A 50,957-nucleotide genomic window follows, 5' to 3' on the forward strand; every position below is an offset into this window, starting at 1 on the left:
CTACAGAGTCTAGTGTCATTCGCAGCGAGCCTGCAGCACTATCAACAAGATGATCGATTTGGGAGGGACTGAAACTAGCATAGGAGTCCTCCGTTACTTTGTGACTAGATAATGTATTTAGAGCTGATGGAATCGCACTCTTAAATTTAGCCACAGCACTATCAGACAGACATCTTGTATAGACATTTTTGCCCAATGGTGTGTAGTTCAGCAATACAAACTCAAAAGTTATCAAACAGTGGTCGGATAAAGAGGGATTCTGTGTTGTTCAATCTCAATACCATACACCAAAACAAGGTTGAGGGTGTGGTTAAAACAGTGAGTCGGTTCATGAACACTCTGAGAGAAGCCAATGGAATCTAACAGAGAGATAAACCAGTACTGAAGCTGTCATTCTCAACGTCCACATGAATATTAAAATCTCCTACAATAATAACTTTGTCCGTTTTAAGGACTAAAGTTGACAAAAACTCTGCAAATTCAGATAAGAATTCAGAGTACGGACCAGGTGCTCGGTACACTATAACGAAAAGAATTTGTTGCAGTGATTTCCAACTTGGGTGTGAAAGACCAAGAACAAGACTTTCAAATGAGTTACAGTTTGGTTTAGGTTTAGAGCTGATTAGTAGGCTAGAGTCGAAGATAGCTGCAATTCCACCTCCTCTGCCTGTGCCTCGAGGAATGTGAGTATTAATATGACTGGGAGGGGTGGATTCATTTAGGCTAACATATTCTCCATCACCCAGCCAGGTTTCAGTAAGACAAAATAAATCAATATCATAATCTGATATTAGTTAATTTACTAGTACACCTTTAGAAGAGAGAGATCTGATGTTTAAGAGTCCACATTTAACTCTATTCGTTTGCACTATTGCTCTTGTGGTTTTAATTTTTATGAGGTTTTTATCCACAGCTCCTCTTCTGTTTACCTTTGATTTAAATAATTTCGATGGTCGGGGGGCAGACACCGTCACTATAGGGTTTATAACTGAGCAAGACTTTATGTAGGGACTTCTCTGTGCCTGTGTTCACCCTGGTTTCATTCAGAAATAACTTTTTTAATTAGAACAGGAGTTAGAAATGACCTTGTGAGAAGAACGATACAGAACATCTGTGAATCTTTTATGTTGCCTACTGCTGTTCTACTCTTTTCAAGTAAAGTTATGTCATTTTATTCATTTTCTGTTTGGATTACTTGTGTGTTGAAAAACAGAAACACCCAGAAGTAACAAATATAAACAACATTAAAATATGATAAACACCTTATAAAATTCAGGAAATGTTTATGACAATGACTGCAGATAATCGGTCGGACAGTCCAGGTTATGTTTTACCTAAAAGTTATTTGTATTATGAGCCACTTTGTCTTAATAACTGATTGTTAAATTCAGTTATTAATGTTGATGTCTGATGTGCTCTGTGTTACAGTGGTACAGAGTCAGTATGACTGGGGAGTGACGTACACTTATTCTGAGATCTGTGCCTTCAAAGGATCAACAGTGGACATAAGCTGCACCATTAAATACCCGTCCACAATCAGTTACCGTTATATTACTGCTGGGGAAACATTCTGGTTTAAAGGTGATGATACTGTGGATCTGAAAACAAAGTCAGATTATTCAGGTCGTGTGGAGTATAGCTGTTATATGAACTACTGCACTCTGAGAGTCACAGACCTGAGAGAGAGCGACTCAGCTGAGTACAAGTTCAGGTTCATAACAAACCAACCAGGTGGGAAATATACTGGTTTACCTGGAGTCACTCTGTCTGTCACAGGTAACATTTTCATCTGAATATTTATTTATTTAGTTCCAAATGTTCAACATCTTATGAAGGTTACTGTGTTTCTATATTGAAAGTTCAGTCTAAAGTTAAGATTTCTGTTCCTTATTCACATATTCAGCTCTCCAGGTGCAGGTGAGCAGATTTCAGGAGTCTTATAACTGGGCAGAGCTGAAGTGTCACAGCAGTTGTCTTTCACCTGGTCATCATTACTACGTCTGGTACAAGAATGGACAGAACATTTGGGGACAAACATCTAATTCTTATTCAGCCTACTTTGATCCTGCAGACAGAGTTTCCTGTGCTGTAGGAGGATATGAGAAGTCCCGCTCTCCTTCAGTGTGTGAGTTTACATCCAGTCTTCCACTGACATGACACCATCTGGTGGAGCCTTTAACCTATTGTACTGCACATTAACAGCATGTAACTCAGTGGTATTTGGTGATTCATTGTAGAACTGGATGAAAACCAAATCATTTCCCCATGAGATTGTAGACATGTTGCGTAATCATCTCTTATTTTCTGTCTTCACGGTAAAATTAAACTGTAAAGTAACTCACAATGAAAACGTATTAAAACAAGATTTGTTATCTTGTCTTTAGACTGTTTAAATTCTCTGGATCAGATCAAACTTGTGCATCATCAGAGAAATTCCCTGATAATCTGTTCTTGTATCTTTAATGGACACTTTTTAAAATGTGTTCTTCAGCAAAACACTTCATGGGTCCAGGTTTTAACTTATTCTGATCCATCCACACAAACACATGAGTGAAAAGAATGAAGTCAGATATTTTTAAGACTGTTACAAGATCTGTCCAATCAAGTTTGATTGTGGAAGTGATGATGTCAGAAAATGCCACATGTGGGAAAATCATGTCTGACACACATTTTCATTGTTCAATGCACTCATTTAGCTTATTTACCCACTAGAGGTCATCAGTAGACATGGTGGTGTCCAAAGACACTGAACCAGGATCATTTGTTTCAAAAGTCTGACATTTGGGAAACATTTTCCACTTTGACTGTGCTTGAGCACCAAGCATCATTCATGTAAACCAGTGGTTCTTAACCTGGGGTCGGGTTATGCTAGACACATATGCTACTATAGACACAAAAATAGAAAAACAATAATGTAAAAATAACTAGACGGTCTATATGTGAATGGAATCACTTTGGGTGGACACTGTAAATATTTTGCACTGTTTAATCCAGTAGGTGGCGATAATGCCAACCACTATAAAAAAGCCAAAGAAGAATAGGCCCGATCAGACAGAAAGCGGTTTGCAGGTTCGAAAACGCGAGGCGCGCAGCGATGGCTTTTCTTGGTTGAATTTGGAAAAGAGCAAAGCGCTGTGTTTTTTATGTTGCTAGGCAACTAGCTAATCAGCTGTCCTGTCAATATTTTCAACCTCAAAAAAGGGTCGGACTGCCAGAAAGGTTAAGAACCCTTGATGTAAACACATCGGCCTTCTGTCATCATGCCGGAGTCTTGTGCTCTGTTATCTCGGAACACTGTCAGCCGGTGAGTGCTTGATCCCGGATGTGGTGAGCAGGTGTTTGTAAAGATGTGGGCACAACATGGCCAACCTGAGTCCCATTTTGTACAGACCACACCTTTACGAGCAGCCTTGTCCAAACTGGTCAGCATGGATCCTCTCCCGGCTGTCTTCCCTCTCCATTGGGTGCTGTTGTACCTGGACCTATTCATTGGGCCGGGAGGACTGTTTAAAGTCCGCTGCTCTTTAATCCAAAACCCGACTTACTTTTGCATCATATGTGTTTCATATATGTGTTTATGTATAGCGGGGGGAACAGATAATAAACAAAAATGCTGCAAAGTTTGAAAAAGCTACCTGCGGCTGCGTCTACATGCGCTGCCGGTTGCAAGAGCATAACAAATGAATGAAAGAAAATGATGGAGACTTCTTAAAGGACATGAAGAGTACCACTCTCCTTCAGTGTGTCGATAGCCCACTGCTTTAGTAACAAATTTCCTAACTTGTTTCAAAGGTAACAGGAACCCATGTAGTTTCTGATAAAGGAGGAAATCAAGCTGCACCTCCACTTCATGTTTTTATGAAATGCTCCACTGTGAAAACTCAACCTCATCTTGAAATGAAATGTTAAATGTGTTCATGTTTTCTCCTCCAGATGCTCCAAAGCTTCCCTCTGTGTCAGTGAGTCCCTCTGCTGAGATAGTGGAGGGCAGTTCAGTGACTCTAACCTGCAGCAGTGATGCTAACCCAGCAGCTAAATACACCTGGTATAAATATAGATATCCAAACCTTCATCTTCGGAGTAAAGAACCACAGCTTGTCTTCAGGTCCATCCAGTCCTCTGACTCTGGAGAATATTACTGTGCAGCCGAGAATGATCTGGGTTGGAAATCATCTGAATATGTCTTTATTAACGTGAAATGTGAGTAAAACACAGCTAATTTAAGAACAACACATAATTTAATTAATGACAACTTTTTAAAGCTTAATTATCCAGTCAAATGTTTTGCCGATCGTGTACTTTCTTCAGCTCGGCCTGCTTCACATTCACAGTAACTTTGGAAAACCACTAGCTACAGTGGCTGTTGAGGAAAGAAGTTAATATTTTGTTTTCCTTAATACATTTTGATAGAAACAAAATTGCTGCCTGGATTTTGTTAGGAGGCAACAGTCTTTGGATTGTAGGAAGGGATAACTTTTTGAACCCCACACAGTTAAATTACAGTACCATCAGTGATCTGCAGAAAAATAAATACAATTTTATGTTCTTTTTTGAAATAGCAATTTTGATCAAGAAAGTACACGTGTCAAAACATTAAGGAAATATAAAGTATAATTAATTCGTAACTTGTGCTATTCAAGAATATAATATCCTATAGACCCAACTCTGCTTATTGATAGTCAGTCAGGGACATCATTTCAGTATGTACAACACATTTCAACAAGTTTGTGTGATATAACTCTGTTTACCATAAAACGTGTATGAGGGACATTCTTCTGGTCTCTTCTTAGATAGATTATTACTCAGGTGGTCCCAACACACAGCTCTGCCCGCGGCCAGTCACAAAACCACCTCCAAAGTTCCTGATGATTCCACACACATAACTATTACTCATTTCAAAATCTGTCATCATTTTGTTTCATCTATTTGATCTTTTCCAGATGCTCCAAAGCTTCCCTCTGTGTCAGTGAGTCCCTCTGCTGAGATAGTGGAGGGCAGTTCAGTGACTCTGACCTGCAGCAGTGATGCTAACCCAGCAGCTACTTATACCTGGTACAAGAAGAATGGAAATCCGAACCTTCATCCTCTCAGTAAAGAACCACAATTTGTCTTCAGCTCCGTTCAGTCCTCTGACTCTGGAGAGTATTACTGTGCAGCTGTGAACAAGATCGGGAAGAAGACTAGATTAGTCTCTATTAATGTGAAATGTGAGTAAAGCACAGCCAATTTTAAACACATAATTTAACTAATTTCAGGTAAAAACAACTTTTTAAAGCTTAATTATCCAGTCAAATGTTTTGCTGATCATGCACTTTCTTCAGCTCTGCCTGTTTCACATTCACAGTCTGCTGCTGTAGTTCACTGAGCAGCTACAGTAGATGATGAAAAAGCAGATTTATTTACAATTGGTCTCCCAGATCTGCACAGATGTTCAAACCTTCAGTAATCCAGAAAACCACCTCTAAAGTTTCAGATTCTCTCACACATAAATATACATCCAACATCCAATGTGGCCACAGGCTTCTGTCCTGTCATCAACTCTGTCTCCTAGAAATCATGTTCATAAACTGTAGCCTACCGGATTTAATTAGTCGGCAACATTTTTTGGACTGAATGAAGGGCAAACTTTTTGAGCACCCACATAGTTAAATTACTGTACAAACATACAAGTAAATACAATTTTTTATTTTTGAAATGGCGATTTTGACCATGAAAGTACACATGTCAAAACACTGGAAGTATATTGATTTGTTAGCTTGTACTAATCAGAAATATGATATCAATAAATATATAGACCCAACTCTGGTTTTCAAAAGTCTATCAAGGCTACTACTATAGTAATTCCAAAACATTTCAACATGTTTGTGTGATACAACTTACCTCTGTTTACCCATAAAACATGTAAGAGGGACATTCTTTTGGTCGCCTCTTAGATTTTAATGAGTAAAACTCAGGTGGTCCCAACACACAGCTCTATCTGCTGCCAGTCACAAAACCACCTCCAAAGATTCAGATGCTTCCAAACACATAACTATTACTAGTTTCAACACAAAGAACTATGTCCTAATTTTTGTTCATTTATTTGATCTCCTCCAGATGCTCCAAAGCTTCCCTCTGTGTCAGTGAGTCCCTCTGCTGAGATAGTGGAGGGCAGTTCAGTGACTCTGACCTGCAGCAGTGATGCTAACCCAGCAGCTAATTATACCTGGTACAAGGAGAATGAAGACTCACCAAAAGCATCAGGACAGAACTTCACCATCACTGACTTGAGAGCTGAACACAGTGGGAATTATTACTGTGAAGCTGAGAACAGAAGAGGACGTCATAACTCCACCTTACATCTGACTGTTGTGGCAGGTAAATTTTTTGCATTCAGCAAGACACACACTCTGAAATGTATCAGCTTGTATGTTTTCAGAATGAGAATCAGATTTATTTGTCAGGTGTGTGTACACATATGAGGAATTTGACTCAGGATTGTACAGTGCTCACAATGTGCTTACTCATACAATGACACAATAATAAAATCAAACACAGGCTACAATATAGTGTGTGTGTGTGTGTGTGTGTGTGTGTGTGTACACACACACACAGGGGGGGACAGGTCCCACACTGGACCGGTTAAACCTCCAGCTGGTCTTGGAAAGGCTGGAGATCCTACAGGAGGACTGCTTTTATAAAGTATTTTGTCTTTTAGAAAAGCCATAATTCTTGTATCATGGTGAATGGTGCTTCTCTAAGAGCTACGGCGAAAGCACGTAAGCTAGAGCACAGACACAATCACACATAGCCAGCTGTGCTGAAGAGTATTCTCCATCACTGCTTACTGTGTGTATTTCACAATAATCGATTCTTTCACTACACCAAACTGGATATCAGTATATTACAATGTGATCTGCGCACTGGGAGAAAGCCTATAGTGAATGCTCACCTTGTTTGTTATAGTTTTCAAACAGATTTTTGTTCTCAGTCATTTAAGTGCTTTTTTATGTGCATTATACGCTCCGATGAAAGGCATCAGATACAGCAGGGTACAGTATCAGCTTGTTGAGCCAGATAGGTTGTTGAGCCACGCAAGACACAGCAGGCTAAGTTCTCAGGTATTTATTAATTAAATTCAGATGTGAAAACTTACTGGGTGACAGACAGACATGCAGGCGAAAACCAAATCAAGCATGACAGTCACCAGACACAGACCATTTCAAAGTAAGACAGGAACTGGACTACTCTGAAACAAAACCAAAACCACAGAAATGGAGAACAAAACCATGTAGCCAAGAAAACAGGCTGAAACGAGAATCAAAACACAGAACACAGAGCAGACAAGACAAAAATAATTACAAACACAGACAGACTAGACTAGATAATGTAACCATAATTAGATCAATAAAAAGATTAATATCGCTATCAGCCTGAAAAATCCAGTATTGGTCAGGCTATAGTACATGGGCCCACAGGCTGACAAATATTCCACCTGCTGAGCATTCATTAAACCATGGATGTAAAACATACACATGCACCATGGACCTGGGCAGGTTATTTGCTTATTTTATTATTTTTCAATTCCGTTGAGCTTTATTGGCATGGCAACCAGAACTTTACTACCAAAACAAGTGGGTATGTGTCATACTCAAGCTTCCTCAAGTTCCTTGAACTGCACTCTTCTGGACAGAGACATCTGATGTTTTACCTGGAATCTGCTGTAGCCACTCTCCCAGTTTGGGGGTCACAGCCCCCAGTGCTCCGATTACCTCTAGCACCACTGTTGCTCTTATTTTCCACATCTTTTCTAGCTACTCCTTCACCCCTGGTATTTCTCAAGCTTCTCGTGTTCCTTCTTCTTGATGTTGCTGTCTCTTGGGATTGCCACATCTTTCACTACTGCCTTCTTCTGCTGTTTGTCGATCAACACGATGTCTGGTTGGTTAGCCATCACCAGTTTGTCCCACGGGATCTTCTCGGTCATTCTCAACTGCCTTAGGAGGTGTCTTCCATGTTGACCTTGGGACTTCCTGCCCATACTCATGGCAGATGTTTCTGTACACTATGCCAGCTACCTGTTCATGGCGTTCCATGGACGCACTTCCTGCCTGCGTCTTACACCCTGCTGTTATGTGCTGTACTGTCTCAGGGGCATCCTTGCACAGTCTGCACCCGGGGTCCTGTCTAGTGTGGTAGACCCCAGCCTCTATTGTCATCAAATAACTCACACCTAGACACAGCGAGTGACCTGGAGTCTAGGTCACTCGCTGTGTCTGTGTGTGAGTGACCTGTCCCTCAGGTTGTGGTAAGTTGATATTGGGCAACAAAAAATACCCTGTCTCCTTCTCCTAAGAGTATATTTAATTAGAGCGCTCATTTAGCTCTTGGAAATCTGAGATTACAGAGTTGAACTTGTTAAAGTAAATTTCCCTTAGTTCATTGAAGGTTTTATGTTATAGGAGGAAGTGCATCTCTGTCTGAACCTCACCTTTCGTGACCACATTTTTTTAATTGGTTACCCTGATTTCTTCTTTTCTTTCAGTTTGTGGTCACTGAGCCTGTACTTGGTTCAGATCTGTCTCTGCTTTCTATCTCTGACAGTAGAGAGATAATAATCTCTTTTTAGGGCCAGATAACATTCTGATCTACTTTGGCTTTTAGTTTCTTTTTTCCAATATTCCTACTAGGTTTCTTTACATTGGTAATAATTTGGTTTACTCTGATTGGTGTTTGAAAGCAGTGTTACTCTATGGGAGCAATGGGTCCAAACATGCTGTAACACTCTAATTTACTGTCTGTGTTTTCTTTTGTTCCCTGTTTCTCAGGAGCAGGGAAATTAACCGTTGCTACAACAATCACTGTTGTTCTCCTGGTTATCATTTCCCTCTGTCTCTTCCTGTGGATCAGGTGAGCAGCTCTGTTTCACTGAATCATTGAATGTTAAATCACTGAAGGTCAGTTTGTCCAACCTAAAACGTTCAGTCATTTATTTTCTTATTTATTCTCCTAACCAGGAAAAAGAGGGCTTCCAAGGAATCGTCTGAGCCTGAAGAGAGACCAGACAACAGGGAACAGGTGAGAATAGTCACGGATCTTATTCAAGAACAAAAGTCACTCACTCTTCAAGTGCTTCTGGAAAATGAATCTGACTGAGAAGGACTGCATGTTGCTCTTTTGACATCCTTCTTCACAGAAATGAATTTCTAAAACGCTCACTGTGATTCTCGTCTTTTCTTGGATGTGACTAAATTCCTAGTAGATCCAGAAGCTTTCCTACTTTTTGTCCTTTCCTTGTAAATTCCTTTACTTGGCTCTTTTCTGTAATGCACGGTGAAGCAGGGTTATTTGTTCCATCATTACCACAGCTGTAGTTGCTTCAGTCTTTTCTGTCCTGGCTGCAATCATCTGTAAGAATTCACTATTCAAATGAAAAACCCACTCATGTAAAATATGTCTGTGCAGTTTCTACCTGAACAGCCAGAGGAGCAGGATAACCTTCAGTATGCCAGCGTTCACTTCACCAACAACCAGGCAGATCCTCTCTACTCCAACATCAGACCAGCTCGCTCCCTCAGACACACGGAGCAACAAGATTTCATGGAGTACGCTGTTGTCACATTTAAGAGTAATACTGCCCCGAGGTGAGCAGCTCTTCTCACATTATCCTCACTACAAGATTAAAATGACATAACTGTGAAATAAATGTGTTTTTGCATTTATATATTTCAAACAATATCATCTTTTTTTTTTCTCAGATCCAGAGGTCAGGAAACTGGAGAGGATTCAGCTGCATTGTACAGCACTGTCAACAAAACCTAATGAACACAACAGATATTACATTTTTGATATTTCTATGTTTCTTTATAAACTTTGGATTTAAGCAGATAACTCTGAATTTTTAGATTATATATTTCTCAGGACATGCCTCTCCAAGAATGTACTAATAAATTATATACCTTAGAGAAAGTTACATTTTTAAATTTAACAACTTGTTGTTGTTGTTGTTGTTTTTTTTTACAATGCATGGGTTGGGGTTTCGGGAGGGATTTGAAATGAAAGCTGAGTCAAGGGGAAGTGAATGTAAAAGGTGTGTTCAAGTACTTGGTGCTAGAAATGGGATGAGTTTAAGGCGTGGTCTTAGCTCCCGAATCTATTTGATTAAACTTCATTATGTAAAGTATTTTATGACTTAATGCATCAACCTGTAAATATAATTTTTGTGACTTTCTTTTTCGAGCCTTTTAAAAGTTCAATATTCAGTGGCCTTTTATCCCTGGTTTGAACGAGTCTCTAACAGTTTTCCTGAAGTAGTTGTAAGTAGTAAGTAGTAGTTGTAAGTGATGCCTCTCAGATTCAGGAACTACTTTTAGAGCTAAACTTGTTTGTGTTTGTTTACTCTTAGACAAAAAACGTAGAAGTCTTACAGTTAGTACTCACATGCCCCATATTTTTAAAATAATTTTATATAACTCAGCCAGTTAGGAGCTACATTTAGCCTTAATAGGTTTTGTGAACACGAACCCACTCTTTGTTCAGGTGTAGTAGTTAAAGTGATATCCAACCTCAGTGTCTAATGAGAGAGTCTCTGCCAATCACAGTCACTGAACTATCCAAATAAAAGTAAAAGCTGCATTGATAACAAAGAAAAAGTAAGGCTGAGGTTGCTCCACAGTATCTGTAAGTAAGTGAGGGAGTTTTGCATAAATACTTTTCTTACATCTCAGCTCTTATATCTCATGTATATATTCTATGTAGTTTTTTGATATCATCCCTCTAATCTCCTTAATTTCTATTTGCAATTATTTCAGTCAAATAGCCTGTCTCTTGTGATGCTGTAACATGTCACTTCCCCCCAGGGATCAATAAAGCTGATTTTATCTTTATCTGGTTTTACATTACATTACATTAACATTTAGCTGACGATTTTATCCAAAGCGACTTACAATTGCTATACATGTCAGAGGTCATATGCCTCTGGAGCAACTAGGGGTTAAGTGTCTTGCTCAGGGACACAATGGTGGATGTCTCATAGTGGGAATCGAATCCAGGGCTCCCACACCAAAGGCCAATGGTTTCATTCACTGGTTCCCTCAACTGAAAAAAGTACATCTGATGATGAAACTTCACAGTTTGCATTACTTTGCTCTCTGGATGCGATTGAGGCCACTTTTTGTACTATTAATTATTTTTTATATCACTTTTTATCCATATTTCACTAGTATTTGAATATTTAAAATAAACAGACTTTTTGTGACTTTTTTCCACTCTGATGCAGCACATCAGTTTGAACCCATGGTGTGCATCCAAGCGATGCTTAAAACTGTTTCCTTCTGTTCCTGTTTAGTTTAGCATCACTGACAGACCACAAACTGTGACCACACTTACGTTAAGATTTTCTTGTGTTTGTGGGGTGTTCTGATGTGCCACAATTTTAGTTTGTTAAACTCTCTAAAATAGATCAAACGAGAAGTTCATAGTTCGGAAAAACGACAAACTTACTTCTTAGTTTTAAATTAAATCTACTGGTATTTGGTTCTCTATTCATGTAAATGATGTAAAGAGGAAGGAAGCTGGGTGTATTTTTAACAGCTTCAGTTTTCTGCTCTCAGACCACAGAGTAACGTTGTCCTATCAAGATAACTGCCTTTCACGTTAGGTGTTTTTGATGTGACTGATGTATTTCTTGTGTACATAATTTACATCTTTTAATGTGTCTGAAGTCGCACAGAAAGATGTGAGGAGCAGCTATGAGGTTAACAGCAGAAGCAAGTGGATTTGTCGTCCTTCTCCTGACTGTACCAGGTGCTGTATATCTACGTTTATGTTGTATGGTATTTACATAGTCATAGCACCCTGAAGCAATCTATAATCCAGAGCTAAATATTTTAGTTTTTTAATTTGTTCAATGGATTAAGAGTGTCCTGTATCAGGGACTATACATGGAGTGCCCTCAGTCAGCAGTGTACAATAAAGTCATTTTTTTTATGGAAATGGATATGATGAATTGACCTTTAAAAGCTGGCTGTCAAAAATTGTTACGTCTGCTCCATCCTCATCATCTCCTCCATGAGTGCGATGACTGGCGCAGCGACTTTAGGGTTTTGGTTTCAGGTCTCCATGTGTCTTACATGAATAGACCAAAGCTGAAGCACCGAACAGTGTAATAAATATGCCAAAATATGTCTGGTTACTGATGTTGTGTTGAATTTTGGTTTCTGATGTGATCTGTTTTTCAGTGGTACAGGGTCAGAATGGCTGGGGAGTGACTTACACTCCAACTCAGATCTGTGCCTTAAAAGGATCAACAGTGGACATAAACTGTACCTACACATATCCATCCAGGTTAAATAATCATGATACCAAAGTTGAGAAAACATTCTGGTTTACGAAAGAGAGTAATAACGTTTATATGGATCTGAGAACAGACTCAAAGTATTCAGGTCGTGTGGAGTATAACTGTCATATGAACTACTGCACTCTGAGAATCACAGACCTGAGAGAGAGCGACTCAGCTGAGTACAAGTTCAGGTTCATAACAAACCAACCAGGTGGGACATATACTGGTTCACCTGGAGTCACTCTGTCTGTCACAGGTAACATTTTTATCTGAATATTTATTTATTTAGTTCCAAATGTTCAACATCTTATTAAGGTTACTGTGTGTGTGTTGACAGTTCAGTCTAAAATGAAGATTTCTGTTCCTTATTCACATATTCAGATCTCCAGGTGCAGGTGAGCAGATTACAGGTCTATGAGTCTTATAACACGGCAGAGCTGACGTGTAACAGCATTTGTCATCTACCTGGTCGCCCTTACTACATCTGGTACAAGAAGAACAAGCCCATTTCGGAACAAACATCTAATTCTTATTCAGCCTCCTTTGATCCTGCAGACAGTTTTTCCTGTGCTGTACGAGGATATGAGAAATCTTGCTCTCCTTTAGTGTGTGAGTTTACTCCTAATTATTCCACAAAAATAATGTAATCTGGTGCAAGGTTTCACCAAAATAATCAAATAATATCCCAATTCAGTTTTACACAGTCTTCATAAACATAACACATTTATTCTGAACAAAATCTATGTTCAATCAGGCAGTTTAGTTCACTCAAGCTTTTTGTTTGAGTTTTTAATTTCCACAAAAATTGGAATGAGGGATAGTTATTCCCAGAAAAAAATTATTAGCAAGTAAATATAAAAGTAAAAAGAGAAAACAAAATTGGTATAAAAAGGTGTGGAATTGGAGTGCTGAAAACGCCACAAACAACATAAAGTCTTCAGAACCTTTATGAGAGCAGCAATATTAAAATTAATTAATTATTTCATTTCTTCTTGAATAAACAATTCTCTTTAGAATATAACAACTAAAAAACATTTTTTTTTACAAAATCATTGTCATTTTAAGTCAAAATGTTTAAATCTCCTGCAGATGCTCCAAAGCTTCCCTCTGTGTCAGTGAGTCCCTCTGCTGAGATAGTGGAGGGCAGTTCAGTGACTCTGACCTGCAGCAGTGATGCTAACCCAGCAGCTAAACACACCTGGTACAAGGAGAACCAAAGACTGCTCAGTGAAGAACCACAGCTTGTCTTCAGCTCCATCCAGACCTCTGACTCTGGAGAGTATTACTGTGCAGCTGAGAACCAGCTGGGGAGGAAGACAACTAAATACATCATTAATGTGAAATGTGAGTGGAACACAGGTTCTATGCTGTAGATAGCTGAAATGTTTTTCGTGTGTTTTGTTTCTAATGAGCCCTCAACTTTGTGGAAGTGCAACAATAATTCTCTGGATTATCCCTTTAACTTGACAATGAGAAGATTTTACCTGCCTGCTTCAGTTTCACAGTCTACTGCTGTAGGTCACTGACAGCTCCAGTAGATTTAAAGCACGATCAACTTTCCACCTTCTGCCATACAATTAATGAAGTATTTAAAAACAATATGCACCACAGTAAGGCACTATCAATTTATGATAATCTTTATTCATACAGATGCTCCAAAGCTTCCCTCTGTGTCAGTGAGTCCCTCTGCTGAGATAGTGGAGGGCAGTTCAGTGACTCTGACCTGCAGCAGTGATGCTAACCCAGCAGCTAATTATACCTGGTACAAGAGGAATAAAAATGTAGACCATGAACTTCTGAATGAGGAACCACAGCTTGTCTTCAGCTCCATCGAGTCCTCTGACTCTGGAGATTATTGCTGTGCAGCTGAGAACCAGCTGGGGAGGAAGACAACTAAATACATCATTAATGTGAAATGTGAGTGAAACACAGGTTCTATGCTGTAGATAGCTGAAATGTTTTTTGTGTGTTTTGTTTCTAATGAGCCCTCAACTTTGTGGAAGTGCAACAATAATTCTCTGGATTATCCCTTTAACTTGACAATGAGAAGATTTTACCTGCCTGCTTCAGTTTCACAGTCTACTGCTGTAGGTCACTGACAGCTCCAGTAGATTTAAAGCACAATCAACTTTCCACCTTCTGCCATATAATTAATGAAGTATTTAAAAACAATATGCACCACAGTAAGGCACTATCAACTTATGATAATCTTTATTCATACAGATGCTCCAAAGCTTCCCTCTGTGTCAGTGAGTCCCTCTGCTGAGATAGTGGAGGGCAGTTCAGTGACTCTGACCTGCAGCAGTGATGCTAACCCAGCAGCTAATTATACCTGGTACAAGGAGAACCAAACTCTGCATCAAGGCCAAGAAGGAAGTTATTATTTCAACTCCATCAGCTCTGAGGACAAAGGAATCTACTATTGTATGTCTGAGAACCAGTATGGGCAGATCAACTCTACATCGCTATTGTTAAATGTCCAGTGTAAGTCAAGCTTAATTCCAAATCATGCATGCTCATATTAATGGAATATTTCTTGATACATATTGTTTATATTCCTTAACAGATGCTCCAAAGCTCCCCTCTGTGTCAGTGAGTCCCTCTGGTGAGATAGTGGAGGGCAGTTCAGTAAGTCTGTCTTGTGGCTGCGATGCTAACCCAACAGCTAACTATATCTGGTACAAGAGGACTAAAAGTCCACACCATGAACGCCTCAGTGAAGAACCACAGCTTGTCTTCAACTCCACCCAGTCCTCTGACTCTGGAGAGTATTACTGCGCAGCTGAGAACCAGCTGGGGAGGAGGACATCTGAAGACATCATTATTAATGTAAAATGTGAGTGAAACACAGGTTCTATGCTCTAGCGAAATTAAGTGTCCTGTTCTTTGATCTTTATTAAAGGGGAACTCCACTGATTTTATTGCATTAAGTATACTTAACTCATCATGGGGAGCACTACAGTATAATGTCTTCTGTGTCTCCAAACTCTGAAAAAACAAGCTTAATGATGTCGTCAGGGTTAGCTCAGATTGGGCTTTAGGCTTTTCACAAGAACATTGAACGAGATCTGGACTGGACATTCAGTGTTTGACCCATGGACATCTCGTCTTCTACTACTTTAATTTGGAAAATTATTTACACACATTATCGTGATGTGTGAACTACACAATGACTCAACAAAACGGCTCCCCGACACATTTCTGACACATCGCCGATGTCTGCCAGATATCTAGCATGCCAAATATTTGGAGGAGTCGGCCAACTCGACATCCACATCCAGCCAATGAGAGCAGGCAGCTACTTTTTCACCGCAAAACACTTTTTACTCACCTCCAGCTCTCTCTGTTGCTCAGACAATCCCTGCTACCTGCATGTGCTGATCCATTATTTCACCCAGATTTTTTGTCTTTATAATAACAACAAAAAACAGCTGTTTCGTGTGTAGATTTGCGTCATTTTGTTTCACATTTCACATGTGTTTTCTTGACAAAACATGGTTTGGAGACCAGTGTTGGGTGACAGAGCCGCTGTCAGCTCGTGTAGTGTGTGACCCCCTGTCACCGATCAGTCACGTAGTGTGAATGCCACAACGACTTCAAGACTCCCGTCACCAGACAGCACGCTGAAAATCATGTAGTCTACACAAGGCTTAACTTGACAATGAAAAGATTTTACCTCCCCTGCTTCAATTTCAGTCTTCTGCTATAGATTTGGACCACAATCAACTTTCTATATCCTGCTGTATACTATGTGATTAAGTATTTAAGAACAATATGAACCATGCACATCAGCTTATGGTAATCTATATTCATACAGATGCTCCAAAGCTTCCCTCTGTGTCAGTGAGTCCCTCTGCTGAGATAGTGGAGGGCAGTTCAGTGACTCTGACCTGCAGCAGTGATGCTAACCCAGCAGCTAATTATACCTGGTACAAGGAGAACCAAACACTGACTCAAGGACCAGAAGGAAGTTATTATTTCAACTCCATCAGCTCTAAAGACACAGGGATCTACTACTGCAAGTCTGACAACAGATATGGACAGATCAACTCTTTATCTCTATTGTTAAATGTCCAGTGTAAGTTTTATTTTTCATGATACAAAAGTAATTCCAACTCATTCATGCTAATATTAATGGAAAATGTCTCAATACATAATGTTTAATTTCTTCCAGATGCTCCAAAGCTTCCCTCTGTGTCAGTGAGTCCCTCTGCTAAGGTAGTTAAGGGCAGTTCAGTGAGTCTGACCTGCAGCAGTGATGCTAACCCAGCAGCTAATTATACCTGGTACAAGGAGAATGAAGACTCACCAAAAGCATCAGGACAGAACTTCACCATCACTGTTGTCAGACCTGAACACAGTGGGAAATATTACTGTGAAGCCCAGAACAAAAGAGGACGTCATAACTCCACCTTACATCTGACTGTTGTGGCAGGTATATTTCCCTCAATTTGTACACATATCGCAGCAGAAATCATAACACACTATCTGATTTTAGGCTAATACAGGGAGAAGAGAACCTTTACCTTAAGAAGCCATCTTGCACTCACCTCTTAACTTTTCAATTCACTTACACATGCACACATCAGAAATAATTCACCATATATATAATGAAAAAGTGGGGGGATTAAGGTTAGCAATTAAATGATGCCCCATGTTAGTTAAACCATCCATGTGACCAGGGATGTGCACAGACATTTTGGTGGGCAGGGGCTCAAGAGGAAAAAAAGGGCATTTTTTTTAAACAAGACAAATATATTAACTCAACAACATTTTTACTCTTCTACAAAATAATCATTTCACACAGAGACCATGGTCTTCTTTAGTATTCACTAGGTTTATCACAGGAGCAGGCGAAAGAAACGCAAACTATGCCACAATGTGCATGTTTTCTATGCTACTAGTTTCAAGTATATATTTATGACATAGTTTCATTTATAATTTGTTTATTTTTCCACAAGGCAATAAATCGTTTCAATTCTTTTGGTGTTATTGGCATACATAATACTTCACATAAATCTTCACACTAAACTGTGGCATTGGGCTGCAGGAATAATTAAAATAAATGTTATTTAAATACTTTTACTTTTTGTTTCACAAGCAAGATGCCAAATGAGTAAAGATAACCTTCAGCTTCACACAGCCAAGCAACGGAATACTGAATTGACTTTTATTATTGTTTCTATTATATTACATTTACCACACACACACACACACACACACACACACACACACACACACACTTACTTACTTACTGATGGTGACATCGACTTAGTTTCACATTTGAGGGAGGGCTGTCTGTATTATATAAGGATCTATCAGCATACAACAAACTAACAGAATGGAAAATAAAACTTAAAGAATACACCTTTAGATGGGGTTTATTTTAAGCCTAATATCCTCTGTCTATTTGCATCTGTAGATTTATTCTATATTAACCAAAACAAGCTAATCTGCATATTTACAAAGCACATTTCAGAGGAAAATGCTCTTGATGTAAGTCATTAACTGGGGAAATTCTATGGTGATATGCTTTAGTTATTTTCTTTATCCCATTCACCTGCAGTGATTTGTCAAATGTTTGCAAATTGGTGTATTAATTAGTTTACACCTAATTTGCATATTGTTTTACAGATTGTGATGACATTATTAGACACAAATGTAACTGTGTTCCGCTGTAGTGTCTCCATCAGTACATTAGGTTTTATGGCCATGAGATATTGCCTTAGCTAAACTTCAGCTAACTTATTACATTAGCTCAGCTCATGAGTCATGCGTTAGCAAGGCATAGCCTATATTGTCTTTTGTTTAATTAGCGGTAAACTCGAGGCACTGGCAGTTTAGTCTTTTGTTCATCACCACTCACCTCCACACAAGCCAAGAAAAACAGTGCTGGGAGAGAAGCTGGAGGGGCTGCTGTCTGTCTGTGAGCTGTGCTCTGGTTGCGCAGTGAGATGCGGGGGGGGGGGGGGGAGAGAGGACATCGGAACTCCAAAGTCTCATCTTCCGACCTGATAGCCTATTTAGATATTTTTTCCCCAATACATATATTTATTTGACAGGGAATCTGTTGCAAACAGGAATAATTCCCAACTTATATTTTAGGCCTGTTAAAAAAAAGCATCCCAGAAAAAAGGGCACTTTCTCTTGAAGAAAAAGGGCAGGTGCTGAAGCCCCTTTTGATGTCTATGTGTGCACGTCCCTGTATGTGACACTTCTAGATTCCTGGATCTCTGCTATTAACGTGATGCCCATTATGAAATGCCAGGTGAAGTTGAATACAGTTCAGAGTAATTGAGCTTTGCACTGCCTTATGGTTTGCTCATAAGCTGCAAAATTTGCACTAAAATACCACACAGGCAAAGTGAATTAAATACTGCAGCTTTGTTTGCTAGTTGTAGTGCTGCTACTGTTAGGACTTTGGTTTTGTGCTCATGTTTTTCTTCAGTCTGTCATGGTTTATTTGTAGATGTGTTTATTCTTTTGTTCAGTTCTCTTAGTAGGCTACCCATCTTGTTTCTTAGTTTTAGTCTTTTTGTGTCTTAGTTCATGTCTCTGTAGTTATTCCTGGTTCTGTGTTTGTCTTGTCTGCTTTTGTTCCGTTTTAACCTAGTTTTAGTCTATCCTTTTTGGTTGTAGTTTATTTTTATTATTCAGTTTTCTGTCTGCTGTTGGTTTGTGTTCCATGCCAGGTGATTGTTTTGTCTTTTGGTGTTCAGTTTTTCCTGCATTTTGGTCTGGTCCTGTCTGTTCCCCTCGTTTGGTTTCACCTGTTTGCCTGTGTTCTGTCTAATTACCTCATCTCCTCCTCCTGAGGCCTGTACCACAAAGCGAGTTCAACATACACAGGATATCTTTTAGTTATCTGGCTTAACTAACTGTTACGTCCCCGGCTTGTCTAGGGGTGTGGGACGAACAAAGAGATAAATAACCGGTGGAAAAACCAAGGATGACACGTGTCAAGTTAATGTATTTATTCCAATCAAAGTAACAAAAAAGGCATTTAATCAACTAAAAATGATCTCTGCCCACACCAGAGACGATATGAATTATATTAACCCTATAACGTCCTCTCAACCATTTGGAAGACCACATTTTAAGTCACTGTATCTCAAGGAAAAATGTACTGAACTTAATTCAACCTGTTTAAGCCATCTCTATCATTCGGTGTAGGTATGCTGTGCTAAATAAGTTGTCACTGTTTCTTTAAGCAGCATGCATTTTCAGATACCCTCCTTACAGGAAGTTAAAATCGTCAAAATCACTGCAGACATGAAGAGTCTTTTTGGTGGAAATTTCAAAGGTTAGGATATTTTTTTGACATATTATAGTTCCAGAGGAATTACTTAATAGAATTATGTAACTTGATGCAAAAAAGATCTCAAAAAAAGTCTAATATGGGTCAAATAATTTTCTGCTCTACCAAACGGTAGAGTTGGCACTTCATGGTAAAGGTCGGCTAAGCTAATGTAATACAAATTTACTAGCTAATGTAACACAAATTGACTGCTATGAAAACTTCTGAACATTCATTATTGTTAACATGACATTTTATAATGTGTTTCCATTTTGTATATATATGTATATATATGTATGTATGTATATGTGTATATATATATGTATGTATGTGTTTTAATAAATATAAGTTTTAAATTGAATATTCGACAGACATTCACCCAGGATCAGGTGACGGCTTCTTACTCAGTTCACCCAGTGTCGGCAGTATAAATGCGGTTAGCTCACCTCCGATAGCTCGTTTTTAACCACCAGGGGTCAATTTAGGAACCGTCAATAAATTGCAATTGTTAAAACCGTGTTATGGAAAAATCATCATTTATTTCAATAGCTTCCATGTCAGGTGACCTACCGACTCCAAATCAATGCCGAATTATATTACTACTCTAGGCAAATCAGACACACCTCTTCATATGAGATTTGAGTACTTGTTTTATTTTATATGAATGTTTATTAATATTTTATGGAAGAAAATGCTCTTTTTTTTCAATAGCTTCCATGTCATGTGACCTACCGACTCCAAAGCAATGCCAAATTGTAGTACTACACTAGGCAAGTGAGACAGACCTCTTTATATTAGATTTGAGTACTTGTTTTATTTTATATTGATATTTATTAATATTTTATGGGGAAAAAATTAGCTTCCATTTCATGTGATTCAGGGACTCCAAACCAATGCTGAACTGCAGTACTACACTAGGCAAATCAGACACAACTCTTCATATTAGATTTGAGTTCATATTTTATTTTATATGAATATTTGTGTCTCACAGGACATGGAAGCTATTGAAAAAAAGGCACATTTTCTTCCATAAAATATTAATAAATATTCATATAAAATAAATATTCATATAAAATAAAATAAAGCATTATTTTCCATAAATTATTAATAAATATTAATATAAAATCAAACAAGAACTCAAATCTAAAATGATGAGGTCTGTCATTGTAATTTATTAACAGTCCCTAAGTTGACCCCCGGTGGTTAAAAGCGAGCTATCGGAGGTGAGCTAACCGCATTTATACTGCCAACACTGAGTGAACTGAGTAAGAAGTCGTCACCGGATCCTGGGTGAATGTCTGTCGAATATCCAACTTAAAACTAACTTCACCGCGGTGATTACACAGCGCCAGGCTCAGGACACAGGCACACACCTGCAGAGGAGAGACACCCACAGCAACACAAGCACAACCCACAGATCTCAAGGGTCCTAACACTAACCCTAACAATCGCTAACAAAAGCTGATTATTAACTCTGTAAGTCAACCCAGGGTTTCCCAATCTAGCCATGAGCGCATTCACATAAAAGAGGCGGTGTTAGCAGCAGATGAATCACAGCCACGAAGAAGTCCACTGGCATCAGTGCATCATATTTTACAAACTGTAACACTACACAAATACACATTCTCTGCAGCTGACACATGCAGGGAGACAGAATATCGCTTACAGTGTGAATGACGTATAGTCTATAATAATAATGTGTTCTTATGAGCTGTATGAAAATTTCAGCCTTATTCTTTCAGCTTTAATGTATCACATTAAAAGACTGGGCACTGAATAAATGGTCGTTCCACCTCACTTTAAAAAACTTCTCTAGATTAATTTATTAAACAAACCCAAAACTGTTCCAAACATTGTTCTGAATTAACTTCATAAAGCAATGACATTAAAAATCCATTTATGCTAAAAAATGTGCTCAAATAGTGGCTGAAAAACTGAAGGTGATGATACACGGGGCAACTTTTTGAGCAATGTTGCTGTGCAATCTTGCTAGTGGCAGGTCCCACTATGTTTTGAACAGATAGCAGCCTTGTGGGCATGTGGTGGGGGAGGGGGATTACAGTAGTAGGCCTAACCTTTACTCATTACCATTGACGGCAACGTTGCCCTGCACAATTGCTCTAAAAGTTGCTGTATCATCCACTTTAATGTCAACATTTAGGCGACTGGAAACTCACCTCATTACCTGCGGCCACATCGCAAAAGGTGGGTCAGAACATGACCAGTCTCTGTAGTAGGCCTATAAGAAAGCTACTAACCTAAAATAAATAGCCTGCGTTCATATAAAAATGTAGTATTTCAATAATTCAATAATTGTCCTTAGGTGTGATTGTGAGCGTGAGTGGTTGTTTGTCTATGTGTGGCCCTGCGATGGACTGGCGACCTGTCCAGGGTGTACCCCGCCTTGCGCCCGATGTCAGCTGGGATTGGTTCCAGCTCCCCCGCGACCCTGTACACAGGATAAGCGGTTGACGATGGATGGATGGATGGAATATCCCTACCAAACTGCTCATAATATTCAGCCTCACAGAAGAAAAATTAAACCTATTTATTTTAACGGCTGTGTCAAACGGACTGGGAGCAAATAAAAAATATAAAACTCATCTCAAAACAGTAGCCTTAGTAGGCTTACTGTAAAAACCTGTAGGCCTACAATAGACTAAGGCTTTTAATCAGTCTCTGTACGATGATATCACCTTAGCCTACAAGAGTTTCTTCACATCACCACAGCAAACACAAAAGCAACCTATAACTCTGTGGGATTTTCTACAGATGGTGATGTCATTTTCCAAGAGAGCTGATTGGTCAGAAGGCGGCGTTTTCCTAGAGTTGATCTCTTATCTGGAACATGACCTGCTCTGGAGCAGGTTAGCCACTCAGCATAAGTTGCCATGGCGATCTAAGTAAGAAGTGAACCACCGTCGTGGTACTGAAAACCCAGGGTTAACCCCGAAGTTACCTGGATAAACTCAAATCCTGCTTCGTGGTACAGGCCCCTGGTCTTGGTTCCGCCCTGCTCGTTACCTGGTGTTTAAATGTATGCTTGTTCTGTTGTTACGTCATCCTTGTCTACTGTTAAGTGTTCCTGCCTGTTCCTTGTTTATGGATTATACTCTTACTCTCTTTGGATGATCTTTTATTTGGATGTACCTTCGCTTGGACTCGTGCTATGGAAGTCTGTTCAGTTAAGTTTTTGTTTAAAGAAATATCTTTAGTTCAAACTGCATCCTCCTTGCCGTCTCAATATTTAGCCAGTGCACATTTTCATTTAGAGGAGAAATAAGAGAAGATGTCAGGGTGTCCAGAACCAGTTTTAGCCATGCACATCTGACTGAGAGAAGGTTATGTGACAGACCCTGGACACACAAAGGGTGTTAAATCTTCCTGCTGGCCAGGGAGAGCTTGGGGATCCCACAGGAGGACATTTATACAATGCAATGTAATATGTCTCTTAGGATGGCGAAAGATCTTCTACTATTTCAAAAGAACATGCATGATACAGAAAAATATTTTTGTTCTATCTCACCATGGGGCCAAACATCTGAACACACTCAAATTAGTTATTTTTTATTATTCCAGTTTTCCCAGGTTTATGGAAATTAGCAGTCTTTGGAACAACCCCTGCTGTTTTCCTGGCTATCATATGGCTCTCTGTCCTCCTACTGATAAAGTAAATAGATCTGTTTTACTAATGCATTGCACATTAAATACCAGAGTCTTTTTAGCAGTCATGTTGTCAACTAAATTATTTCCTTGGATTTTTATTAATTCTATTAACCAGGAAAAAGAGATCCTCCAAGCAATCATCTGAGCCTGGAGATAGACCAGACGACAGGGAACAGGATGACCTTCATTATGCCAGTTTCCACTTCTCCAATAATCAGACAGATCCTGTCTACTCCAACATCATACCAGCTGTCCCCCGAAGACAAAAGGAGGAAGAGGAGGAGGAAGAACTTGTTGAGTACGCTGCTGTCCAATTTAACAGTGCCAGTACTGCCCCAAGGTGAGCAGCTCCTCCCACAGGAACATTATCCTCACTAAAACCTCAACATGGCATGCAGTTAATGGAGCTGATGATCAAGTATTTCATTTTAACACTTTCATTCCTGTTGCATTTGCTTGTTTTCTTTACATTTTCATTATCACTGTTTGTATTTGTGAAGGAATTTAAGGGTACTATGACCCAGGTTTCCGCAGGTCATGATAGGGTCAATTGCTGAGCTAAAGGAAGCCAAATATTACATGCTATGTAATATATGCTATATTACATGTAAGCCTTCATCAGTCTCCGAAATGTCTTCATTACACCTGAACCTGGCTCACAATATTTTCACAACAGTTTGAGTTAATACTATATCTTTATCTTTTATTTTCTCTGGACCAGAAGTCAGGAAACTGTGGAGGATCCAGCTGCATTGTACAGTACAGTCAACAAAACTACTGAACGGAACCGGAACGTCTAATCTGTGCTTTCTGTCATTTTCATCTGTGAGAGCAGCATGGGTCTAGGGATGGCAAAGTTAGTCGGCTGGTTGGTTTGGCGGTCAATTGGTTCGCCACTTTGGTCCAGACTGAAATAGCTCAACAACTACTTCATGGATTGCCATAAAAGTGTTTACTGACATTTTGATCCCAAGAGGTGAGGACAGGAGGGAAATTTGGCTTGGGCACAGTGCATTGTTTCCTCATAAAATCACAAAAAACACATCACATTACATCAACAAGTATCTGAGAATCACTGACATGTTGTAGTACTTCATAAGAGGAAAACATAAAAACGAAGAAAAAGGACATTGTTAACAACACAGTGCCATGGATTAAAGCGCAAGTGCTTATGTACTAGTGCGGTTATTGCACGTTGCCCTATTGCACCGAGGATGCAGACTTTGGTGATCCCCAGACTTTAACCCTGCAACACAACCATGGTGACATGTTTTTTGTTTGTGACATGTTTTGACAACTATTGAATGGATTGTCATTTGGTACAAATATTCATCTTGCCCTGAGGATAAATCTTAATGGCTTTGGGGATTTCCTGACTTTTCATCTGTCTATCAAAAATATCTAAACTAATTTCATGAAATGTGTTATTTGCTTCTTTGGTTTATGACCAAATCCCTAAAAAATGAATGACATTCTCAGCAGCCTCAGCTGTACTTTCTGTTTAGTGCTGATTAACAAATGTTAGAAACTAACACAACTAACATGGTGAATATGATAAACATTATACCTGCTAAACAAAACTAGAACCCACTTGTAAAAACATTTCTCCATAATGTGGTCAAAAACTCTGCAGGATACATTTTAACCTTATTTAAAGATTAATGTCATATACCAAACATTATCATAATTCTTCCACAGTATGGCTTCAAACATACTGTATCTCTGTAGTACTGTATCACATGCTTAACACCACAAGCTTGAAATTATAATTTTTTATGCGTATTATTAAATTTGCTATTTAAAAGCACATCGGGAGAGATAGTAAGAGGAGAGAGGAACATGCATTAGGTGATCTTGTTGTAATTTCATACTGTTGCCACTAGATTGTAGTCAAAAGCCATATTTTAAATCCCATAAAGTACATTTCTCTCTTATCTGTGTAAACTGTCTATTTTCACCTCATTGTTACTCCCCTCTTTTTTTGTTTTTTTTCCCAGTTCCATTAGCACAATATCACAATAATTGATTATTTCCAGTTATTTCTACTCCATTATTACAACATCTCATCACAATTGTCAGTCTTGCCTCATTTTTAAAAGCTTATTATTATGGACCATCTCCTTTGTACTGTAATGTTTTGTTTTGATTAAATAAAAACAGTTTGAAATGCTCACAAGTCTACATATCTACAGTAATTAAACAGCTTTATTTTAAGGGTCACAAACAAAAGAAGCAGAGAGTAATAGCCTGAACAATACCATGCTGGAGTTTCAGTCCAGCAGGAGTAGCTGAACAAAGTGATATCAACATCTGTGTGCAGCTGAGAATTTCACTGCATGTGAACTAAAATAACAGCTGCAGTCCACCGATGTGGCAAAAACAAATGGTTAAACTATCGTTTGTCCTGCACCAAATATCTGATTTAACATTTGACATTTAGGTTTTGAAGTAAATAAACATTTTGCAAAACTACAAACAAGTCATCTTCTTGGCCATTTAATACCATCTGGTTTGCAATGCATATCAATAATATGCAGAGGAAGGAAGCGTGGTGTATTTTAACAGCTTTCTGCGTACCTTCCTGACCACAAAGGAACATTAAGGTTCAAGACAACTTCCCTTTGTAAGTAGAAGTCTGACATGACTAATATATATCATTTGTACATTAATTACCTACATATGTGTTTTATCTCTGAAGCAGGAGCAGCTATGAGTTTAACAGCAGCAGCGAGTGGATTAGTTGTTTTCCTTCTTTCTATGCCAGGTAATCTATATCCAAATTTATACTGAAGGACATTTAGCACACTGTCTTTGCCTGAGTGTCTGTTTTCCGTCTCATTACATATTTAGCACTAGTGTTTATATGGTAGTGACAACTGAAGTTCTCGGATTTGTTTGTTTCCTTTCACATGAAACACCTCTGTGTTCTTTAGCAGGTTTACATACAGATGCAGTCTTTTGTTTGATGTTAAGATTGTGATTGAAGTTTCTGATGTGCTCTGTGTTACAGTGGTACAGAGTCAGATTGGCTGGGGAGTGACTTACACCTCTACTCAGATCTGTTCCTTAAAAGGATCAACAGTGGACATAAGCTGCACCTACAGATACCCACACAGGATAAACATTTTAACAACAGTTGAAAAACTTATTTGGTTTACTAGAGTAAGTTATCGTGAACCTGTGGATCTGAGAACAGACTCTGAGTATTCAGGTCGCGTGACGTATAGCTGTGATAAGAACAACTGCACTCTGAGAATCACAGACCTGAGAGAGAGCGACTCAGCTGAGTACAAGTTCAGGTTCATAACAAACCAAGAACGTGGGAAATATACTGGTTTACCTGGAGTCACTCTGTCTGTCACAGGTAACATTTTAATTTTAATTAATGAACCATTATGACGTGCACACGGACAGCTGCGGACGATGGGGATTTTTTTGTCAGGTGGACCCTTGCGTACTCTCGGATATAACGTGCTTCAATTTTCCAACAGTAGCCCAAACAGACAAACTACCCTACAGAGCGAGTTTCATCACTATATTGAATATGCAGCCTACGAAGAAGAAGTAGTGAGGTTTATTAGAAGTAAGGAGAAAAGTGAAGTTTGGACAAACAGAGGACCACACGTGTTATTTAGCAGTGCAGAGCCAATAGAGCATGTCGGCCACTGTAGTTTCTCTCTTTGAAAGGGAGGACTGAGTTGTCGCTGAGCAGCTGGTTGCAATTCACAACCCTCACCACTAAATGCCACTAAAACTTACACAGTGAACTTTTAAGAATGGACAGAAAATTCAGGAAGAAACGTAATCAGGCATTAGGTGTCATTTACACTGGGGCCGCTGGGGACATGTCTCTACCACTTTTTGAACTGGCTGATTTAGTCCCCATCACATTTTGAAAGCATTTGCTAAAAATGTTCTAAAAATGGTCTTGCAGCAAGAAATGTTAAATAACAAATGAAATTGCTTAGAGAATTTTTATTTGCACATTAGCAAAACATGCAAGGCAATTTAAATCTAGAAGAAACACATGTGCATTGTCCAAGAAAGTAACTTAAGCAACCAAAAAAAAAGCTACAGAATCCTGCATTATATTCTATTATATTTTTATATTTTGAATTGTCACCTGCCACCTTAACTTTGTGTTTCCCTTCGTATAAATAAAGACATTTAGACTATACAGTGCCGCAGAAATGTCTCCAGAATGCATGAAATTAAGAGTTTAATACTCAAAATCTTCTGAGGGAGAACCCCCCCTTCAGCATCAAATATTTAATTTAAATGCTGAAGTGCTAAAAACCTTCTTGTCTTGTTCTCGCGCATCGTCACGTCTCATGACCCAAATGTATCATCACGCCCCTAATCTTAGCCCATATGTCCCCACCTCTTTGCCTGGGGCTGAATGTCCACTCGTCACACAAACCTGGCATTCAGCCTCAACAAACTGTTGAGATGGATTCAGATGGAAAGTAAACTCCTTTGATCGGCGCTGTTGAGCCAATCTGATTTCAGCAAAAATGAGGATCAGTCCAAGTTGGGAGGGGCCATACGTAGGCCGTTTCAGTAGTGAAAGTATTGCTGAAGCACCCCTAAAAATGGTCGAAAATCGCCCCTGTGTCAACCTCCCCTATTCACTTTACATCTAATATTTGCTTCTCTACCTTTTAAACATCTTGATGTTTTTTTCCAGATGCTCCAAAGCTTCCCTCTGTGTCAGCGAGTCCTTCTGGTGAAATCATGGAGAACAGTTCAGTGATGCTAACCCAATGCTAAACCCCTAATTATACCTGGTACAAGAGCAATGGAAATCCAAACCTTCATCCTCTCAGTAAAGAACCACAGCTTGTCTTCAGCTCCATCCAGTCCTCTGACTCTGGAGAGTATTACTGTGCAGCTGAGAACGAGCTGGGGAGGAGGACATCTGAATACATCATTAATGTGAAATGTGAGTGAAATGCAGGGTAATAAAAAAATAACATACAGCTTATAAATCTTAATTCCCTGTTTTTAATGGGTAAAAATGCTTTCTTAAGATCTGTCTGCTTCACATTCACAGTCTCTGCTGCTGACGTTTACTGATAAGATCTAGTAGTTGTTTATGGAGAGTGTGACAGATTTAATATTTAAGTTTATGTAAAATCATCTCCCCCAGATGCTCCAAAGCTTCCCTCTGTGTCAGTGAGTCCCTCTGCTGAGATAGTGGAGGGCAGTTCAGTGACTCTGACCTGCAGCAGTGATGCTAACCCAGCAACTAAATACACCTGGTACAAGGAGAATGAAGACTCACCAAAAGCATCAGGACAGAACTTCACCATCACTGACTTCAGAGCTGAACACAGTGGGAATTATTACTGTGAAGCCCAGAACAGAAGAGGACGTCATAACTCCACCTTACATCTGACTGTTGTGGCAGGTAAGTTTCCATCCAATTGTACACATATCGGAGCAGAAATCACAACACACCATCTGGGCTAATGCAGGGGGAAGAGAACCTCCACATTAAGATGCCAACTTTCTCTGTGATCACTGATCACTCATTTTAATTGTCAGTGTAGCCGATCACACAATACAGGTGTTCTCATTAGCTTGTATTTCGTCAGACTGGCAAGTGAATTAAAATTTTTCTCAGTTGTATTTCAGTTCACTGCTGCAAAAACAGGGAAATATCCAGATGAGAATAACTGTATTATGAATTTGACTATGTTAAAACATAGCACTGATCAGAGTAACATGGCTGTGTCTGTCCCAGTCTATAAATGTAATGTAATAAACAGTTTTGTTTGCCAACCAAAGGAGAATGATCATCTCCTTATTGAAATGTTAATGTAAATGGCGCCGTCACATTTTGCCAGCGTGAGCTGGGCTGATGTGGTCTCAGTGTCAGGTTAGAAAAAGTAGTTGGTGATTTCACACAAAGGACATACAGTATATTATCTACATCAACAGAGTACTTGGCAGTGACTGGTACTGTATAATACATTATACATAAGATAAGCAAATTGCTCAGAGCAAAATAAGAAGCAGTATGTCATCAGGCTCGCTTTGATCACAGGGGAAAGATGTGTTTTGGGGCGAGATGCAGAATGATAATTGTTAGATGTAGGGAAGAAATGACACATTTACCATCCGTGGTCGACCACAATGGTCAAATGCGTTTTGAATTGGATATTATGTTCCTTGGGTCCTTTTCACTCTCAATTTAGGTCTCATTTTAATTGGACGTTTGAAAATAAATGACAAAGATAAGGTTCGACAATTTAGACCTGTGAAGAACTCGACTCAGTAGTTGGATATATGGATTGAGGAATGCCATGATTCATGTAATGTCCCAAAATAAAATATGTTTATTTGTGAGAACAAGGTGTTGTCTTTTTTCAGATTATCACTTTATGAGGTCAAGGGACCTAAACATCCTAAAACGGCCTAATTAATTTGTCATTTTCTCACCACTAACTAGGAGAATGGAAATCAGTAGCCGTTGGGACACCTACTGCTGTTGTCCTGGCTGTCATACTCCTCTCTGTCTTTTTACTGATTAGGTAAGAAGTTTCCTTTCATTAAATCATTTTTTACTGAAATCTAATTATGGGGTATCACAACTTGAATATTTAAAAAAATCTGAATTCATTCAGGTATGACAACATTGTATTTACAAAGTAATCTCAAAACACTGGGGACATTGTTACAGCTTAGTGCAACGAGGAAAGAAACATGAGATTGGACAGTTTTTAAAACAAGCCAATAGTTTAGCCAGATTTTCTGAACCAGGTTGATCTGAAAGTAAGCACACCTTAAATGTCAGTGAAATCTCTCATTGAGTGCACAGTATAAAGTATAAGTATAAAGGTGCACACACAACTATGGTAGATTTGCTGTCACAGGACTGTAATAAGCACGGTCAATCATTTGGACTGAAATGTAGAGGATGGAAAAGGATAATGGCCAAAAACACAAAAATCTGACCCAGGTTTCTTGTGGCTGAAACTTACCTTTCATGAAATCATTGAAAATGTAATTTTCATTTTATCATTCAGTTTGTCAGAGTTGATTCATTCATTTGTTTCTTTTTAAAACTCTCTTTACCAGGAAAAAGGGAGCCTCTAAGCAATTGTCTGAGCGTGAAGAGAGACCAGACAACAGGATTCAGGTGAGGAAGAAGAGTTAAACAATTCCACTGCAAAAGAAAACTCAGTTTGTTGTTGAAACAATGTTCCAGTTAGTTGTAATAATCCACAGGACATTCACTTAACAGTTTTCACATGGATTGCTTCTTCATAGAAAGTCATAAAAACTGTTGGCAAAGAGCTTGGTGTACCAATTGTCCTGAATATCTTGTAATCTGAATTCTGTTTAACTCGCATAGTGTAGTACCCAGACGGACAGAAGAAACGTGACCAGAAAGAGAAAACACCTTTTTCCCATTCAGCATCTTTTGGACCTGGCTGGAGCCTGGCTAAGGAGGGGAGATGCAGGTGAATGGTGATTATTTGGCATGCACCTGTGGTGCCAAGTCAGGCTTAGTCCACTCAATAAGATAATGCTGGGTTGCTGCCATCTACTCACCACCTGCAAGGATATAATATGGTGTGTTGCCAACCAGAACAAAGTGGACCATGTTCAAAGTTGCCTTGCTAGCCGTTTTAAACCTTGACTATCCCAAGATATTCTTGAATCAGGAGAAAACTATTTAGAGGCCAGATGTACAGCAGCTTCTGTGGTGACCAATGCAAAAAACTGACTGTGGGATAGGGAGGCGGACTTCATGGAGAAGGACTTCAGGTTATCCTCAAAGACATGATGGCAAACCAAAACACTTATGGAGCTTTGCCTAGACTGTTTCAGCAGAGGAAAGGAACTGATGACATTCAATTCAATTCAATTCAATTTTATTTATATAGTGCCAAATCACAACAACAGTTATCTCACAGCGCTTTTCATAAAAGAGCAGGTCTAGACCGTACTCTATGATGCTATTTACAGAAGCCCAACAGTTCCCACCAAGAGCAAGCACTAGGCGACAGAGGCAAGGAAAAACTTCCTTTTAAGAGGCAGAAACCTCGAGCAGAACCATGGCTCAGGGTGGGCGGCCATCTGCCTCGACCGGTTGGGGGTGAAGGAGAGAGAGAGAGAGAGAGAGAGAGAGAGAGAGATGTAAGGAGAGAGAGAGGGGAGGGAGTCAGTCTACACAGTATACACACAGAGGTACAGACAGTGAAGGTGATGTTGCTATAGACTAAATGAAAAATGGTACAGATATTTATAATAGTGTTAATGGTAACAATGATAATGTTAATGATTACAATAATAATAATAACAATAAGACCAGCAACAACAGTCGCCGCAGCAGAGGGTGTCGAGCAGGAACACGGGGGCAGCAGGCGACCCGCAACCACAGATCCAGACTCCACAGCTCCAGAGCCAGAAAACCTGCAGGAAGTGATAGGAGAGAGGAGAGAGACGAGAAAGCACAAGACTACCAGAAAGGGGAGAAGTTGTGTTAGCAACATGCAATAATGGGATGAGGTTGCATACAGAGGGAGAGAAAGTAGAGGAGAGAGGAGCTCAGTGCATCATGGGAAATCCCCCGGCAGTCTAGGCCTATAGCAGCATAACTAAGGGATGGTTCAGGACTACCTGAGCCAGCCCTAACTATAAGCTTTATCAAAGAGGAAAGTCTTAAGCCTACTCTTAAATGTGGAGATGGTGTCTGCCTCCTGAACCCAAACTGGAACCTGGTTCCACAGGAGAGGAGCTTGATAGCTGAACGCTCTGGCTCCTAGTCTACTTTTGGAGACACTAGGAACCACAAGTAACCCTGCATTCTGGGAGCTCAGTGCTCTGGTGGGGTAGTAAGGTACTATGAGCTCTTTAAGATAAGATGATGCCTGACCATTAAGAGCTTTGTAGGTAAGAAGAATGATTTTAAATTCTATTCTGGATTTTACTGGAAGCCAATGCAAAGAAGCTAAAACAGGAGAAATGTGATCTCTTTTCCTGGTTCCTGTCAGAACACGTGCTGCAGCATTCTGGATCAGCTGAAGAGTCTTAAAGGACTTTTTTGAGCAGCCTGATAATAAGGAATTGCAGTAATCCAGCCTAGAAGTAACAAATGCATGGACTAGTTTTTCTGCATCATTTCCCAGAGCAATAACTTCAGTTTTATCTGAGTTTAACATGAGAAAATTACAGGTCATCCAGGTTTTAACATCCTGAAGGCACATTTGAAGTTTAGCTAACTGATGAGTTTCATCTGGCTTGATCGATAGATATAACTGAGTATCATCTGCATAACAATGAAAGCTTATGGAATGTTTCCTGATAATATTGCCTAAAGGAAGCATATATAAAGTGAAGAGGATTGGTCCGAGGACAGATCCTTGTGGAACTCCATGACTAACTTTGGCATGCATGGAGGACTCATCGTTAACATGTACAAACTGAAATCGATCTGATAAATAGGACTTAAACCAGCTTAGAGCGGTTCCTTTAATGCCAATGAAATATTCCAGTCTCTGCAATAGGATCTGATGGTCAATGGTATCAAATGCAGCACTAAGATCTAATAAAACCAGTACAGAGACAAGTCCTTTGTCTGATGCAATAAGGAGGTCGTTAGTAATTTTCACCAGTGCTGTCTCTGTGCTATGATGAGCTCTAAATCCTGACTGAAAATCCTCAAATAAAGTATTGCTCTGTAGAAAGTCACACAGCTGTTTAGCAACTGCTTTCTCCAGAACCTTAGAGAGAAATGGAAGGTTAGATATAGGTCTATAGTTGGCTAAAACATCCGGATCAAGTTTGAGCTTTTTCAGAAGAGGTTTAATTACAGCTACTTTAAAGTACTGTGGTACATAGCCTGTTGATAAAGATAGATTGATCATATCTAGTATAGAGGTGCTGACTAAGGGTAAAACATCTTTAAGCAGCCTAGTCGGGATGGGGTCTAAGAGGCAGGTTGATGGTTTAGATGAAGAAATTATTGAAGTTAGTTGGTAAAGATTGAGGGAAGCAAAACAGTCTAAACATATATCTGGTTCTACAGCTGTTTCTAAGGTTCCTGAGTTAAGAGATAAGTCGGTGCCAGTTGAGGGCAGGTCTTGAAGTGAATTTTGTCTCTAATAGCTAGAATTTTATCATTAAAGAAGCTCATGAAGTCGTAACTACTGAGAGCTATGGGAATACTTGGCTCAATAGAGCTGTGACTCTCTGTCAGCCTGGCTACAGTGCTGAAATTGACATGGGGATAAAATCAGCTGCTGAAAGGGACTTCGAGGAGCTCTTGAACCTGACAAACTCTACATAGAGAAGGCAAAGCTGGAAGACTTGACAGAAGCCTTGCCCATCTTGCTGGTTAAGGTCACCCATGTGACCTCATACTGTAAACCATCTAATCCTTGTGAAAATCAAATAAAAACACCGTATCTTAAAGTCAGGCACCTTCCTAGCAGAGTTGGACTCTGGCTATGATTGTGCCTTGTCACTGATTCTGTATATGATTTGTACATGTGCAGAATCTTTAGGCAGAGCCAAGCAGTAGATAGAGTCCAGTTTGTTCTATGCTTTTTTGCCAACAAGTCAGATCTGTTGGCATCATCAGGATGTGCCCAAGATCAACATGTTCATTATTCCAGTGTCCAGTTCTCCAAGAACCAGGCCGATCCTGTCTACTCCAACATCAGACCAGCTCAGCCCCACAGACATGACGAGGGTGCTGAGTACGCTGTGGTCAAATTTAATGGTGGCAACACTGCCCCAAGGTGAGCAACCTGGTTATCTTATTAAGTAGTGTGTTTATTTAAGTAGAAAATCAGAATCAGAATCAGCTTTATTTGCCAGGCATGTGTACACAAGGAATGTGCTTTGTATGAGCCATTTATGTTCATTGTTGGCATGATATTTTATTTTGTTTGGATTTATTTATATTAGTATTTTGGACACTGGGTGGCAGTGATTAGATGCACATGGTTGGATATAGGGTGCCTAGGTGACAGGAAGTGGTAGGCAGAAGTAGGGGGAGCACACACAGTTCTCTCCAGACCACAGACCATGAACAACAGACCACGGATTAGAGACCACAGATCAGCTTACTAGCAAACAACTAGAAACAAAAGAATTAGAAACCAAGTTTATCCATTTGTACTATTCTGAAGTGCAATAAACCACAAACCTCAACTGCAAAAAATGTCTGGAAAATCTTGTGTAGTCTGCGTAAGACTACCTACCTACCTGTGTATAATGATAAAGAGAGGAAATTAAAGCTAAAGGTAAAGCAAAGGAAAATTTGCCATTACATGCTTACTTATACAATAATACAATAACAGAATAATACAGTAATAAAATCAAACACAGGCTACAGTATAGAGAACACATTTATATACACACTAAACGAAACAAACAGATTGAGACAATAGTGCAATGAGCAGAGTGCAAAGGATGCAGGAGTAAATTATTTGTACGATTTTTGTGATTATTATGTACATGTCTGAGGTGGATGTGATATACAGGTGCACATACACATATAAGCATACATGTACCCAGTTTGATGAGTGCAAAGAATGCTGGAATAAATAAGTATTATGTGTAGGTATTATGTACATGAGGTTGGTGGATTTGGTATACAGTATATACAATATGACAATATGAACAGTAAGAACAGCTCTGAAATAGATAATGATGAATAAATGATAAGTGGTAGCCAGTAAACAGGTGGCTGCTAAGAGACAGAGTTACTGGGTTATTGCACAGGAATTGCTCCTGACACTGTGAGTCAGAGTCAGCTGTTCATCAGAGTGATGGCTTGTGGGAAGAAACTGTTCCTGAGTCTGTTGGTTTTGGCCCTGACTGTCCGTTGTAGTCTGCTCCTGTCCTTTTCGGTGGCAGATCCAAACCAGACAATGATGGAGGTGCAGAGAACAGACTGGATGATGGCTGTGTAGAACTGGATCAGCAGCTCTTTAGGCAGGTTGAGCTTCCTGAGCTGACGCAGGAAGTACGTCCTCTGCTGGACCTTCTTGATGATCGTGTCAGTGTTGGGCTCCCACTTCAGGTCCTGGGATATAGTGGATCCTAGAAACCTCAAGGATTTCACAGCAGACACAGGGCTGTTGATTATGGTGGTGGGGGGCAGAGTGGGGGGGCTCCTCCTGAAGTCCACAGTCATCTCCACAGTTTTGAGCGTGTTAAGCTCCTGGTTGTTGCCAGCTGATCAACCCCCCTTCTGTAGGCTGACTAATCACCGTCCCGGATGAGGCCGTTGACCGTTGTGTCGTCAGCAAACTTCAGGAGTTTGACAGATGGGTCTACTGAGGTGCAGTTGTTGGTGTAGAGGGAGAAGAGCAGTGGGGAGAGCACACACCCCTGGGGGTCGCCAGTGCTAATAGTCTGGGTGCTGGATGTGATGTTCCCCAGCCTCACCTGCTGACTCCTGTCAGTCAGAAAGTTTGTGATCCACTGACAGGTGGAGGCTGGTACAGTGAGCTGGGTGAGTTTGTTGCTGAGGATGTTCGGGATGATGGTGTTGAACGCCGAGCTGAAGTCCACAAACAGGATCCTTGCATATGTCCCTGGAGAGTCGAGGTGTTGCAGGATGTGATGCATCATCCTGAGATTCAAAGTATTTCTTAGGAGAGACCATAAAATGCACTATACATTTTAACATATATTTTAATTGTCAAACTTAAACAGAACCTAAGAAGTTGGCTCTTCAGTGTAAATGATTGGCCTTTTCTTGTAAACATAATTTGACAATGGCAATTATGTTTTGTATTGTTAATCATTCTATAAAAGCTATAATCCCCTTGAGGAGTGTACTTTTATTACTTTTATTACTTCCCTACACTTATGTTTCCATAACTAGTTCCACTTTCAGTTCTCTTTTCCACAGTGAAAACACAACTGACAGGAGCCCAGGGTGTCCATGCTGACAGGAGTGTGCAGCCCCATATGCAACAAAGGAAGGAAGCTTAAGAAGGCCAAATTCCCACGCCAAGTTCTTGTCAGCTTTTACAGAGGACCAAAAGAAAGCATCCTGACTGGAAACATCACAAACTGGCATAAGGATGTGCATGGCCCAGGACCAGAGGGCTCTGCAGAGGGTGATTAAAACTGCTCAGAAGATCATTGGTTACCATCTCTCGAGCATCGGTGATATAAGTGAGGTGAGGTGCCTACGCAGAGCCCAACAGATACAAAAGGACAGTACCCACCCAGCCACAGCCTGTTCACCCTGGGAAGAGATATAGTAAAGTTTCAGCTGTCGCACCACCAGACTGCAGTACAGCTTTTCCCCCAAGCTATCAGACTCTAAAACTCTAATTGACCCTTCGCTAAGCCATGCCCTGAATACACAGCTGGCCAATCACAGCGCAGTATAGCTCTAACTGAGGTCCGACACTTCCATGGCTGCGCTCCATTGACTCTAATGCAATAAGAGTCGTTTATTTCAGCTTTTTTTGGCTGTATTTTTCTAAGATATGGTCAAATGTTGTTCCTGGGGCACTTGTAATAGTCACAGTCTCTAGAGAAGTTAATAGGAGAAATACGATTTATTCTCTTTCCAAAACCAGTATATATTGAAATTAAAATAACACACCATAAACACAAACATGTCTCAGATGGGAATTTCAGTGATGGTTTGGTAGTGAACTTTTTATTGTGGTATTATAATGATGTAATCTACAGTGAATCTTGACCAGTGGAAAGGGAGGAAGGTGAGACTAATGGCTGATCCACAATGACACTGTTGTCATCAAGTGTTTGTGAAGCCTTTCCATAAATATCATCATGGGATATCACTGCATCATGTGACTTATCTGCCCATAGCCTACTGATCTCGTTGAGAACCACTGGACCCTAAACTGTGACTACACTTAAACAATGTATATTTAAATGATCTTTCTCGTGTTAGTGGGGTGTTCTGATGTGCCACAAAACTAGTTTTTTACGCTCTCTTAAATAGATCACATCACAAGAAGTTCATAATTTGTGAAAACAAAACGTGTTACTTCTTCATTTTATGTTAAATCTTCTGCCGTTTTGATTCATTATGCATGTAAATAATGTAAAGAGGAAGGAAGTTTTTAAAAGCATGACTTCTGTCTTCTGCTTTCAAACCACATATGTCAGGATTCTGTCCATCTGCTCTGTAGGTTTGCATTCTGGTTGCTTCTCTGCGTGTTTTTGTATATATGGTTATGCTCTGTTCCGAGGTTTTTATTCAGCTAGTCCTTTCCCTGTTTTATTTTGTTATGGTCTGTCGTGCCATGTTGTCAATCACCCTGCTTGTCTGTGTCTGCATGCTGATTTGTAGAACCTGTTTGTGCTCCTGCCCTCCTCGTTAGCGTGAATATTAACATTTGTCGTTTCTGTTTTGTCCTTGCTGGTCTGTTGTCAAAGTTCTGTTGTGTGTTATTCGTCTGACCTGATGTTCCTGCTAGTCTGTTCAGTTTAAAGTTTGCATGGAGTCTCTGTTCTGTTGGATTATGTTCTGTTGTTGGACTTTGTCTGTTTGCTCAGTGGATTAGCTTTTGTATGTGAATGTCCTTGGTTTTGTTTTTTTCTGCCTCACATGGAGTGCTTGGACTCAAACCCTGTAGGTGACTGTTTAAGTGGTTCACCACATGTAACTTGGACATGGGTGTCTTTCTATAGATTCCCTAGGGAACACTGAAAGACACCATGTTCCTTTGATGAGATGGTACTCCGACCCTGAGACTAAGATAAAAGCTGCATGAGCTGTTACACGGGAGCTCACTCGGATGATATGTGTATGTGTCCCTGTGAGTTCCTTCTGCAGAAGACTTGAATAAAATTCACAGAAAGACAAGTGTTTGCCTGAGCTGTTTATTTAAACACGCTTTTCCCCCACCACACTTCAGAGACAATAAAATATGTCAGCAGGTAAATAATGTATGCAATAAGTAAATCAGTCATATGGAAGAAAGACGTGTTCAGACAGGAAACAGGTTTTAAGATCCAAATGCAGGACACATGAGCTCAGGTCGCTTTTAGTGGATTTATTAACAGAAACTTAACCTGTTGAAAGCAGACAAGGGGCGATGGTGCTCTGGGCGATGAAAATTATGGAAAAAAATGTTTTCGCCGTTTTATCTCCCAAACCCACCGATGTTGTTGCTCCGAGTCTAAGCGGGCACCATCTTGATTATTGCACAATACCTGCAAGCAGCCTGCCTGCTGTCGTCTTTTCTGCGGAGAGGAAACATGCCGCTTGAGAACATACGGTGTTTTGTGCCATTTTGTGGCCGATCCGTTGGAGATATATAGACATGCAGGATATCAAATGAAAGGTCTGCTCAAACCGGATCGATTGATACTCCCCCCCCATCACTGTGGGATGTTCTCAATATACAGGCCTGTAAAGCATGGTAGTGCTTTTGGTGTTGGAGAATACTCCTGTTTTTATCAATATTTCAATGTTTTGTCATTTGTAAATAGGTTGTATGGACTGAAAAAGTGTTTTAAAGATATCTATCAATAAAAGTCAGCACTTAAACAATAAATATTACCAAAATATGGAAAATCGCCTGGTATATTTGAAAATGTTGTATGATAACAGTTGTATTTTAGTTTATTTTCATCAGATTTACAGTTACAATTGCATTCTAGGTGTATTAGAAGATATTCAGTTGCATTAAAAGCTAACTCAGGATGGTTTTGATGGTTTATTGCATCAAAATATAGCTTCTTTTTTTTAGATTTTTTCTTTATTGCATCTCCATGTAGTCTGTAAAAGTAAAATAAATATATTAATACACAATGGATTCATATTCCTTAGCTTCTGACTTTTCAAAGGAGACCAGAATTATGCATCTAGGCCAAATGGTTGAGGAGTTATTCCTGATTCATTTTGGGTATGTAATTTTAGGCGTTTTTTCTGGAAAAAGGGGTCTGTTTTCAAGGGGACATTACCTTACATTTGGGCTATAAATGTCAATTTAGTCCATTTAAATTGGTCCAGTGGATAGTGCTCTGGCCTCGCAGCAAGAAGGTTGCCCCGGCCTTTCTGTGTGGAGTTTGCATGTTCTCCCCGCGTCTGTGTGGGTTCTCTCCTGGTGCTCCAGCTTCCTCCCACCGTTCAAAGACATGCAGACTAGGTTAATTGGTGACTCTAAATTGTCCTTAGGTGTGAGTGTGACAGGGTGTACCCCGCCTTTCTCCCGATGTCAGCTGGGATTGGCTCCAGCCCCCTTGCTACCCTGTACGCAAGATAAGCGGGTGACGATGGATGGAAATTCTTTGGGGTCATTCATGGAAGCAGAGCAGGTCAATATTTTAGTGTGAAGCTTTTCAGAATAAAAGCCATCATTGACAGCTTGTGCAACACCTTCGTTTGGAGTCATTTTGTGAGAATTTTCATAAGTTTGTTGCTATTGCAATATGTCAAAGATGTTGAAATTAATCTGGACCTATAATGCTTAATGAATTAAATGTTCTCTGTAAAGAAATGCAAATAGTTTTAATCACAACATGTGAAAATAAAGACAGTAGATATGACTGAACAATCAGTGATAGAGGGCAAAATTACCATCTCTCTGAGTGCTCCCTCTACTGTCTGTTTTAAAGAGTTCATCAAACTTACAAACGGATTCTCTCTTACCTCCAGTGGTGTCTAGCAATGCAGATAGTTTTTGTTGTTACTGTGAGGTTTGGATTTTTTTCAAATGTTAGGTGATTCATTTCCTGTGTTTTTAAATTAATTTAAATGCAGAACATCATCTGCACACAGTTTAACCAAATGACCCACCTAAATAAAAAATCATTACTTTTTCATAATAACCGTCATTATATCACTGTTGTGTGTCCGTACCAGATCCTACCAGTCCGCTTGATTATGTGTTACATGTTCATGTTTGGTAAACACTAACAGGCATGTGAGTTTCTCAGGTCTCAGTGTTCTGCATTTCTCAGCAAAGAGAAGAAACCTGACTGAAAAGTGAACAGAGAAGAAAGAAAACAAGAACAAAAAAATTGTTTCCTCCTCTTGTAATTAAAACTCTGCTTTTCATCACGTTCAGTAAAACAGCCTCATTCACAGGTCCAATGCATTCCTGTTCCTTCACTGCACCTGCAGACTGTGTGACATCCTGCCTCAGTTCACACAGAGATAAAGAGTCAGAATGACTGTGAGTGAGTTGCAAACTGTAATTGTTAAAAAAAGATTTCTCTTTAATATAATCCACTTCTTCTTTCTGAAATGTTTCTCAATACTTAGAATAATCACTGTGCTCAGCATGAGACTTGTTGCATCCTATACTGCTGCAGCAAATCTCTTTGAACTTAAACTGGTATAAAGGTAATTTTCACTGTCTAAAGATGCACTTGAAGTGTCAAGTGATGCATCAAACCAACTTTTACACCTGTCTTGTTTTTGTGCTTTAAATTGGAAGAGTTTAAAAATGTGTTTTCTCTTTTTGAATGGTCTTTGCTTGTGTCTGGGATTGTACAGCGAAACAGGTTTAATACCAACATGCCATAACAATATTTTCTTATTCTCTCTTATTAAGTTCATAGTTTGCAAATTGTCACTTCTTTATTTTGATGTTGGTGTTAACTGGCATTTGGCTCATCATGAATATTAATAATCTAAAAAGGAAGGAAATGTAGTCGTTTAACAGCCTGATATCTGTCTTCTGCTTACTGACCACAGAGGAAGGCTTCTTTAAAAACGTCCTTCTTCATTGTAAGTAGAATTGTTTATTGATGTGACTGGTACTGTATATCTCCTGTGTACATTATTTTATCTGCGGACATGTTTTATTGTCTCTGAAGCCACACAGAGAGATGAGAGGAGCAGCTATGAGTTTTACTGCAGCAGCGAGTGGATTTGTCGTCTTCCTTCTCTCTGTGTCAGGTACTGAATATCTAAACTTATATTTATTGCATTAAAACAGGGGAATCTGGGAAATGTATATCTTGTAAAAGTAGGCTGAAGGTCACATGTGGAAAAAAGTTGATCAGAGTTGTGTGAAAGGCAAACTTCCCAGAAACGCTACAAACATTGGTTTTGTGTGTAATTGTAGAAACTTCCCAGATGTTTAATTTGTTCATTTTTTGTTTGTTTTTGTGTCAATTGTAATGAATATTTAGAAGATCGTGGCTTGTGATGGCCATCGTCCTTTGCTCTTTTCTTTTACTTAAGGTAATTGTGTGCAGTCACTTCTACATGTTGTAAACGGAGAATATTTGGGGTTTTAGTTATGACTGTTCCCTTCTCACCCTGTGAAAACCTATTGCCCTGTTTAATGTGTTCTAAAGTCGACTCTGGTTGCAGAAGATGGCGGATGATTAGCTCCTATCTGCAACTATTTTTATCACGGTAATTGTGTGCTACTTTTATCACGGAAAAGGTTTTTAAAGAGATTCTGGTCTCACAGTGAAGTCATACTGGCACAATTTATCTCATATCAACATCTGCACGAAACCCTGCTACTTCCTTTTGTACTGTCTGACCTCAGTGATGTTTCTGTGGTCCAAAATTATCTTTCTTTACTGCCTGCCGCTGTGGCAAGCAAGTTATGTTGCCTTCCACACAGAAATTGTATCACTTTAGAAATGTATGCACCTAGATAGCCTAAATGACGAAACAACATTCAGCTCATTTAGGCAAATTGTAATTTAATGTTTCCCCTTTCAAAGTGGTGGATGGTCTGATAATTTTACAGCCTCTACCAACAATTTACCCTCATTCAGCGGGTGCTAAAGTCAGAGACCTTGATAGCAGTTTTCTGCGTCTTATGTTTAGCTGCTAGAAACTCTCCCACACCTCAGTGCGCTGTATTTATTTTTAGCTTTCACACTTAACTCTGCAGCAAGATGACCGCAGAGTGAACAGAGAGAACTGACCAAGAAAAGCACAGACTCTCTAATAATTTATATTTCTCCTCTTATCCCGGTCAGTAAACTGCATTAAAGGTCACAGGTCTGATACTTTCCTGTTCACTTCACTGCACCTTCAGACTGGATGATGTCCTGCCTCAGTGCACATAGAGATGAACTGTAGAAAGCATGTGTACATCTTCCTTTGCACTGACTGTGAATAACTGTGCCTGTGTTCGCCCTGGTTTTATTCAGAAATAACATCAAAAAGGTCATAAAACATTAAATATTTAGAACAGGAGTTAGGAACTGACTTGGAAGACAAATGATACAGAACATCTGTGAGTATTTTATGTACCACTGTTCTGCTGCTCTATCCAAGAAAGGAGTGTAAAATGTAATTTTATTAATTTTCTGTTTGGATTACTTGTGTGTTGACACATAAGCTTCCTTTGCACTGACTGTGTATAACTGAAAAGTTTTTCTGTAACATCAAAAAAGTCATAAAGCATTAAATAATTATATCTGAAGTTAGAAAGTACCTTGGGGGAAGAACAATACAGTAGAGTATTTTATGTGTTTTATCCCAGTAAAGTGTGTAAAATGTCCTTTATTTTCTGTTTGGATAACTTGTGTGTGACACATAAGCTGCACTTTTCAGGCATTTTTTTTCTTTCTTTCATTCTTTTTTTTTTGTTTGAATGAATAGGCCAAAGCAGAATTAACCAGAAAGATTCCAAAAAAATGATTTTAAAAAACCTTATAATTATAGTAATATATTGGTATCTTATAAAATTCTCTATTCCAGTTAAGGTTCAGGAACTTTTATGACAATGACTGCAGATAATTAGTCAGACAACTGAGGACCTTGAAACTTGTCCAGGTTACATTTTCGCCAAATCATATTGGTAGTATGATCCACTTTGTCTTATTAACTGATTGTTAATGAAGTTATTGATGTTGATTGTTGTTTCTGATGTGCTCTGTGTTACAGTTGTACAGAGCCAGAATGACTGGGGAGTGACGTACACTTCTACTACTAAGATCTGTGCCTTCAAAGGATCAACAGTTGATATGTCCTCCAAATATACATACCCACTCAAAACAAATGGCCATAAGACTAAAGTTGAGAGAATATTCTGGTTTACTGAAGAAAGTAATGTGGATCTAATAATGGACACAAACTATTCAGGTCGTTTGACACATAGCTGTGGTGAGCCCTACTGCACTCTGAGAATCACCGACCTGAGAGAGAGCGACTCAGCTGAGTACAAGTTCAGGTTCATAACAAACCAACCAGGTGGGACATATACTGGTTCACCTGGAGTCACTCTGTCTGTCACAGGTAACATTTTCATCTGAATATTATTAATTTAGTTCCAAATGTCCAACATCTTATGAAGGTTACTGTGTTTCTATGTTGACAGTTCAGTCTAAAGTGAAGATTTTTGTTCCTTATTCACATATTCAGATCTCCAGGTGCAGGTGAGCAGATTTCAGGGGTCTTCTAACTGGGCAGAGCTGAAGTGTCACAGCAGTTGTCTTCCACCTGGTCATCCTTCCTACATCTGGTACAAGAATGGACAGAACATTTGGGGACAAACATCTAATTCTTATTCAGCCTACTTTGATCCTGCAGACAGTTTTCCTGTGCTGTAGGAGGATATGAGAAGTCCCGCTCTCCTTCAGTGTGTGAGTTTACATCCAGTCTTCCACTGACATGACACCATCTGGTGGAGCCTTTAACCTATTGTACTGCACATTAACTGCATGTAACTCAGTGGTATTTGGTGATTCATTGTAGAACTGGATGAAAACCAAATCATTTCCCCATGAGATTGTAGACATGTTGCATAATTAGTTTTTATTCACTGTCTTTACTGCAAAATTAAACTGTAAAATAACTCACAATGAAAATGTATTAAAACAAGATTTGTTATCTTGTCTTTAGACTGTTTAAATTCTCTGGATCAGATAAAACCTGTGCATCATCAGAGAAATTCCCTGATTATCTGTTTTTGTATCTTTAATGGACAAAATGTGTTCTTGAGCAAAACACTTCATGGGTCCAGGTTTTAACTTATTCTGATCCATCCACACAAACACATTATTAAAAAGAATGAAGTCAGATATTTTTAAGTGATTAGTGTTACAAGATCTGTCCAATCAAGTTTCCTTGTGGAAGTGATGATGTCAGAAAATGCCACATGTGGGAAAATCATGTCTGACACACATTTTCATTGTTCAATGCACTCATTTAGCTTATTTACCCACTAGAGGTCATCAGTAGACATGGTGGTGTCCAAAGACACTGAACCAGGATCATTTGCTTGGTCTCCTGTCTTCAGCACTGCTGGACATTTTCAGTCTTTATGTTTATGTGCTTTAGGTTTTCTGTTTGACTTAAAGATAAGAACATCCTTCTAGTTTGGCCTTAACATGTGTCTTAGGTGAAAACCCATTGCTAATATACAAAAATCAATGAAAGAAAATGATGAAGGAAATTTCTTAAAGGGCATGTAGATTACCACTCTCCTTCAGTGTGTCTTTAGTCCACTGCTTCAGTATCAAACTACCCAACTTGTATCCATGGTAACAGGAACCCATGTAGTTTCTGATACAGGAGGAAATCAAGCTGCACCTCCACTTTGTGTTTGTATGAAATATTGTCCATTTAAAATGCTCCACTGTGAAAACTCAACCTCATCTTGAAATTAAATGTTAAAAGTGTTCATGTTTTCTCCTCCAGATGCTCCAAAGCTTCCCTCTGTGTCAGTGAGTCCCTCTGCTGAGATAGGGGAGGGCAGTTCAGTGACTCTGACCTGCAACACTGATGCTAACCCAGCAGCTAAATACACCTGGTACAAGGAGAACCAAACACTGCTCAGTAAAGAACCACAGCTTGTCTTCAGCTCCATCCAGTCCTCTGACTCTGGAGAGTATTACTGTGCAGTCAAGAATGATCTGGGAAAGAGGACATCTCAATCAGTCTTTATTAATGTGAAATGTGAGTAAAACAGAGCTAATTTAAAGACGATCATGCAACTAATGAAAACTTTTTAATGCTTAATTATCCAGTCAAATGTTTTGCTGATCATGCTCTTTCTTCAGCTCTGCCTGTTTCACATTCACAGTCTGCTGCTGTAGTTCACTGAGCAGCTACAGTAGGGGAGAGCAGGGGTTAAAGATCCATTTTTCAGAAAAACATGATTTTAAAACATAATGTTTCAGACAGAGATATATTTTTGCTGTGGTCACTAACTCACAGGTGTGGTCTATCAATATCAGGTGGTATTTTGTACAAATGTAGAACAACTTCTGTATAATTTCACTTTAAACATAAGTGGCACATTCTTACTTTTGACCCCGTCAGCTGGGACAAAAGTAACACAACAATACAAGCTAGATTTTTTGTGTTACCCTTGTATTTAATAAATAACCATGACTGTGACCTTGTTAATGTGTAATTGCAAAGATGTTTTGTCCTTTATCTTTAAAAATAAATTACATTTTTATTTTTAATATTCAGTTTCAAAAGTAACCTGACAGCCCAAACTTGCATTGTTTAGAATATTTCATATTATATTAAGGATATAATATAAATCTGCAAAAGCAGGGGGGAAATGGTTAGATGGAGATTAAAATAAAATAAGATTTTACTGATCCTACATTGGGAATATTTGCATGTTGGAGCAGTTTCAGAAAAATGAAACATAATTTAAAAAGATAAGACAAATATGAAAATAAATATTAAAATGAAGTTAAATTTGTTTTAGTAAGAGCAGTATGAGTGATCTGCATTTTGAGTGCTTTTTACTGGCACACTGACCTCCTTAGGAGACAGGCCAAAATAAATATCAGCTCTCTCTTAATATAAGCATGCAGCTTCCTCTCCTAGTCCAAGGTTCTGTCACAGCTTGGACTGCAAAGGCTCAGGGCTCTGAGAAAATCGCCTTGTTACTTTCGTCCCGTGTTACTTTCACCCCGGTTTACCCTTAGATGGTGAAAAAACAGTTTTATTTAAAATTGGTCTCCCAGAGCTGCACAGATGTTCAGGGGATTCAAACCTTGAGTAATCCCTAAACCACCTCTACAGTTTTCAGATGCTCCCCACATATCTAACATCCAATGTGACCACAGGCTTCTCTTCTGTTATTGACTCTGTATCCTCGAAAATACCATTTGATTGCCGTGACCTGTAAACTGTAATCATCAAGATTAAAAACAAAAGAAGGCTTTTATTATTTAACTTAATGTGTAAAGAATCTGGATTATATGTTTCCCTTTTTCAATTAAATTAAGGAGAAAAACTTTTTCACAATATTCAAATTTTGTGAGATGCACCTGTATGTCCATATACTGTACTGGATTTTGTTGGGTGGCAAACACTTTTGAAATGTAGGAAAGGCAAAAGTTTTGAACCCCATGCAATTAAATAACAGTAGAAACATCAACAGTCATCTGGAGAAAAGTAACAATTGTTTGTTGTTGTTTTTTTCAAATAGCAATTATGACAATGAATGTACACGTCAGAACATAAATGACATATACAGTTTATTGATATCTTATCTTGTACAAACTAGTAATATAATATCATTAAGTATATTTATCCAACTCTGCTTTTTCAATCAGGGCCATAACTGCAGTATTTATAACACACTGCAATACTTTTGGGTGATATAACTTACCTCTGTTTTACCCACGTAAGAGGCACGTTCATCTGGTATCTTCTTAGATGTAAATGAGTATAATTCAAGTGGCCAAAACAGACAGCTCTGTCTGCTGCCAGTCACAAAACCACCTCCAAAATTTCAGATGCTTCCACACACATAACTATTACTCGTTTCAACACAACACAAAGAAATCTGTCTTCATTTTTGTTCATTTATTGATCTTTTCCAGATGCTCCAAAGCTTCACTCTGTGTCAGTGAGTCCCTCTGGAGAGATAGTGGAAGGCAGTTCAGTCACTCTGACCTGCAGCAGTGATGCTAAACCAGCAGCTAAATACTCCTGGTACAAGAGGAATGGAAATCCAAACCTTCATCCTCTCAGTAAAGAACACAGCTTGTCTTCAGCTCCATCCAGTCCACTGACGCTGGAGAGTATACCTGTGTAGCTGTGAATGAGATGGGGAATGCAACATCTAAATACACAATTAATGTGAAATGTGAGTTAAATGCAGCAAATTTAAAAATCATTGAACTAATGACAACTTTATAAAGTTTAATTATCCAGTCAAATGTTTTGCTGATCATGCTCTTTCTTCAACTCTGCCTGCTTCACATTCACAGTCTGCTGCTGTAGTTCACTGAGCAGCTACAGTAGATGATGAAAAAGCAGTTTTATTTATATTTGTCTCCCAGGTCTGCGCAGATGTTCAGAGGATTCAAACCATCATAATCCAGAATACCACCTCTAAAGTTACAGATTCTCTCACACATAAATAAACATCCAACATCCAATGTGGCCCCAGGCTTCTGTCCTTTCATTGACGCTTGTCTCCTGGAAATGATGTCCATATAAAATCCTGGATAGATTTCTTTTAGGTGGCAACATTTTTTGGATTGTAGAAAGGGCTAACATTTTGAGCTCCATGCGGTTTTTACAGTACAAACATCTTCGGTCATCAGCAGAAATGTAAATACAATTTTGTTTCATTTTTGAATTAGAGATTTTGACCATAAAAGTCCACATGTCAAAATATCAAGGACTTATAAAGTTGATCTTAGCTTATGCTAACCAGAAATATCATATCAATAATACCCATCTCTGCGTATTTATAGTCAGTCAGGGCCATCACTCCAGTATTTACAACATAACATTTTCAGGATTCCCATGTGTACTGGAAAACCTGGAAAACAGTTGACCAGTTTTCAGTCGTGGAAATCACCTAGAAAAGAGAGAAAATAAAACCTGTGTTCAGTTGCTGAAGTTGACGTGCTTGATTTGCCTGCAAAGATTTAAGGTTTGTGTTTCAACCCTAGCAATGGTTTCAAATGTGTTGAGCAATGTTGAGAAAGCTGGATAAGAACCAACAGGAAGTCGTGGTCAAAACAATGAATAGGAGCCCAGCTGTATATGCATCAAATACATTTTTGTTTACTTTGCTAACACTGACTCTTCAACTTAATGCTACGCTACGAAAAAATAGACCGTAACATGACATGAAACCTTTTAGTTGCAGCTCAGAGAGGTTGTGATTAGCTTCGTTAGTAAAGGAGCTAACATATGGTGTGAGAAACTGATTTTACCATGGCTTCTTTTAATTTTCTATTGTTACACGTTCTTTGAACAATTAACTTTTGATATTACACACCTATAAAGTAGTCTCAGTGTTTTTTAAGGTATTACACTTGCATATCAATACACCAACTTTGTTGTGAAGGGTGGTGTTGTGACACTGGTCTGATGAGGACCACAGAGATTTTAGAAAGCTAAGGTAACAGAATGCTGGGATTGTTTGTAGACAAAATTGCAGACTATTATTTTTCAGTCAGGAATACTTTCATCTAATAACTGATATTGCGGCATTGTAGTTATGTTTGGTGGTATGGCTCTGTTCTGGGATCTCCCTGACCTTCCACGCGCGAACCGTGGAAAGCCCGAGGCGGAGAGTAGTAGTAAAGAACACCTGTACAGAACAGAGCAGACATGCTGAATTACATAATAGTCAGATACAAGATGGCACTGAAACACTGTGTTAAACGGGCCCGGGGCTGAAGACCGTACTGTTTATTATCAGGCTGCGGCCTCTGCTGCTCTGTCGCCTCTGCACGCGAACACACATGTGGGCCTACACCCACACACAGCGGCCAGTGCAGAGATACAGTAGGCTGCGGTGGAGACAGTTGGTGACAGCTACCCACATTACTGTCGTATGTGCAATAGAACCTCCCGAGTAAAAGACAATACTTATCGATAAATCTGTTTAACAAGCACATGTAGAAGGTGATCTGCTCTGTTAACGTCTCTCATCCTATATGATGAAATCACACCTCGCTAACGCTAGCTTGGCAGTTAGCTAGATGTTCAATGAGCTAAATGAAAGCTGTCTGCAATTAACTGTTGCTTAGATTGCCATGTAGCTTCAAATTGGCACGTAGTTACTTGCAGTGACCACTTGCAGCTGTCTTCTTCTAAAATGATAACCAATACGGCCTGAAAGGCGTAGCTGGGGTGGCAGTGGGTTGTGAGCTGTTGCAGAGGAAGCAGCGAAGCCAGGCAGGCTGCACAGCTTAATAAGGTGCCTTGTATGGAATTTACCAAAGAATGCTAAGAGATTAACCGCTGAGCTGTCAGCTGATGTGTATTGCTTAAGATGGCTGCTATCAACTCGTGTGCTGGGATTTTTGTTTTGCTTTGTAATTGGTTTTATTTGATTACAAGTTAGTCTGTAAATCATCTGTTCCAAACTCCAGTCCGGTAGCGGTAATGCTCCTAAATGCTGGTTGCCAACCGGCAATCAAATCAAAAGAAGAAGATGTCCTGGGATTGTGAGCTGAGCTTGACTTCGTTGCCTGCCTGAACTATCGTTTGCTTCATATATTAAGGCTAATTAGTTATTGTTGGTCAGGCAACAAAATTAAATATAATTAATAAGAAAAGCTCTTGCCAAAAAAATCACAGCATCAGCATGGCAATACTATAAAAAAAAAAAACATTAAATGTAGAATTAAAAGCGTATAACAAGTCATCCCAACACACAGCTCTGCCTGCTGCCAGTCTCAGAACCACCTCCAAAGTTTCAGATGCTTCCACCACACACACAACTATTACGCATTTCAACACAACACAAGAAATCTGTCTTCATTTTGTTCATTTAATTGATCTTTTCCAGATGCTCCAAGCTTCCCTCTGTGTCAGTGAGTCCCTCTGCTGAGATAGTGGAGGGCAGTTCATGACTCTGACCTGCAGCAGTGATGCTAACCCAGCAGCTAAATACACCTGGTACAAGGAGAACCAAACTCTGCTCAGTGAAGAACCACAGCTTGTCTTCAGCTCCATCCAGTCCTCTGACTCTGGAGTATTACTGTGCAGCTGTGAACAAGATCGGGAAGAAGACATCTGGATTAGTCACTATTAATGTGGAATGTGAGTTAAATGCATCAAATTTAAAAAGCATTGAACTAATGACAACTTTATAAAGTTTAATTCCAGTCAAATGTTGAGCTGCCTGCTTCACATTCACTTGTTTCCAGATGCTCCAAAGCTTTCCTCTGTGTCATGAGTCCCTCTGCTGAGATAGTGGAGGGCAGTTCAGTGACTCTGACCTGCAGCAGTGATGCTAACCCAGCAGCTAATTATACCTGGTACAAGGACAATAGCAATCCAAACCACCTTCATCTCCAGGAAAAAACCAACTTGTCTTCAGCTCCATCCAGTCTCTGACTCTGGAGAGTATTACTGTGCAGCTGAGAACAAGATCGGGAAGAAGACATCTGGATTAGTCACTATTAATGTGAAATGTGAGTAAAGCACAGCCAATTTAAAACACTAATTTAACAAATGTCAACTCATTTTTGTTCATTTAATTGATCTTTTGCAGATGCTCCAAAGCTTCCCTCTGTGTCTGTGATCCCTCTGCTGAGATAGTGGAGGGCAGTTCAGTGACTCTGACCTGCAGCAGTGATGCTAACCCAGCAGCTAAATACACCTGGTACAAAGAATGGATATCCCACCTTCATCCTTCATAAAAAACCACAGCTTGTCTTCAGCTCCATCCAGTCCTCTGACTCTGGAGAGTATTACTGTGCAGCTGTGAATGAGATGGGGAATGCAACATATAAATACACAATTAATGTGGAATGTGAGTTAAATGCAGCAAATTTAAAAAGCATTGAACT

The 50,957-nt window shown here is 39.3% G+C and overlaps 1 protein-coding gene across 1 annotated transcript; it reads left to right on the forward strand.

Moving 5' to 3' along the window:
* The first annotated feature begins 13,506 nt into the window (after positions 1–13,506).
* On the forward strand, positions 13,507–25,447 carry LOC119898178 (B-cell receptor CD22-like). Its single transcript, XM_038712370.1, has 9 exons — positions 13,507–13,663; positions 13,970–14,236; positions 14,543–14,803; positions 14,886–15,155; positions 16,137–16,397; positions 16,494–16,754; positions 23,196–23,286; positions 23,398–23,622; positions 24,004–25,447. Exons 3-9 carry the CDS (start codon positions 14,746–14,748, stop codon positions 24,080–24,082), a joined length of 1,245 nt encoding a protein of 414 aa, XP_038568298.1. The 5' UTR covers positions 13,507–13,663; positions 13,970–14,236; positions 14,543–14,745; the 3' UTR covers positions 24,083–25,447.
* The last annotated feature ends 25,510 nt before the right edge of the window (positions 25,448–50,957 follow it).

This window comes from Micropterus salmoides, unplaced genomic scaffold (genome assembly GCF_014851395.1).
Source record: "Micropterus salmoides isolate LMB-PRFRI ecotype aquatic unplaced genomic scaffold, ASM1485139v1 Ms_hic_scaffold_1, whole genome shotgun sequence".
In the NCBI taxonomy this organism is placed as follows: Eukaryota; Metazoa; Chordata; class Actinopteri; order Centrarchiformes; family Centrarchidae; genus Micropterus; species Micropterus salmoides.

Bases quoted from the DNA above. Each gene is read 5' to 3' on its own strand.
- LOC119898178 (XM_038712370.1), top strand. From the start codon at position 14,746: ATGTCTGAGAACCAGTATGGGCAGATCAACTCTACATCGCTATTGTTA. The intron at 14,804-14,885 runs GTAAGTCAAGCT...ATTCCTTAACAG, and splicing joins GCTATTGTTAAATGTCCAGT to ATGCTCCAAAGCTCCCCTCT. The intron at 16,398-16,493 runs GTAAGTTTTATT...AATTTCTTCCAG, and splicing joins TCTATTGTTAAATGTCCAGT to ATGCTCCAAAGCTTCCCTCT.